Consider the following 72,089-nt stretch of genomic DNA (forward strand, 5'->3'; position numbering starts at 1 on the left):
TTTCTTTCTTCTCTCACAACACTTTTGAGGAGGCCTAATTTTTTCAGACTACTGGGATTTTCAATAATCCCCCTGTGAGATTATCAAAAAGCCCACAGTCCTGCTCTGTGGAGGCTGTCTGTGGATTCATTCTTAAGCAGTGCTTATCATATATTTCTCCCACCCCAAAAATAAAGGCTGCCAATCCTGTTTTGATCAGATAAGAGCTTATTGTATTTTATTGTATTTTTACCTGAAGGTTTTGTTTCATCATATCTCAAAGAAAGCTTTTTGTTGCTACTAGTTCATAATTAATAAATTTAATGCTGAAAATGTAAAGGATTTCTATGATTTCAATTATATTATATTGCATATTTTTCAGCTCTGAAAAATATAAAGTATTCAATTTATGGAGTTCTCCTTTTGAAAAGACTCAATTATGATGTGTTATTCATTTCTAATCCCTATCCAAAAAATCAGACTTGAACGCACTCTGGGTGGGATTTCTTTTTCGTATAAATTATTAGCATTGGTTATGCTGAAGTATGAATCATTGTGTCTATGAAGTTTTGTATGTTGAATTAATTAATCTCAAGACTTCTATATAATTTTATTGTGTCTTTTTATCTCTGCCTTATACATATTTAGTGTTCCTAAAACAAGTCCAGTGTTAAGTAAGCACTTTGGTCTTGGAGAATAAAGACTGGTTTAAATGTTCTTTTCCTTTCACTCATCAAATTACATCCTATTTTCCTTCTTATGGGTTTTGCTATCAAAATTCTCCATCAAAACTTAAATTTTACACTATAAGATTGAAAATTGAAAGTTCAGTAAACACTGTTTAAATAAAGATTTATTTTTTAAATTAGTTTAATTCCGATTAAAAAAAAAAAAGGTAAAAACCCCCATATTGTTCAACAAAGCCCAGTCCAATACCTATCTTTTAAACTTTTTATATAAGCAACAGTGGGAAAAATCGCGGCCTGTGGAAATGTCCAGGTAATATACAATTAATTCATTCAACATGTAATGCTTTTATACACAGAGATTATTTGGATCCATGATTCAGCATTTCTGATATTACAAATCTGTATCAAACTGATGTTTTTTTCCTGTTTTGTAAACACTTTCAAAACGCAGCATGACAGTGAAACATTGTTAAGCATATGCAGAGTGATAAGAGTGCTCTCATCACATTACTTCAAGCTGCTATGGTTTATCACTTTGCCTCAGAAAGCTTGCAAAATACAGCAGATCAAATCTATTTTAAAATGCTTGTCTACCTCTAATTTGTTCCACAATTCAGGGCAAAATTCTTCTTGACATGCTGTATTGTAGGATTGCAGGCATGGTGCCAAGACAAAAAATAGTATGTATGGCCAGTGACACTTTGTGGTAGATAAGTCAGGACCTTCTAGGTGAAATTAAAAGGGAACAGTTATTATATTATTGATCTGACCTGTTCAAATTCAATATATACACTACATAAAAGACTTAATTCTTTTAAATAATGGCATTATTGAGAAGACAGTCTGTCTAGTGTGTGTCCATATCCAGTCTGTCTAGTGTGTGTCCATTAGACAAAAAAGCTGAACCACAGATGTTAAATTTAGCTTGACAAAAATGCAAGAATGATCCTGTCAGGGTAGAACTTTTTTTTTTTTTTCCATGCAGGCAAATAGAAAATCTACCTAAGATCAAAGATTTATTTGCAGTTTGATGGAAAAAAAAAAAAAAAAAAAAGAAAAAAAGAAAAAAAAAAAACCAACATTACCATATACATCCTTATACTGTTAATTTCTACATTGAAATTAAATTAATATCCTCTATCAATATGGGTGTGAAAGCTCTTTAAATTCATTCCTTAAGAAAATTTAAATAGTTAGCAGGAGGTTAACAAGGACACAGATCAGACTCCTTACAGTAGCGCATGCTGAGAGGATGAGAGATCATGGAAAATGAAGCAAGAGAGAACATGACTGGATAGAAGGAAAAGCTTTGTGGACTGAAGACTGGATACAAGGCAAAACTGGGTGGTGGAAAAGGCTGCCCAGGAAACCAGCACTGGAGGTTTCCATGACCCATGTGGATTAAACCCTAAATGACCTAGTCTGACTTCATAGGTAGCCCTGCTCATGCTACAGCCCTCCTAAGAAGACTTCCATTTTGAATTGTCCTATAATCCTATGAAGTTTTTGGACACAGTCACTGTCTTTGAAGAATACGGCCTCAAATTGATTGTAGACTATTTGCACATTCTCAGCAATCCTGTTTTCATTGAAAACTCACAGTCAATTGAAATGCACAAGAAATTGTATTTCAGTTGAGGATCCTTTGTGGCCCCTGAAAAGCAAAATATTTTTTCAGGGATGATTTATCTTCACATGGGCAACCTCATTCACAAAAGTATACCAGTTAGGATTAAATACCTAATTGAATGCCCATACCAGAGGCCTTTCTCACTCCTATGCACCCTCCCTAACAGAGTTCTTGTGCAAGACCCTGGCAGAAGTGCTGCTTGACAAATCAAGCCAGAATCTGGTGACTGCACTGTAAGTCAGAGTTATTTAAGGATCCAGTAAAGAACCAGATAAAGATATCTGGTTGCTTAGATTCTCGAACACAAATGCAAACCACTTTTAAAATAGTTGCAATGCTTTGAAAGTCCTTATGTATAAAGACAACGTATAAAGATGTGTAAGAACCAAGTGGAAAAGGGATAAGTGAGAAAAAAACAATGACAAATCTAGAGTATTTCACATGGCTAGACAAAAAACAGTGTTAGGTGCAATAAAGACAACAAAGAATAATTTAGTAAACAGAAAAAATGACCACAAATGGAGTGGAATAAAAAAAAAGCCAACTCCACCTTCCAGCCTTCAAAGGACTTGAAGCACACTGTACTCCTCCTCCACCAAGATGGATGCACACACATCAGACTAAAATCTGTGCCCTTAGGACCCAGAAAGTCAGTAGCAGCATGAGCATAACACCAGGACCCAACAAGTTTATATGTAACTTAACTGGATTGCCATTACTTAAACTTTTCCATTACATCTCTTTATTTTTTTTTTCAATAATTAAATGTGGACTAGTAATGATCACTTGAGTAGATCAATTATACAAATAATAAATTCTAGGTTTTATGTATGTAATTTTCCTTTTTGCCCCCAACATGTTTTGAGCACAATGTGTTGTATGAGTATCTGTAGGGTCCTTAGTAGTAGTAAAACCAGAAGGAGCTAAGTTATTCTGTAGGCAAAGCAAATTCAGTGCAATGATTAGTACAGCTTTCATCTTATTCCAATACCTCTGAATCACAGACAAAAAAACCCATATCCTACCTGAAGGAATAGTTTTGTTCCTCCAATTTCTCTGCAGATAAATGTGATTTTATGCAGCTGACCTCCAATGTTTCTGCAGTGGGATTGTGGTTGCTATGACGCACATGGCATTTTGACTTGCTGTGAAAAGGAACCAGCAAATAGTTACACTGTCATTCATCCAGGTCTTCATCACTGTACTAGGGAGAATTCAGTCAGTTACTAGAAATAACATTGAACCCATCACTGTATTTTATGATTGTGAAAAGAGATTAGTGTACATATGACTAATGGTGTCATCAATGAAAATGAACCATGATAAATAACAAATAATTTAGAAGCTTTTTGTTTTGGATTATGAATGTGATTTGAATAAAACGTAATATGCATGTAGTCATTTTTCAACAGTGGAATGATAATCAAGAGGAATAATATATAGCTCCTAACTTCAAATATTTTTTCCTTTTTTTTTTAAGATATACTCATAACTGAACCATTAACTGAGGAAGTTTACAGTCGCCTGAACCTATGACTTAATTTGCTGCACTGAAGTTCTACTTAAAATTGCTTCTGTGATAGGCAAGAAGAAACACATATTTTTCCACTAACATTTAAGATAGAATTTGATGCACAGAATTTTCTAGGAACAGCTAAAAGTTTTGTGGAAAATAGTCAGTCATGAAATCCACACCAAAGACATCAATCCACAAACTAGGAGATGACAACTGTCTATAAGTTTGGCAGACATTTGGCAAAAAGGTCTCTGAAGATGTCTCATATAAAGCATGACAAGAGCTGGTGGTTTTAGGTGCCAACACAGCTTATACCTGGTCTCAATTAAAAAAAAAAAAATTATCTGTATTTTCTTTTCACTCCTACTTTAAGTACTAGCATTTTTTTTTTAATATCCACATTTATTTAAGAGGAAAGTAATTTGAAAAGTTAAGATCTCCTCTGAGGATGTCATTCCCAGCAAAGGGGAACTCATAATGAATGTTCATTAATGTTCTTTATCAGTTCATTAAAGCTGCTTGTGTTCTATGTTTATGAACATCTTTGATAAACATTTGGATTTGTTGTGCATGAACTGCTGATGAATAGTCATTAAACTGTCCCTAAGTTTATTCATTATGAGTGCTTATTAATTTCTCATGAATTATTATAAAATCCAAGCTGCTCTAGCAGTCATCTATAAAAAAAGAACAATTATTCACAGTATGTATTACTTATTAGAAATAAATTAAAAATAAAACCTTATTTCAAAAGACTAATGCAAAGAAAATATACTTTTGGCACTAACTTTATCAAATCTAAAGCAATTTCAGAAAAAAAATATTGGAAATTATGTTATAATTTGGAGATATACTTTCACTTATGAATCATCTGACAGCCAAATTGAATCCATATTGCTGCAGAGTAGCACTTAGTTCGTGAATATGAGTTTAAAGATGTCCACATCTTTCCAGATCTTATATATACTGCTAATATTAAGGGAATACTATCTGCTGGAAGTATAGGTAGTAACACACACTCTTCACAGACAGAGCTTAATTAAATGTTAAGTAACATAAAAACTTGTACTTGAAATAAATGCTAACACACCATGATTACAGAAACCTACACCTCTTTAATTTTTCTTGTCCTATGCATAGCTCTCATTATCCAGTCACATTTTTCTTTATGAAATTCCATAGCCTTCAGGTTCAAGTGATTCTTTAGTAGTTTGACTATAGGACAGATCAGAAATTTCTGACCTAGATTTGTAAAGTTCAGATTACATGCTAGTAATAATTTAGGAAGCCTTGCTATCTTGATGCTACTACAGATACATCAGTGATTAGCATCTGGATAGCTTAGATATAGACAAATTAAAGGCAGGTCTACACTCTAGTTAGCCATCTGTAGTCATATCCACTGCACTCACACACTTTACAAATCTATTCTCAATGCATTTTTTTTGTTAGTAAGCAAACTATTAATATTTAAGATTTGTCCAATTTTTATTAATAAACCTCGATGTTATGATTTTGGGGTTATTGGAATAGAGAGAATTTTTCACAAGTATCAGAAACTTAAACCTTCTGTTTCTATTAAAAGGAAAAAAAAAGTATAACAGAGTGCAAGTAAAAACATAAGTCACTGTATCACAGTCACAGCAATTGCTTCAATTGGAAAAAAGTCAGGCAGGCTATCATGATAAATGTGATAGAAGATTAAAAAATGCTAGCAAATGCCAGAAATTTTCACACAGGGTAGTTTCTGAAAAACTGGACAGATATGAAAGAAAAGAATTCCAGAAAGAACACAATCACCATAAAAGGCTCATAGTACAAACAGTTAATGTGGTTTTGTTTTGAAAAGCTCAAGTTTGACAGAAATCCCTGTAACAAAACTCAAACTGAGATGAGATCCTTTGGGCCTCATCATCAGTATATTAGTTTCACAGTATGGCATCTCCACAGACTTCAATCAAAGCTTGTAATCTCCAGCAATACATTTGTATAAATATACACTGTCTACACTAATAAATATTCAGCCATTAAGTAACTTCATTGTTTTCTATTTCTCAGTGGACTGCTCAGAAGTAATTTAAAACAAATTAGACAGAAAACATGAACTCATTTCTCCTTTATAAAAATGGTAGTTAGTACTTCCTTTCCTTGCTTTATGTACCTGATTTATTCACATGGGAAGGACAAATAGCATTACCAGCTTTTCCTCTACTGAGGCCCATTGACGGCCACACATCTCAAATCTGATGCAAAGAATGTCTGTTAATTACACCGCCATTCAAAATCACTTGCAAATAAGAAGATCCATTCCAATTGTAGTAGATTTCCATTAATGCTAGTGAGAAGAAAATCTATATTGGGGAGAATTTAATCTAATTACTTCTCTTTCCTTTATCTTCTCTTTTGTAGCCTTTTGAAATTACTTTCTCTCTTGTTACTGAAGTCACAATTTTATTCTCCATTTTCCCCACATAGTTATTTTCACATCTTTTCCAAAACCTAAACCATAAAGGAACTCAATGTTTTGTTTGCATTCACTCCTTCAAATGATACAAGACTAAGCTTTAACAAAAGTACTGCAATAATGATTAGTCTAACACTAAGACCATACTAGGAAATTTAGGTGGGCATATGAAAACCAGTAAGTTTATCAGCAATATTCTATCTGTAAAAAAAGAACTTCTGAATTCCCAGTTTGTATTCAGTTGCAAGAGGCATGAGCAGGGAGAGGAAAGCAAGGACCTGCCAAGCAACAGAGCAGTTGGTAGCGAGCACCCTTTAACACCCAACTTCAGTGCCAGGGACATCAGATTCCAGGACTCCTTTCTCACAGAGAGCTTGCATGCACCTCATGAAGGGGGAAATCTCAGCTCACATCTTCTCCCAGTAATATAATGAAACAAAAAGACTATTAGAATCCTTTTACTGAAAATTCAGTTTTAATATCAAGTATATTTATGTGAATACAGATTTAAGAAGTTGAAAGTGCAGTTAGCAAAATCTCCTCTAGTAATCTAAATTTTTATAGCATTTTGCTATCTAAGGGACACTACAAGAATAAAAAATGGGCATTTCAATTTTTGAAGCAAAAGCTGTGTTAATGAAATTAAATCATACATCAAAAAGCACTATGAGCAAATCCTACTTAATTCAATAATTAAGCACTTTTGTCATTAATTATCTAAGAGTAAGCAAAAGTGGTAATTTTTGCCTTTTCATACATAAGGAAGTAATTCAAGGAAAAAGGCTGATTGAGGAAGACCACCTCATAGATTCTTTTTCTGGAATAAGCTAATTTGATAAGTATCATTTGGAACAGCAAATCATTAAAACGTACACATGAGGAATTGGTAGCTGTAAATTGAAGTACAAAAAAGACATATTCAATCAGAAAAGAGATAAGGAAATATTTTTTTTTAACAATTAATAGGCTGATAGAGACATCACAGTCCTTTCACGCATTGGGTCTTTTTTACCTGTATTAGAAAGTAATCTTTGCCTTGTTTTCTTCTTACATGTTTAAAGACAGAAAGGTCGATTTTGCACATTTATCTAACATCTGCAAAATGCTTTTTTCATGTGCTGATGGGTTTTTCCAAAGGCTAGACTTACTGGCATACAGGGGTTTTGTTTGACAGAGAATGGAAATTAGAAGAGTTGAAACACCTTCCACTCTAGTTTTTGTTAAGCATTAGAAACTGACCATTCCTCAAATTCTGGTGAAATGTAAGTTATTTCCTTTTCCATGCTCCATCTAATACTCCACCCTAATGGACACTATGCCCTACACATATTCTAAATCATGCAATGCTAAACTAAGTTTTAGAAGGAAGGCCTGCTAGGACACCATTGAAAAATATCCAGAGCTCCACATCTACTCACCCTTCTTGCCCTCTGCTCTGGAGTCCATAAAACATAATAGCAGTATATAGCAGTCTGTTCTTTGCACAGACAAAGAACCATTCTTGATCTCAGATTACAGTTATCTCTTAATGACATATTTAGGTAATTTTCAGTTCAACATTAGCTTTTCAATGCTTGCCTTCAAATTTCCGAAGTATTCTGCAGAAGAGTGAATGACAGTTTTGGCCTTATGCAAGCAACTGACAGCAGGGAAATATGCAGAAAATTATCTAGGTGGTAGAAATGATAATTCTTTTGTTTTGGTTTTTTTTTCCGTTTCTGAGCTAAATATTATCAGAGTGACTAAAGGCAGACAACATCATCTACACCAGTAAGAACATGAATTCAGACACTGCTGTAACTTTAGAAAAACTGTTGAATCACCTCAGACAACAGGTCATCCAGCTGATACAAGAATACACCATAGTTGAAGACTAACCTCCATCTCAAATATCAGTGGATTCATGCACAATGAGTGAAGCCTCCCTTTTGCCCCTCATCCTCAGTGCTGCTTTGATTGATGAAAAAATACAACTCTGAACTCAGATCACCTTAGTTCTTGAGGACTGAATTAATTTGTGTAAAACCTATCAAATCAATAGGCTTACGAGTTGGTAGTTTAAAATTTGTATCTTTTAAGGTTTAACTAGTAGGACTTTCTTTATTCATTGTTCATTATAATGAAACACTGAGCACTCCTCAAACTCTGCACTGGCCGACTGAGAATTTGTCAGCTGTCTATATTCAATCACCTCAGTTCTTTATAACTGCCCAGTTTTCCATAAAATTAAAATCCTCTTCAGTCTAATCATCCTGATGCTTATCATAATAGCAAAAATATTACTTACACATCTCTAGACTTCAGAGTTTCAAGTCCTCCTTATTCAACTAGATATTATTTTTATAAGCTAGAAGAAGATTTTTGGTAGAAGGCTCTTCTCTTTGGGAGCAAATTCTTCTGCTGATGCCAAAGATTTATGCAGATCTAGAAGCACTCGTCAGGAAAGAAAGACCATTACAGAACTGATCCCTTCAGAAATCTTGGACATTCACAAATACCTTTGGAAGTTAGGAACTCAAATTCCATTTTAAAAACTGAATGAACTTCTAAAGCCTAGAGTTTTCCTAAATCTATCTTTATAAAGCAAAGAACAGAACTGAGGCTTTTTGAAAATGTTGGTCTTTAAGCCTCTAAATTCATCTGTCTCTAATGACTGTAGCAACTGGGCACACATTAGTGCATCCTCCACACTAAAAATGTCAAGTTAAAAAAGACATTTCTTTTTTGAACTATGAGTCATAAAGACAGAGAGACAAAGTAATTAGCACAAGGTCGTCCTGTATCTGAACTCAGAACCAATGCTGTATCATTCAGGTTCCTAGCTCTCATCTCAGCTAGTAACCTATCCTGCATTGCAAAATAAATGTAAACTCTATTTCCATCACAACAGAGGCTTATGTATTAAAAAATCCAATGTATTCCTAACAATTGATACACCCTTTGCATTACAGACTGTTCTGGTTTTGTGTTGTTTTTTTCTTTTTGGTTTTTTTTTTTTCTTTTTTTGGGGGGGGGGTGTTTTTTGGTTTTGTTTTTGTTTGTGGGGTTTTGGGGTTTTTAGTTTTTGTTTTTGTGTGTGGGGGTTTGGGGTTTTTATTTTTTTGGTGTTTTTTTTTTTTTTTTTTTTTTTTTTTTGCTTGTGTTGGCGGCGGTTGGTTGGGTTTTTGTTTGTTTTTTGTTTTTGGGTATGGGGGCTTTTTGCCACTCAGGTATTATGAGCCAAATTGCTTTTTACTTTCTATTCTATAAAAGCCCATGAGTTACAAACATCAGGTTTGTGTCCAACCCTCAAAAAAAATCTTGCCTGATAATGCCTTAGGACAAGTACAAATGAGTAAGAACCACTTTTTTCTTAGGTACTGAAATCCTCAGATTAATACAAGCCTCTCTCTTTCATCCCCTACATTTAAACCAAAAGCCTCTTGCTTTATAGATCAAGAAGGAAAAAATGGCATCATAATTTCTGTTTCGATGTTATTTACTGAGGTACCAGATGTGGTAGTGGAATTGCTGATGTGGACTGAACTAGGGTTCCTAAAACAGCCATGCCAAATGCTAGAGTCAGATCAGGCCATATTTTTATGAAATCCTGCACCAGAAGCATTTTCTGCTTTCTGTCCCACCCTCAGCATCCTGTTCTCCCGTTCACAAACCTATGTGCTCCCATTATATACAGTCTATTTCACATTCCTTAAGAGACCTTCAGTTCTGTACCCACAGCTTGTATTTGAGTTATGGTTGCTTCCTTTATTTATCCCAAATATTTCTGGTTTGTTTGTTCAAAATCAGGCTGTGGCCAGTTAAGCTGAGTGCTGGAAGAATCACATAGTTTCATAGAAGGTGTCATCTTCACAGAGGTCATCACAGAGCCTTTAAAGGATCTCTAAACCTGGGGAAAAAAAACCACTGTTGAGTTTCAGCCTTCAAATCTCGGCAGTCAGATCATGTATCTTTGAGAAATAATCACACATCTCATGCTGATCCTTCACACTGCTGTGGTGCTACAGAATGGATGAAAGAATACTACTGGTTATATTTTTTCTTACTCCGTTTGATGTAAGCACAGATGTTTACAATTACAAACCTGAAAATGCCACATGGGAGACGCATTCCTTCATCCCCACATAGAGGAATATACATTTCTTTTCTTCAACTGAATTTACACTGAAATACAAGTCTTTTCTCAGTCTGTGTCAAATTTTAAATCAGTTTTAGAAAATGGTGCATTTAAGATACTGGTACCAGTTCCTAAACCTAGTGAGAGTAATGTTAAGTATGTTTGAGAGGCCAAATATAATTTTTAAGCCAGTACTTTCCATGTCTGTCATTTCCTCCCAGGTGCACTCTTGGATGTATCATTTTCAGGCTTTTCAGGTTCAGTATTTGTTTCAAAATACTATCAAGTCCCAGTGACAGTTGCCTAACATGTCCTTAGTCTTTTGGAGCTCGCAGTTTCCACTTGCGCAAGAAAATGTTCACTAAGACTACAGATATGGCAAAAACGAACATCTATGCATTTATTTCTTTAATGCAGATGATTTAATTTACGGGATTTAGTTGTATCTTAAATTCATAAGCAGGAAAGGTCATAATGTTTTGTGCAGAGCACTTCTTAACAAGAACCGCAATTTGGTCATAGAATCACAGAATGTTAAGGGGCTGGAATGGACCTTAAAGATCATCCAATCCCAAGCCCCCTGCCACAGGCCGGAACACTTTCCTATCAACCAGGTTCCTCTTATCCAACCTGTCTTTTAACAATGCCAAGGCTGGAGCATCCCCCTCCCTGGTGTCACCAAAACCAGGAAATAAACTCCCCAACCAGTTTGTTAGGTTAGAAAGCTGACATTCAGTGCTGAGGTACATGGTAGTCACAGATCCCCTACCAGAATCACCTTCTACCCACTTGGATCTGATTTCACAATAATTATGTTGGTTTTATTAGTTTCTTCTTTACCTTGGGAATCCTGCCAAATATCCTTGTTTGCCGTGCTGCTGTCCGATTCTCTCTACTCCCCCGGGCAGGGGAGGAGGTCGCTCCGGCTGAGCCGAAGGCACCGCAGCCGACAGCCGTGGGGGGGGCACTTCCCAGATGCGCCGGGGCGTCCCGGGAGCGCCTCAGCAAGGGGCAGCAGCGAGCAGCAGGCAGGAGAAGGGGAAGAAAGAAAGGAGGGACCCTCCTCGGGGGTAAAACCCAGAGCTTTTATTAACTCCAGGGGAGCCAGCCGAGCAGGGACCACGAGGCAGGAATACAGCAGCTTATAAAGGGGGTGGAAACACGACACATTAACCAATGAGGGAGAACTGGGGAGTGAACAAACTCGTGAGAAACATGCCGGCTAGCCAATAGGGAATGTGACAGGGAGGGACCCTTGTTCCCAATCCAATCACCCACCGAAGAGAGGAGAACTTTCTGGAAAGAGGGAAGGAGACAGTGGGTGATGGACAGGAACTTGGGGAGGGATTGACAGAAGGTAACCAGGGAAACAGGGGGGAGAGAACGAATTGACACTGTCAGAGGGAGAGGTTCCAGGGGAGAGGGAGAGGGGGATCCCAGGACCGAACCATTACAGCTTTAGGGGGTAACAGAACACACCAAATGCGCCCTGCACCACAACACTTGTTGTCTATAAATTCTGAATTCTTTGTGTCCATTATCCATGGGCGTCCTTCTTCCCAAGCTATGTTAACTTCCTAGCACCAGGTCTGAGATCTCTGAAGCATGTCAAGCCTTAAACTAATTTATTTTCCTAACATATGGACATGGCTTAGATCTTGCTTGCCAGCTACTATCTGTTTCACAGATTAAATCTCCCTTATTGCTGACTAGGTCTCAACATTTTCCTCCACTGCTGCATAGTCTCCTTCTGAAAGAAATATAACCTGTTCAGTAACAATAAGCAACTTGTTTCAGTGTCTAACTACCCTCACAGTAAAAAATTTCTTCCTAGTATCTAACCTAAATTTCCTTTCTTTCAATTTTGTATCCATTGCTCCTTGTCCTATTACGATATTTTCTGACAAATAGTCCCTCTCCAGCTTCCCTGTAGGCCCAAAACAAATACAAATAATCCTTTGTTTTCCACAGGAATTTTAGGGAAACATAAGTTTCTTTTCTATATTTTCCTTCAGTTGATAAAGTAGAATTAATTATATTATTTCTAAGTTTTCATCAAAGTGCACTTGTAGGTTTGAGTTACCTTACTTGCTGACTTGTGACAGCCTGCATGTCTGAGCCTTAAGCCTTTCTCATTTATTCTGCAAGTCTTCTTCCACTTTTTAGCATAATTCATGGTATGATCAGGCCTCCAGTTCCCATCTGGCAAGTAAAAGAAACCCTCTTGTAGGCATTTAGGCTGACCTACTTCACTGTGTGTAAGTAATGGGGATCTCATGGGTTCCTGATACTTTCACAGCTCATCATTATCATCCGTTCAGAAAATCCCTCATTGGATTATCATTCCCTACAGCTCTGAGCTGGTCCTATAAAAAATGCAGGTGATTGCACTTTGGGAAAAAACTGAAATGGCAAAGTATTAAAGGTGTAGTATAGACCAATCACTATCACTGCAACAAGTCAAAAGGGACATTCCTGTTATTTCCTTGCTGCCTTAGAGATAAAAGCTTTCATCCAGGCTTGGAGTGGTCCCGGATGGAAACCTTATGCTGGAACTGTTGCCTAGATGGATCTACCTGGACCATATTCCCAGACCCAGCTCTTTTGGCAAGATGTGCAGGAACTGTAACAAGGTAAGCATGCCTTTGATCTGCTCCTTTTTATGCTCTCTCTCTCTGCCTTCAGCTCCAGATGCATATCAGCCCCACTGCCTAGTGGAAGCAGAGTTCTCTGAACCACTGGCACTGCTTCTCCATTATGACACTTTCCTCTTGCAGAATTACTTCTTCACTCTGCTATCTTGTGTTCAGGTTTCTAGAGAACTATTAGGCGTTTCTAGGTGACAAGCAAGATTTACCCACTGAAAGTTACCGGAATTACCATAACTGAGCTTAAACCGTGGACAGATACAGATTTTCCCAGGTTGAAATAAAATAGGAATCCAAGGTCTGAAAAACCTGCTGACACTGAGTATCTTGACATTTTTCCATGCCTATACAGAAGGGCTAATGACTCCATTAATATGAGTCCTACTTTTCTCAAAAATTAATGACAGTGTCCTGCCACTCCGTAAGTTCCCTTGTTTATGTCACTCTCCTCCCACATTTCAGAGCTAACCTTGACACTGGTCTTCATCATTCTATTAAAATATACTTAACTAACTTTCCAGCAACAGCATTCAACTTTTAACAGTTCATGTGGTAGGTATGATTTTCTTCCACACTCTAGGTTAATCAGAAATTGATGACTTGTAGTATACCTGATAAAGATCAATCAGATCTACTCTTGTACCTCTGAGTCAGCAGCAGCAGGAAAGTATTGATGGACTAGCAAGGGCAAAACAAACACAGGCACATCAAGAAGTGTGTCACCTGAATGAGTCAAAAAGAATTAAATAAAAACAATTATTAAATTTACTGCTACTTGCTAGAGGAAAAAAAATAAAAATCACCACCAGGCTCTGAAACAGTGTTCATTAAAAATTACTTATCTAGAATTTGTCTTTCTTGGATGCAATCCAAACAAAAAGGAGGTGATAATTCTTAAGAAGAGCCAGTTGAAAAAGCGTTTTGCAGCTGTTGTTTGCATTCTCATCCAGCTAGCCCAAGAAACAGGGTTTGGGGCTCAGTCCTGCTCCAGAGAGCGAGGCTGTGCAGCAGTTATCAGTTGATGCTATGAAGTACACTGAAGAACCAGAACACCTACAGCATCTGCAGATTATCTCCATCAGAACATGTGAAATCTTCTTTCAAATTTATATATATATATATATATATATATAGTTAAAATGTTAGAGGTTAATGTGATGGGAGCAACACATGAAGCCACTTTTGAATTTTCAAGGTAAGCCTTACAAAATTCCAGCACGACGAGTACGTTTATTGCTGATGGCCAGTCCCTACACAACATTAAGTACCACCACTATGAACACAGATCTGTGTCTGCCCTGCCTGTGAGCACATGGGCTGCTGTCTGCAGCCCAGGACAGCTCAGTGGGGGGAACCACATCCTTCCCTCTCTTCTCTTCTTGCTGTCCTCATTTACTCCCAACCTTTCCCAGCTGGCACTACCTCCCTTCCTCCCAGGGCTGCATCTCCACCCTGCCCACCCATCTGGTGAAACACTGAATTTTATGTGCCTCATATCCATAAAGCTATTGTCTCTTATGTATAGAGAAAGAGAAATAAGTATGCAGCTACAAATTAAAAGAAACTCCCAGAGTCACAACATCACACAGCACCTCACATTCTGAAACAGCAAGAGCTGTTTTGGCAAAGCCAAGTCTCTCTGACTCATGTTTCATACCAAATTTACTTATTTCAAGACAACTGATGTTTCATGGCATTGTGAGAAACGACTGCTCACTTTTAAAAATGTTAAAGGTTTATTAAACCTTAACAAAAAATACAACAAAAGGACAAAATAAGGAAAATTTACAGCACTGGGAGCACCCATGTCTACCAGCCTCGTGCTTACCTACAACCTGGATCTGCCTTTTAACTCTTTAGCCCCTCCCAAAGTTTTGTCAGTCAACTCCTTCTCCACTGTCCATTGGTGGAGAATATTTTTTTACATGTTGATTGGAGGTCAGGTGTTGTTACACTGCTCCTCTTGGTAGTAAGCCAGCCCCCTCCAAATGTCCAGATTACTAAGGCGTTACAAGGGATAGGGGAAAGACATCTGTGGGGGGACATATTGCAATAACATCACTATGCATCTTAACATACATGTTTTATCTATCTCTTAGTTGTGAGAGCCAACTATTACATTACTCATCTATAACAGTATGTCTGATTTAGCAGAGTGATACAAAATATGCAACTAGAAATGTAAGTTACACTTAGCAAAACATACAGCAACCTCCAAACACAGCTCAGTCACACTATCGACCAGAGTCCCATTACCAGTCTTTATAAGGCACTGGAGGTTGCCAGAAAGAAATATGTGGGCTGAAACAAGCTCAAGCTTGTTGCTGTCTTCTAAACAGACATTCATATGGAAAATCATGCTATGAAAAGCCAGTGGCCAAAAAAGAGACAGAAGAGTCTCAACTTTATTTGAACTTTATTGACTTAATATATATATTCATGAGACGGTTTTGTGACAAACTTTCATCCTTCTCTGAAAAAATGTGCTTCCAATTGCACCCCTGTGGACAAATTTGGAATAAAAATGTAACTTTGCCTAAAATGCAGAAAATGAAAAACATTGTATATAGATATAGCTTTGATATGTTGTTGGTTTTTATTTTTTGGGTTTGTTTGTTTCTTGGTTGTTTTTGTGAGGTTTTTGGTTTTTTCAGGTTTTTTTGAGGGCAAGAGACTCAACACTTACTTTTATTTCTGTTAAGCAGAGAGCTCTGCTAGCTTGGAGAGAAAACAGATGTGAGCTTATTTTCTGTTTTTCAGAAAGAATAGATCCCCTGCTGTCATTTTCAAGCTAAAGATTAATTAGACTTAGAAAAGTATTTCCAGGAAGATGAACATAAAATGTAGGGACCTGATCCTGGGAAACACAAAAAATTTGGAATGATAATGAAACCAATGTCATTAACAGGTAATTTCCTCTGAGCTCAGTTTCATCTTCCATATAACGAGGCCAATGCTCAGCAAATAGAATAAAAATTCAAATATAATCTGTTAAATACCATCAATTTCAAGGCAGGTTACATACTTTGCTTTGCAAGCATATCGACTTTTTGTTTTTTCAGAAAACAAAATTGTTCCATATACAGAAAACAGTTATTTTATGCTCTATGAATTAGGATTGACATATTCCATCTACAAGATAAAAACTATCAAACTGTAGTAAATTCCTGGCAGAAAGACTTTTCATCCTTTTTTTTTCCCTTTTGTTCCAAGCAAAAAAGCTAGTGTTTGAGATTCTGTTTATATTGCTATAGTCTTAAAGACGTTTCAGGAAATCAAAAATCAAACTTTAAATACACCAAGGCATTTTAGAGAAGGATTACATAGGTTAATTACCATAGAAATTTGGAAGGGACTATTAAGTTATCTAAACTAACATAACCTAACCTCCCATGCCAACACACTACTTCTTTTCCTGTATTTACATATTGTGCCTTTGCTGGTAAACTTTCCCCAAGATGCATCTTTCAGAAAGGTCTCATCCTTGAGTCCTGCTGTGGGTTTTCACTAGCTTGTCACAGCGGTTAACATCTTGTTGACACCTTGGCATTATTTCCAATCTAGTTTCTAGAGAAGGAATTTTTTTTCTTATGTTTACCCAACTAAGGATAGTATCAGAATTAGCATTTTTTCTACAAGTGCTTTTTGTCCTCAACCAAGTAATCAAGATACTTTTCAATTTCTTTGAAACAGAAGCTGAAACTCTTTCAAATGTCTTACTAGAACATGGCTTTTTGAGCATAAATTTTTCAGCTTTTCTATGCTTCCTCCTATATTTCAATATCCTGTCAGAAACTGTATATTTTATTCACATAATAGCAAAATTCATAGTATTCATACAAAACAGGGTTGGGATGATTCTAGGCAAATTTTCCCAGTTCATCCACTACTTCAGAGCAGGATCACCTGTACACATTCTTGATCCAGGTTTATCTGATTTGTTCTTAAAAACTTTCACCACCAGACAGTCTATAACCTTTCTAGGTAGTCTATTCCAACCCTTTCCTGTCTTTACTACTGGAAAGTAAATCTTCTAACTAAAATACTTTAAATAAGGTCTTCATAATTTGAAGTAGAATGTGAGGATTTCTTCACAATCTTATCTGTTATAGTAACATACTTGATTTTTAAAACAGCATGTCCTTCATTCATTTACAGTAGGTTCCAAAGCTCTTTTCTGCAAAATTAATACCCAGCCAGTAGTTTCCCTCCTTGTATTTTTCAGTTGTCTATCCTGATATTGTTGTCTCCAACCCTGTATAGAGTTAAAATTACTCCATTCATATTCGCTACTGCCTCTTTTTGTACATTTCTAAGTTTCATCAGCTCCTTGAGGTTACAGCACTAAAACTGATTTACTTTCTTTGTGATTCACCAGCTCTCCTCAGTGATTCAGTTTCTCAACAACATATCTAATCTTTCAATAAGGCTTATATTACTCCTGGAGATGCAAGCTAGTATTCCATAGTGGGCAGCTGTCAAATCTAGTCAATGGTACTTTGTCTTAAATGCTGCCATTATTTAGCATTTAGGTACATTGTTCAGAATTATTGTGTATGTACCTTGGTTAGACTTCTCACATGCTCAGGTTTCTCACATTTGGGTGCCTTATTGAGGTCGTAAAATCTTTCCTGATGAAAGGTACCTACAGCCTTTCTTCAGAAATCAAAGAGAAAGTTTACACTTAGAAAGACATTTACATACATACTGTAGATGTTTTTTTATACCAACAGAGCAGTGCAACTGAGAAGGAGTTATGAGAGCACTTTTGGAATATTAAAAAAAATAAAAATTGAAGTCTGATGGTAGAAATAAATTGTCATGAAGAATCTATTCTGATTATGTCATAAGGTAATTTATGGTGTCAGGTGCCAAGTTAACTCATGGAAGAATCATATCTGGTTTCTGTATAATATAGCAACATTCCTAGAAGGGTATCAGCTAAGGCTGTTGTTCTTAAAAGAGATTCATCACCCAGTGTGCAATAAGCCAGTCTCGCACACAGGGCCCAGGTATTTGTTTATTTTGTATTTGTCCAAAGATGGGTACTAGGTGCTAAATCTACAAAGCTAGCATGCTAATTTGTGGTCCATACATTCTTGGGAAAAAAAAAAAAAATCACGGTTCATTAGCACAAAGTTATCTAGTTTTCTTATTAATTAGTGTTCTACCTTCTCCTGGTTGAACGATCCTCTCTCTTCTCATGCTAATTAGTTCCATGCTCAGACTTTCTCTTCCTTTGAGTGGGTGAGTTTCTTGAGTCTGGTGGTTGCAATCTTCCTCTGCTGGAATTACCCATTACCGGGACAGCAGTGAGCAGCTCCAGCGGGAGCTGCACAGGAGCTCTGGATGCTGGAGCCCCAGGCAGGAGGCCTTGGATTGCCGATTCTTTGTATAACAAAGGGCACGGACCCTTGCTCAGCCAGGGGGATGGCAGGGCGGGGAATTGTCAGGAAGTATTTTGTATCTCTAAGTATCCTCCATAAAAGTGAGAAAATAATCAGGATGGAAATAAACTTGGTTTACAGGTATATACTGTGTATTAAAGATTAGGCAGTGTAGAAAAATTAGAGCCCAAAAGAGATTTAACTTAGACTTAACACAGAAAATTAAAATGAAAAGCAAAAAGGTAGGTTTTGCCCATAAAGATAAATGTGCTGTTACAGACTTGTTGGTATTGCACATTGAAGGCAAATCTTTTGCTTCAATTTAGTTTAAAGACTGATAGGAACTTAATGGCAAAATACATAATGAAAATATAGGAGAAAAGAAAATTGTAAAAAACATTTACTGCCTACTGTAAAAAAAATTAGGGACCCTCGAACTTTTCGTACTGAATTACTGTATAGAACATGACATGAATGGAAGATACCACTAATAAGTATAAACATAAGCTTTTGTAAGTGCAGTGTTCTACATTTACCTAAATGCTTGTATACAACCTTAAATTACTGCAATGGAAATGCTTTACTTTTTCAAATTATGAATCAAAAATAATAATAGCACAAAAGTAGTGTTCCCATCTTTGGCAGTGGGCACATTTGATAAGAACCATCATATATATAATTATCTTATTCATCATCACCTTAAGGCAATATTGCTCTCTACTAGATTATGTGACACCAATGTTGTACTACATTCCCACCTTAGAAGATCACACTGCAACTGCCTGCCATGGATTTCAGAAGCCACACTGATTAGACATGTCCATAAAGAAGAGAATGATTGAGGTTTTCTTAACCCAAAGAGTGCCCAAATCACACATGTTTCCTGCAGTTCAAACAACTGGTAACTGGAAGAGAACCTTGAGGATGCTTTGCACGTCCTTCCTCCTTTCTGAACACCCACTATATACTCTTCTCTGAACACCCACTTCTGGTTGTATCAGTGACAGGATGCTTGACTAGACCAATGACTTAACATAGCATTACCTCCTATAAGTCATAGGTACAGCAACAACTTGTCAAGAGGGACAAGTTTTCCTTAGTTTCTGTTGCAAGATTTATCAAGGAGACAAATTTTTGTATACCTATCTAACAATCTTTGTGTCATCTATATTCCAGCAATATTAGGCCTGAGTTATCAGGGATGTTTTCCTTCTAGAAAGTCTGTAGAACTTTTCAGTTTTCTTTTTTAAATTTTTTTATTTTTTTGAAACAAAAGTTTCTTCAAAAATGAGCTTGAGCAGTCACTGCTGAAACTCTTTTCCTTTGAGAAACTGGCAGAGATTAAGGAACCTTTTGTTTGAGTATAATTTCTGTCAGAAAGCTTTCTTTTACTGTAACGGGAAACTGTTGAACATATAGGTTTTTGGCAGGTTTCGAGTTTAAGGTTTCTGGAATTGTGTAGAATTCTTTTCTTTAGCTCTTAAAAATAACCAAAAAATTATCTTTTCATTATTTGGGTTGTAACTTCAGAAACCTTTTCTATGAAAAATCCCCCTCAAATATTCAGCATTACATATGCATTTTACTGATAATTTTGGTGGATAAAAAAAAAAAAAAAAACCAACCTTATTGAATATTTCTGATTTCTGTATTACTTTTAAGTGCTGCTGACTTGGGTATTATTCAATGCCACATCTTTTCAATAGAGAGCTGTAAGGTTGGTTCTTCAGTAGGTCTTGTCAGATCAACATTAACCATTTCATGTTTCTTGTCCATGCTAAATGATAGTTGCTATCCCAGTGACTGCAATAGCAAATGCATTTATGTGAACAAATATTTCAAAGGAATGAATATGTATTATTATTCTGCCTTCCAGTGTTTAATGCTGTAACTTGTGTATGTAGCCATAACCCGAGCTCCATATTGACATGAACACTAAAATTTATACATCAGAAATTACTACTGGACTCCAAAAGACTATGAACAGTGAAAAAGCTGAAGGTACAAATCCTGTAAATTCCTAGTTTTCCACTTGGTTATTAACCCTTCATTGATAATTCCCACAAGACAAAAAAAGAGATGAAAACTGAGAATTCATCCCTGTCACCCAATATTTAAAAATTTTCAGACAAACTTTGAAAAACTGAAAGAAAAACTGATTGGCTAATAATAAATTATATTACTAGTAAAAAGTTAAAAACTAGTAAAAGTAGCAAAACTAGTAAAAACTAGTAAAATTAGTAAAAGTTCTAGTATGAGCACTTCTAATTTTGAGGGAATTATGAGATATTAACAGGTATCTGTGTTAGATCTAAAAGAATAATTTTACATTGTCTGATTAGCCTAATAGAATAATAGGCATACCACTAATTGAGGAAAATACTGCCACTGAGGCAAGGACAACCAAATCCTATAGGGAAAATATTATTTCTTCTTTGTTTTGTCAAAAGAGTGGTTAAAATGGAAAAAAAAATATTTTGTGTGTAGGCAGATTTTTAGACCAGCTCAGTCATATTCTAAAGTGTGATAGAATTTTTTCAGTAAACTTCACAGTCTATTTAGGGCTATTGCAAAGCAATATCAGAGAATTACGCAAGAAAGAGTGAAGAACTGCCCAGTAGTTTCTACTGGCAGCAGATCAGGAAAGCCTGGAATTGCTTCAGTGAAGCAATTCCAGTAAGAAAGGGAAGTAAGTAGGGAAGGAAATAGGAAATGTAAGTAGGGAAGTGTAAATGCCTGTTAGGTAGAGTGAAATATTTCTTCATTCCTTTTACCACTTAAAAAAATAAATAAAATAACTTTTGTTAAATTGCAAAAATTGCACAGGTTCAAGAGGAAATGCTTTAAGTCAGTGAGAACTGAAATATGTCCTGAACTTTCTAACATTTCTTGCTTTTCTGCTGCTAAACAACCTTGTAACTGTGAGCTCCAGAGTTGATATTCTAGTGATATTGATATTCTATCATATTGCATGACACTGCACGTAATAGAAATGTAGAGACAACAGTGAAATTTAATACGACAATGAAAGTGGGACATCCAATGATGCAATTTTCCCCTGGTCAGTAAGAATTCAATAAAAATACAGTTAAAGACTAATTTTAAAAATACATATATGTAGACAATGCTTCCATCTGGTGAAGTTAGTAATGACAATCATATTATGTTACATTACATAATACTGGCTCTCAAATTCATGTACAGATACTACATTGGGAATTATGTTATCAGATATTTTATGAACTGGCTTTTGAGTCATATACTGATTTTAATAATAAAAGTATAAAACAGTCTAAATGTTATATTTTAATTTCTTATGTAAATATATATTATTATTAACAAAACCTATTGTTGCAGAGGACAAGTGCTCTAATTTGCACTTATATCCAGTCTCTCAGAAAAAGAATTTTTAAATCAACCATATTTATGATAGAGCAATATAATAATGCTGCATCTAATTGGAGTTTCACTAATGGTCTCATTAAATTAGTTGCATTCAGAATGTTCAATTTGTGGCATTCGTAATTTCTCATCTCATCTTGTTCAGCAGATATTTGTGAATTTTATTCTAGTTAAAAGTTATTTTTGTAAATGCTAAAAAACAAAAAAAACTCTCTAGTGCTTATTTTAGTCTTGTTCTACTTAAAAATTATTTTCTTGCAGAACCATTAAATTGGATAGTTTCTTTTCCCTTTCCACATATGATCGTCACTGATACTAATAACTGCTCAAGTGATGCACTCAATATACAATGATCAACATTGCAAGCTTTAACATTGCCATTTGTTAATTAACATTATTTTGTGGTTGTTCCAACGGAGAAGAGGAATTTATTTCTAGATGTTAAAATAAAGAACATGAAGAAACTTTTCATTATTATATGGATTTGAAAACCAATGCCAATTTTTTACCAGAAACACACTGAAGAAAATGGCTGCTAAAACCCCAGCCTTTCTTACTCAAACATTGCATAGAAAGGAAACCAAGGAGTTGTAGAATCCCACAGTGATGACCTTTCAGTAGTATAAGCCTCTATAAGGATATGAAGTCATGCGTGATGGTTATAGAAGTCATCAGGTTTCTCTGACTTGACCACAGTCTAGAGCAAACACCTGTGCCAGTAACTGGACTATACACAGTAGACAAAATTCACTTCTTGGGATTGTGACTCACCAAAGGTTTGTCTACAATCCTCTGGCTTTCTTTCCTGCCTATAGACCTTACAGTACCATGGTAGGACCTTCTGCAGGGATTGGCAGAGTATTACTGATTGGATGTTTTAGTTGCGGCTTTAGTTGCCATTGATAGAGTCTTCTAGGTGCATTTAAAGTAAAATACACAAAGTGATATCTAGTTCATTTTCTAAGTCATGCCTGATGTTAATTTGAAGAAAGGATATTTTATTTTCAGAGATGTTCCTGTGAAGAGCATTTAATGAAGGAGGTTCTTTTATTGTTTTATTCAATGTTGTCAACTACCTTCAAATCAATCAAGTGGCTCATCAAATAACTCACAGGTGAGTCGAAGATTTTATTTATTTCTGACCTAGTAGATGACAAATATGGGACTCTAACTTGTTTCATTGCTCCAGGGAATTATGGAATGGATGAATCATTAAGATCAGGAAGCTGGAGCAAGAAATGTTAAAGGGGAGACAATGCTTTTTACTCATCATGGAAAACATCTGTTATGATATAAGCTGCATAATGAAAACCTCTTGCCAATTTTCTTATTAATAAATATAGTAGATGCAATTTCCTGGCTGCATGTTCAGCCTTTTGGAGTCAGACTTTGTAGACAGCATGCAGACAGCTTCAAAAAGCTCAGAATCTATCACACCCTCTAAGCTTGCCAATGACGCCAAGCACATATGTTGATGATGGCAGTACAAGAAAACCAACAACTGGTCTGTTCTGTAACATGCTGTGGAATGATCATACCTTTACTGTCCAACATACACTATATCTATTGTTCTAACTGAATATTTGAAAGTGTAAACTGGAACTTGAAATGTTGGGTTAGGTAAATATTGTGTGCTTTGCTGATTCTCATTCTGATCTGTAAAATTTCTCGTATCCCTCAAGTTTGCCTTATCAGTTTATCTAATAAATGTCATGTTTTGTATTGTAATCCAGCAAAAAGCAATTGAGAGCCCTGACTCACAGGATATATATTTATAATTGTGTAGTTTTTATAAGGATTTATCACATTGTCCTTTCTAAAACAAAGCTATAATGGTTTGCAGTATCATTTTCTCCAGGGTGAACAGAATATGTAACATTGAAATGTAATTACATGACTGGTCATCAGTGCCAGTTACCATCTTTCAGCATGCATTCATTTCTATTCTAGTGAATGTTAATCTCTTGAGCATTTTTGTAGCTCAGTAAGGACAGACTTTCTAATGGTTCACACTCTGCTACTCATCCAGCATTCAAGAGAGACCCTTAGTATTCAATCATGTTAATTCCTGCTCCCTCTGCTCCCTCACTATTTTTTTTATGTTAAACTGACGTAAAGTTGATATTCTCCCTGTATGCTAATACAGCTCCTTATCCTTGAAATTTTTTAACTTGTTTAATGCCTTTTCCACTGTTTGAAGATAATTAATTTCTTTCTGAGTTAAAAAATCCAAGAAATGAAGCAAGCTTACAGACTTTACCTTTGAGTTCTGATTTCCCCTTTTATCCTTTTTTTTTTTTTTAATGACCCTTTCAGGAATATGGTAATATCTCCAGAAGGTTGTTTTGACTTTATAAACCTTTTCATACTCACACTCTTTTTGTAACTACTGGACTAGTTCAGGTAACAGATTTTTTATTATTATTAAAAAGTAGAATCAAAGAATCTCAAAATCCTCATCATCTCAGTTTATCTTCATCAAATTGTATACATCAAACCTGTTCAATGTATCTTTTGAATTGCCTCTATTTTTATATTTGCCAGTTATTGTCCTTAGAACTTAATTATATCCTCTGCCTGTTTTCATTAGGAAGGAAAGTATGAGCAGTGTGATAATCTAATCCAGCCCAAACATTTAGGGGTATGACATCACACTTTTTTTTGGAGGGTGAGATTATGGGTAGTAATCCCTTATTTACTATGCCTCTTGTATACATTCCTGTCTTCCATTTCTCCCACATTTGGAGAATAAATAGGACAGATAAAATGGACTGTAACTAGTACACTAGAGATCTACTTGAAACTTGTTTTCCCTAACAAAAGGGTAAAAGAAAAGTCTCTAAGACCTTCTGGAAATAGGAGTTTGTGATATTTAGAAGTGTTGTCTGTACCATGCTGCTTACACAATTGAGAAAAAATAAGCATCCACTAACAGTGGTCACTGCTTGGTTTGTGTCTCACAAGTCCCACTAAAGTTATTACAAAATGCCTCAAGTTTCTTTAATAATTCACTAAAAACTAAATATGACATTTTGGGTGTTTTTTAAATGAAAGCATGTCCTACACTTTTTTGAGAGTGAAAGGAGAAACATAACTTTAGGAGTATTTTTAAGAGGTATTCCACAAAATGAACTTTAAATCTAATCAATTTACATATTTTCTAAGTATCTGTCTTATTTGTTCCTGCATGAAAACATTCTTTTCTCTATTAGAACACATTTTTAAAAGTTACTTCAATACACATTGTCACATAACATTATTCTTATATTTAATGAATAACCATTATTTTTGACCAATATTTCAACTAAGAAAAAAATTATTTCATAAATAAGCAAGATAGTTGCAAACTTTTTGGATAATAATTCCCTACAAACAGGCAATTTTCTAGTTTAAGCCTTACTCCCCACTAGTATTTTACTAATATCCCTGACACACATAGGCTGGTATAGCTTAATAAGTGTACTAAATCCTCATTCCTTACCTAGGTTCAGCAAAGTTCATGAGACATTCATTTCAGAAATGGAAGCAATATCAGGAGACTACCGGGGCAGCCCTCGGTATCAGCACAGGCTGACGGATGCACAGATCCAGAGCAGCCCTGCTGAGAAGGATTTGGGAGGGCTGGTGGGTGAGAGGCTGGACAGGACCCAGCCATGGGCGCTCACAGCCCAGATAGCCAAACATGTCCTGGGCTGCATCCAGAGCACCGTGGGCAGCAGGGGAGGGAGGGAATTCTGTCCCTCTGCTCTGCTCTGCTGAGACCCCACCTGCAGGGCTGCAGCAGCTCTGGGGTCCCAGCACAGGAAGGACAGGGACCTAACAGAGCAAGTCCAAAGGAGGCCACCAAGCTGATTACCGGGATGGAGCGCCTCTCCTATGAAGAAAGGCTGAGAGTATTGGGGTTGTTCTGCCTGGAAGAGAGAAGGCTTTTGAGCAAGCTAACTGCAGATTTCCAGTACCAAAAGGAAGCCCTAAAGAAGGATGAAGAGAGACTATTTACAAGAGCATGTAGTGACAGAACCAGGAATGGACTCAAACTGAGAGTAGATTTGGATTCTATATTAGGAATAAATTCTTTACTGTGGCAGTGGTGTGGCACTGGAAGAGAATTTGTGGATGACGCCTCTCTAGAAGTGTCCAAGGCCATATTCGATGGAGCTTTGAGCAACTTAGTGTAGTGAAAGGTGTCTCTGGCCATGGCAGGGGGGGTTGATTTGTAACTAGATGGTTTTTAATGTCCATTGTAACACAGGCCATTCTAGGATAGATTCTATTCTATGAATATGTGCATGCCTTGACTCATAGTGATTTAGATGAAGTAACATATGTTTTTACTCATTTATATCTTTTTCTTCTGTTATGTCTTGCACATTTCTATTGATTTACTCTACAGGTCAATAGAAAGCTTGCCCTGAATATACTTCTTTTACTTGGCAAGGGTCTCCATAGAAAATAGTTCCCAAAGACATGATTAGAAACTCTGTGGATAGGAAATTTCTTCTGAGCTCACTAGTCTTTTACAAAAGTGGGAAAGAGAATGGGTTGTAGTCTCTCAGCTTTGCTGAGAGGAAGCAGAATGAACTCTTTCTTTGCTAGCTAGTGACACCAAGTAGTTTCACATGGCCTCCACTTTAGAAGTATAATTTAGCACAGTATAATTATATCTCAACATTTAAATTTAACTTACAGCTAGAGTGCCTAATATACCCAGAGCTCACACTATAATGTATAGCTCTTTTTCTAATCTTAGTTCTCTTTTCTATAGCATGAATTAATGTGGCATGAGTCAACAGTCATTGTAATATTCAGGAGGAGAAAATGTGCTTAAATCCATTCTGTCTTTCTTTCCAACCCATTTATTACACATCGAACCCTGAAGATGTTTTTAATTAGTTGATAAGAATGGCAAATAATAAACTTCATGAACATTTTATTACAGTGTGTTTGAGTATTAATTGTTGCCAATTCATCAACCCCAAAGCATATTAGTTCACGAAAGATTTATTTTATCTGTTCTATATTTATGAGCACAATCTCATCTTCAAAATATTAGTAAACAAAAATATCTTTTGAATATAAATTTCAGCACTGGTATTCTCCTATCTGAAGCTGACTTTAAATGCTATCCTAGGAAATAGGGCTCCATCCTCAGACCAGTTCTTTTCAACATCTTCATTAATGACTTGTACAAATACTAAGTTTGCAAAAGATAACAAATTGTGAGGAGCTTCCAACTCCCTTGACTGAAGAGAGGCCCCACAGAGAGACCTTGACAAATAAGACATGGGCAATCACCAACTGTATGAAGTTTAACAAAGGCAAGTGCTGGATTCTAAAGCTGGGATGGGGCAACCCTGGATGTATTTACAGACTGGGGAACGAAAGGCTGGAAAGCAGCACTGCAGAAAGGGACCTTAGGTCCTGGTCAATGGAAATTTGAACATGAGCCAGCAGTGCCCTGGCAGCCAGGAGGGACAACCCTGTCCTGGGGGGCATCAGGCACAGCATCACCAGCCAGGCAAGGGAGGGGATTGTCCTGCTCTGCTCTGTGCTGGGGCAGCCTCACCTCGAGTGCTGGGGGCAGTTTTGGGCACCACAGTGTTGGAAGGATCTAAAGCTGTTAGAAAGTGCCCAAAGGAGGGCAGCAAAGATGGTGAAGGGCCTTGAGGGGAAGCTGTGTGAGGAGTGGCTGAGGTTACTCAGCCTGAAGGAGACTGAGGGGAGACCTCATTGCAGTCTGCAACTTCCTTGTGAGGGAAAAGAGGATGGGCAAACACTGATCTCTTCACTCTCATGACCAGTGATGGGACTGACAGGACTAGAGGAAACTGCATCAAGCTGAGTCAGAGGAGGTTTAGGTTGGATATCAGGAAAAGGTTCTTCACCCAGAGGGTGGCTGGGCACTGGAAAAGGGTCCCCTGGGAAGTGGCCACAGCACCAGCCTGACAGAGTTCATTAAGCATTTGGTGATCCTTGGGGATGGTCCTGTCAAGAAAGAGGGTGGGGAGAAACAAAAATTGATAGTGCCTTTGCTACTTTTGGCTTGGCAATAATGGCACATTCACACATTAATAAACCAGTATTAAGCTAATGGATTTTCTCTCTGAGACAGAACTGTTTAAAACCCCTAACTCAGGAGTTCAAATAGGAAAACTGATGAAGCAATACAATATGTAGCACAATGCTCTCAGGCATGTGGTGTGACACTAGGGGTGTCCTGCGCAGGGAAAGGATTTGGTCTCAGTCTAGAAGGGTTCCTTCAAATTCAGTATATCCTATGATTCTATGCAATATTTTGTTCATTAGGAATCAAGTAAAATTTATATCCACATGGTTTAGTTTGCTCTTGGCCTGATTAATTACTGTACTAGTAATTCCTTGAGTTAACATATTCTTCCTTATCTGGTTCATTTACCAGTGCTGTAGATACTAGCTTGTGCTCAGTTTGTGATGAAAATCTAGATATTTACAGCAGCTTGAAATGAGAGTCTCAGTGACATTTATGGAAGGAATTAGTAATAGGTGTAAATCCATAGCAGAACCTAAATACTGCCTAGAACAAATTATGAAATATGGTAATTCAATCCAAATAGATTGTTGAAGGAAGCATTTTCTTTAACTTGAATCATTCACTGTACAAGGGAAATTTGTATATAGCAGAAAAATTTCTAAAGTATAATCCAGTTCACTTTTGGCTACAACCCAGGCCACAATCAGTGGTATTATATCCTCTTGACAGCAAAGCAGAGGACAAGTTCAGCAGAGACAATAATGTTCTTAAGCTCTTGTTCATGTCATGTCAAGAGGATGTAAAAATAGAGTTTTCCAGAAAATAAATCAGTCATCTTATTTTTTGGAATTCCTGGTTTTTCAGCAGTATATGCTCTTGCACAGCATGTGTGGAGTGCCAAGGTCAGTTATCCTCTATAACGATGAGTTATAGGCACTCTGCTTAGATATTAAAGAAAAAAACAGTTTTATACTAATAGGAGTTGCAGATATTATGCAGTTCATAAAAGTGTTGCAAATTAAAACAAAAAAGGGTAAAAGAAAGATATTTTAAAATAAGCATGCTAAGCTGATATCTCCTGGATGTACTGGCTCTTTAGTTCCATTCAGTTACCTCTCTGGTGAGCTCAATAAATACTGTGACTAAACTGGCTGTTATTTTGTTCTCGTTTTTCTGGGAAGCAACATTTCTTAGCCTATTGGCTCTCACAGACTTTTGACAGGGCATCTGCTGTCAAATGGGAAAATAATACTTGTCAGCAGTAAATTAGAAAGCATGTGAACTTGCAACCTGGCATGTGAAACAGCATTTAGCCCCTTTCTACAAAGTTATGAGTGCTCATCCTGAGAGTGCAATAAGATTAAAGTAGCAAGGGCAGAGAGAGCAACACTCTAAGGCTGACTGAATAAAATTTGAAGAATATTTTTTAGAAGAGAAGAGGTTGTCTGCTTCACTGAATGAAGTATGATATTCTAAAATGCAGAAAAATGTAAGGGAAAATCTAAGTTATTGCAAATGGTGATTCAGAAATGTCAGAGAAGCTGAAAGGGTATGATCTACCACTCTAGTGAGGTTAAACCTGGAACATATCATTCACCTACCACCATTCAACAGGTTACCTCCCAAAGTAATCTACATGCCATGTGCTGTCCAAAAGTAATCAAGATGGGTCATGCTGTACTTCAGCTGTTTTGTGATCTGGATGGGGACTGACATTGTAGCATGTGCTTATCTCTATCTGTAAGCCTTGATGCAATCAGAAATATTTTCTTCGGACCTATAGCCAAACCTTACAGAACAATGAGATGGCACTTGGCAAAAAGCAGACTGTAAGAAGTCTGCACATCTAGAGAGGCAAGGAGACAGAAGGTTGCTCTATATCTCTGAAGGCCTGAAATCTATGCCAGGCAATAGTTAAACATGTCAAAATCTGGACCATTAAAAAATGGGGTGACAATCTCTGTTACACCATCTAAAGTATTTTTTAATTTCCGTGACATTTCTGTGCTTTTTAACTGTGCAAAAAATATTACTCTGACCAAAAATATAATGGTTTTAATAATATTTTAATTTACTTTTACTTTTTTATTTTTTCTAGAACTTTCAAATAAGTTGTTGCTTGTACAATCACTTAGTTCAAGAGGTGGGGTTTGGGCCATGGGGCATTACAGAAAAGAAAGAAGATGGAAACCAACTCCCACCATGATTTTATTTGTGCTCCGGGGGATGTTGAATGACAATCTTTAAAGAAACAGACTGATTTTTTTTTTTTTCTGCATGAACATTTATATACACTTATAGAAAACTCAGCTCTAAAGTATCTTTTTATTTTTCCTTGTAGTGTTTTCAAACCATTCACACTGTGCACAGGGTCCAGAACAGCTGCTTTGTCATACCAGCCTAGACTATGCTATGTTCTTCCCAGATGATTTCTCAGTTCAGATTTTAAAATGGCAAAGACTTTCTGACTTCTAACTTTGATCTTTGTAATGCTTATTAAAGCAGCAGAAAAAGTCCTGTTATATGGAGACCATTGCCACATTTTTCCATTAGACAACAGTACTTTCACAACAAGGTAATTTTCTTGAAGTTTATTCACCAAAGAATGGGGTTACTGCTTAACAAAGCAACTTTTTGTTGAATAAACATGGTGTTTCCAAAATAACTTTCAGATAGTCATTGAAATAGCTCCATTTCAAATATAACCAATCCCTTTTTGATAGTCTTGCTGTTTTAACTGCTCATACAGCTGCTATTAATGCTACATCTACCCTTGAAATACCTTTCTAACATAATGCAATTTTTAAATGTTTGCACTCTCATGATCTTCCTTGAGTGAATGGTATTTGCAACCCAGCTCTATACCTCAGTCCTCTTTGTCTTTGAAGGTCATGTGCTTTTCAATTACATCAGTGAAAGAGGCTGGGAGCAAAAAGGTCTGATGGCTTCTTGCCCCTCTTTCCTTTAGCAGTGTGAGTGGAGGCACTGCAGAAGTTATTCTCCCTGTTGTGCTGTCACACAATGAAAATACAAAGAGCAACAAAAAGTTATCAAGTGTTCTTCCTTCTCTAATCTCATTCATATGCCACTATAAGGGCAGGTCATGGTCACTTCAGTTCTGGAGAACTCCTGACCATAATTTATCACATCTGAAAGTATTGTTTCATATTAAGCCCACAGAGACTGTTCATAGGCTTCTCTATCACTATGTGTCAGTCCAAGCCCTAGCTTTTCTTTCTGTTAGCAATTTCACTGGCAAGCTATACTAAAAAAATATCTACTAAGACAATACTTTCTTCTGAGTAATTCTAACTAGTATACAAAATATCTAATAACAAATGATAAAAACACAAGTATCTTTACAAATAGCTGTTTGGACTAGGAGTATTTCAAAGTTATCAGAATCAGTGCCCAGAAAATGCTCTTTTATGTTTGAATGAAAAATTAGTTATAACAATGGGTGGTATTTTAAGACAGCCATAATCCTTCTAACTTGTACACAAGCCATTTAATGACTTCCACATATCTTCCTTTCTGCTAACATCATATAAATTCAATTATATCAACATATTAATGTGTTTTTCACTATATTTTCTGAACAGTTCTTATGATAAAAATCTGTCACAGATTACAAAATAGTGAACAGGAATGTCTCAGTGCACTACCTCATCTGCATAACTGTAGATAGATTACATATTAACAAGGTACTTGACGGTTGGGATAATGATTTTGCATAATAAGCAAAAATGCCTTGTGTACACTGCTAGCCCGTTCTTATTAGCTATGTCATAAACTAAGTGTCATGTAAGGTAGGTAAAGTTTCTTTAACTTAAAAGACTAATGAGAAAATAAAAATAAATAGAATCTCCAGTTTAACTGACTCTTTTGCATAAAGGTCATCTTACTGAGTACAGAAGATCACACAGGGGTTTTGCTTCAGTACAGTGAAAAGTACAAGTGAGGTATGAATTCCTCCACCAAAGAGACTAACTATCACTTACCAATCTTGTTGGTTAATAAGCAGATTTTTCATGGAGAAGTAGTATAGTTTATTGGACCAATAGTTGGAAAAAAGGAAGGAATTCTTAGTAGATGTCTAAAATATACTCAGCTCCAAATAAAGTACATTGGAACAAACACCTTCAATTCAATTTCATTAAGTAAACAAATACTTTTGGAAAATAGGCTAGTTAATGGAGGAGAATAGTGGCAAGAGATGATAAAATCCCTGACATTTTGAGAAAGAGGTAGAAACAGGCAGTTATTCACTCTGAGACCAAAGTATTTTATGGCCGTTTTTCCTCAAAAAATCTATTTCCCCATCATTTTATTAAAGATATTATCTCCCTCTGGAAATTTACGTCACTTATATCCCTAGAGTACTACAGGTCCAACAGCACTGCACTTCTGATTGATGGCTAAGTACAGAGAAGACATATCTGTCATTTGCTCTTTGGCAGATATTAAAAACCAGCAAAACCATAGAAATATCCTCCTGAAGGCGGGCACCAGATAAAACCTAATATAAATCACAGCTCAGTACCTGAGATATTCCCAAGCATTACAACTTCCTGCTGGAATAATCCTACTTTTCTTCAGCTTCAGGGAAAATAAAACATGCCCAGATATTAAACCAGGAGTTATTATCTCAGAACAAAATATGCTAAGTAGAAGTTTTGGCATACATTGTATGACTATCTGAAATTAGTCCCTAAGGAATTGAATCAGTAAAGAAATTCATTACCTAAGATATCTTGGACACATTCCTATATTTGATGTCTGGTTATTTATTGATCTAAACAATTGCTAGTTAGTGCTATGAAACCTTTCCCCTCTCACTTACCCCTACAAATTGCCTTTCATTGGTACAATTTTCTGTTCATCTGAAGATTTACAGAAGATTATCAATCTATATAAAGTAGCATGCTTTATTCTTTTAGTACATATTTTAAAACAGAGCTTCTATAATGAAAGTTCAAGGGTTTTTTTTTTAAGCCTTTAGAGATTTGATGCTTTGCTCATTCAAGTCAGCAAGTTCTATTGATTTTTTTTACAGCCCAAGAATAATATGCTAACTCACTATTTGCATGTCCAGTATTGGTATAGATTTTGAATATGATATTAGCAGCAGAGAAAAAAGAATTATCTACTAATGCAAGACATTTATGTTACATTCCTATTAGGTTACATTCCTATTTCCATTTGTCCCATTGAGGACTATACCAAAAATTTATTCATGGCTTCAGGGGACTTAAATGTAAATTACAGCCACTCTTATTCACGGCCCTTGGACATCATGCAAACACAAAAGAATTAGAAGACAGAGCTATATGAATAATGAAAGCACATAGGTAAGCACTCCAAGTAACCAAACATAAAAACAACTATGATAAGATATTCCAGGACCAGATGGAATATAACATTACCTTGCTAGATGGAATATTAGAAGTCATAGAACTCTATCCAGTTTACTCCTGTATTGTGACAAAAGCGCATTATCCAAAAGGTATCCAGCTTTGGCTTCCTGAGACTCCCCATCCCTCAATGCTTGGTTATAAAGGCAATTTACATTTCCAAGAAGCAGGTAAGCTAACAAGAACAGGAAGAACAAAAACACATGAAAGATTTGTGGGGTTTATTTCATCTTAACAAACATATATGCCTCATTATGAGTATCACCCCCTCTACTGAAATGTTCAAAAGCTTCAGATTCTGCCATGAAGAAGCTGAGCTCTACAGAAACCAGAGGAATATTGGAATTCCTTCAGCTGGTGTTGATTCTGCAGATTATTCCAGACTAGTGATATCTGATACAGTCAATCAGTCAAGCTGCTTGAACAATCTGCTCCATTCCACCAGTGCCATATTTTGTCTATTCCACTGCCATCAGTGAAGATATTTGCTGCCTTCTCAGTGTAGCTCAAAATGATAATGACCATCATGATTAATTTTAAAAATACTTACCATATTTTGCACAGTTTGAGTGCATATGTCGATCCTGAATATGTTGCAATATGATAGACATCATCTATATGAAGAGTTTATGATAAGCTAGAAGGTAGTTTTGCTTCAGTCATTTTCCGTGCAGATTCGTACGAATTTCAAACTGCACACAAACATATATGGATATTTCTAAATAGAAAACATTTAACAAACACAGCAAAAAAATCTGATGAAATTTTTATATAGCTAGACATTTCTGTACAGAACTAGAGATGATTTAAGGTATTGTCTATGTCCATCCAACATACACTGTTGAGAGAAATATAATCTTTCTCACATTCAGATTTTTTTATAAAGTTGGTGAAGGAATAGTAAAGAAAAGAAGATTTGAAATTTCATGAGTAATCCAGTTCAGTAAGAAACTTTTTACTCTGAAGAAGTAAAAGCAGCTGAAGCAAGATATTAAGGTCAAAACATAATGTCAAAACATAAGTCAAATATTTTGACTAGTAAAAAAGTCACCATCAAATAACCTATTCGGATAACAAAGAGCAGGTGACACTGCATAGTTATGTTCACAATCTTGTGTTTATAAAATAATTTCATGCAGCTTAAGAAATAATAGCAGAGGCAATGCAGACACCTATCCTTGTGATTTCAAAAATGAACTTCCATCCATACAACTGTCACAGAAAAGCCATGTAATGTGAATAGCAATGGTATAATAAAAATCCAGAGACCTTTCCTTTCCAACTGCTAGATATAAATACCTACTCTAAGTTGGTTCATAGTTCATATATTAAAAATTAAAATACTAAAATAGAAAATTTTTATGTATTGAAATATAATGTAAAGAATTAACTTACTGAATGTTCTGTCACTCTGGAATTATTAGATCTATCTTTATTAATAAATAGTTATTAAAAATAATAGGATTAAATGTTTTAAATCAGTTAGTGAATAGACTGAATGCTTTTCTAAAGTCTTGTCTTACAGGTGTTGATAGGAGCAAATTCACCTGTCAATTTCATTTTTTATAAATTTGACATCAATTCTATGTGATATATTCCAGCATTATTAGCTGCAGCTTTGCTGATTAGAAATTACTGTCTACTATTTCCATAAATTACACATCATTAACAGTGACAGGCAGGCACAAGGAGCTGCTCTATTAAAACACAGGTCTCACATAGGTCTTGTGCCATAAACCAGTGAGGAACTTTCTTTGTAGAAAGCTGTATGGCCTTTGATCCCTCTGACATTAAGAGTTTAAATAAATTATAATTCATAATTACCCCATCCAAATTTTCAGGAGAGGTGCTAAGGTGAGAGTAATTTAGAGATGCACTACACTATTAAAAAAAAAAAGGCATTTGTAATATATGCCTGAAAACATCATTTCACCCATCCAAGAAATGCTATCAATAACCTTGGATCCTATGAGGAGAACAGAACCAAGTCCTATATTTTGCATCAAATAAACCATTTTTATTTAATTTTAAATGAAGTAGACAAAGTTAATAAAGGTGATGGTGTTTCATAACATATATTTGTAGCATAGCTACTTGTTTCACATAGCTTATCATCTATTACACATTATAGACTTATAACCTAAACTATAGAATTACAGCTCATTTTGAGAAAGCATCATAAAAAATTGATATATACAAAAAATCTCATTTCTATTCCTTTCCCTAATATGTGGGGAAACTGTGAAATGCATGACAGAACTGGGGATAACCACAGCCTAAAATACCCTCCAAGTTTGCTCTACTGTCTAAAATTTGTCTCTGAAGGGAGAGGCAGCATACTCCTACAGCTCTTTTCCTGGAACATGGAGAAGTAGGTCTTGGCGTTTTCTATAAAAAACCTAAATTGTCTAAGGTGTGTTCACCCTTAACAAATCAAATATGTTAGAGAATTTATATGAAAAGCAGTTAGTTTAAGGCAACTTGATTACAAGTTATCAAAGCCAAAGTAGTTAGCCAGCTGAAACAGATCTTTGAGATACAAAAGTCTAACGGAAATAAAATGAAGTTTTAAGTTGCTTGAAAGTTCTTAAAAGAATGGAGAAAAGTTATCGCAGTTGCATTCTTGGTTGTTGTTGATTGCACGTAGATTGTTAGTTTAAGAATTCAATCTTCTGATTGGATTTTGTAGCATTTTGTATTTACTTTCTACTCACTGTTGTAAAGGGGCAAATAATAAACACTTCTCTTACCGGTGGACCATTTCATCAGAGTAATTTACTGCCCTCTATTTTAATTAAAACTTAAATAGAATTTCTTTCTATTTCTAATTAATTTTGCAATAATATTTCTGCAATGATAAAATTAAGAAATTAAGGTCATATTCTTTCCTATGGTACTAAATTTTATCAGAGTGATTTTAGAATTGTATTTCTGGACTGTATGTAAACAGATCTGGAACCTTGAAGTATACTTTTGTACTTGTAACATTAGAGCTAGGAGCTTTAGCAACGTTTTGCAAAGATAAACAATCCAGTATGAACATAGTGCTCATTCCTGGTTCTTTCACTTCCTCTCTTTTTGTCTCTTACTGCTTTTGGTTTGGAAGAGGATCAATAGATTTTCACCATAATTTCCTAAATTTCTCCATGTAATAAACAGATAAATATATACTTTCTTGCTTTCCAAATTAGAAAATGTAAGAATAATGTAAAAAGATGATTAAAAAAAATTCATTGAAGTTTTAATTAATTGTGGGAGTTGAATAGAATTATAGTGGTTTATGGTACTGAAAAAGAAAAGCATGAATTGAACCATACCTACAGGTAAATTTTTGCATTCAATTCAGAAATATTGTAGGGATTTAGGGAGTTTTATGTGGGGGGAAATAAAGCTGTTTTCACCAATAAAAGACATTCAATGGCTTTATATCTCAGAGTAAAATTTGGTTAATATACAAAAATTTGCATTGCCTGCAACATTTTCTCTATGGACTTCAAATTTAAATTAGGGTTTTTTTCTATTTTTTCTTTGTTGATGTATCTCTAAGAAACATAAAACTGTTCTGAAAAATATTTTGTGGTGTTTATATGTTACATGATCTTTCTGACCTTTGGCTGAAGCATAAACAGAACAGTTCAGCATTCTGCCCCATCAGCCAATTTTCTGAATTACAAGTAGCTTTTTGATGAGTTGTGACTCTTGAGGACTCAAGTACATTGTGATAAATGTTGAAAGTTGTTTCCCATCAGGACATTAATGTGTGTGGTCATTGGTTTCTTTGGACATTACATCTTAATAAAAAGCAATTTACTTAAATTACTTTACTCACTCCTTTTATTAATATTGCAAAATTACAAGAAGGAAAAGGGGAAGCTTTTAACTCTGCTTTGCAGGAAGTAGAATTAAATTTGTTCACTTAGGATCTAGAGTAATTGATTGACTCACATAAAGCCTTCCTAGACTAACCGTAACACTAAGGAGAGCTGGCCAGTTACAGTTTTTTCACATTTTTCAAAGATGCCAGCTAAACATAAAGGGAGGAGTATGTGATAATGAATTATTACAATACCATGGCAAAGTAGATACAGATGATAAACTGTCATGCCCTGCACTAGCAAAGAGGCATCAGTCTAAACATTCACCATTTCCACTCTGGTGTTATTTCAGGAAAAAAGTAATTCTTAAACAAGTACCAAAATTAATTTTAACATAATTCTCACTTCTCAAAAAATCATGAAAGAATTTTGTGGATTTTATCAGTGACTAAGCATCCTTCAAAGGGGTCTGCCTGGATCATTAATAATTAAGAATTTGTCAGAATAGCAAGCTGCTGTTTTTCACGTAAACAACTTTTACTTTGTTCTCTTGGAAACAAAACACCCAGTTTTACTGTAAAAACAACTTTGCTTTTGGTGATTTAAAGTGATTACATTTTAACAATTGAAAGTAAATAACTAAATGTGAAGCAAAACTTTTAATACCTGATGGAACAACTCAACGATTGTAGTTTTTTTACTCTCAATTTGCTTTTTATATAGCCTTTATTTGAGAAATTATTTCCATATCTTGAAAACTTGTAGTCAGAAATAGTGTTTCCACCCTGACCAGCTGCACTTTGATGTAGGCAATTATTCCGTGCCAACATGACTGGCACAAACTGAAATAACATTCATGTATTTTACATCCACTGAAGGAGCATATATGTATCTTCTAGAAAAGTTCAATAGCACTCTAAATTAGAAAAAATTAGTTTCATAGTATTTTGTTCCAATATGGCAAAATTATATAGGATTAGGTTTACTACAGATTTATGTGTATGTGGTGCCTGCAAAAGTTAGGATGAAAATAGATCTTCTCCCTTTATAATTCAAAAGCCCATACAAAAACTTGTTTCAGTCACAGTCTTTACAGTTGAACATCCAAAAAGCAGCAACATGGGCAAGAAGATGTATGTGATCTTGTATAAATACAAGTTCAGAATTAGTCTGATCAGAAATCTTATTAACATCAAAAAATCCCATTTTTTAAGAGTTCAGTCCATAAGGAAATAAAAAAAATCAGAAAGTTGTGATCATGATGAAGGTGGATATCTGTGAAGACATCACAAACACATTTCCTTCACTATGAAGGGTTTAATGGTTTCCTATGACACAGGCAAATGTTGAGACATCATTATCCAGCCAATCTCACAGGCAATTTTTCCAACTTGCTGTGATGTCTCAGAATACAATTTTGCTGCTATAATTTTTCAATACCAGATACTAAAAGCTGCCTTTTTTTGCAAGCCACAATAGCTGCTTTCAATGCACTACCACAAAACTGACCTTAATTATACAAACTAGCAAGAACACAGAAAATGTAGGTGTTTACTTGACTCTGGAGAGTGATAAACTAACAATTAAATTTTAATTACCTTGTGTCATGCTGTGTGTGACTCAAAATAATGCATGTAATGCACTAAATACCTTCCAAACTACTCTGTCAAGACTTGACCTTAACTCGTAATGAAACTCTGATCAATATGTGGCACTACATGCAGACATGTGCAACAGAATATTCATCCATATTCTATTAAAAGAACACGTGAATTTCTTAATAGTTCTTCTCAATGTGGAACCTTTACAACTAATGGATTTACAAATTTACAGAGCTGAAATAAATGCTATTAAAATCACAATTTGAATGGCCGTGATTAATGGCATGGCCAGGAAATGCAAGTCAGAAGAGAAGCATTAGATAAACAATTAAAGCAAATTTTTTGGTAACAAAGCTAAACTTAATAGTCAGCAACGTAGTTTAATTTTCCATTACCTTGACTATTTACACCTGTCACTGAAGACCCTTTTTTCTTTTTAGACAGGTAGGAAAGGTACAAACTAACTTTTATATGCTTACACAACATTTAAGACTTTTTAAAAATCTAGTCGTAATTGCACTGTGTTACCCTCAGTGGTGAGGCTTCACCTCATACAAGGTGAGAGGAAGCAAATTCTGTAACGGTGAGGCAAAGCTAAGTGAAATCAATAAAAACTGTGCGTTAATGATGGTGAGCCTGATCTGATTCTGTAATACCAGGCACTTTCTGTAGGTCACCACTTGCACTTTTCTAAAACTTGTACAAATAAAAGTGGTAGCTTTTCCTATTTTGTTGGATTGTTTAAGGTCAAAGGAAATGCAGATCATTGCTATTATGAGGTATTTGATATTATCATGATTAGGGAAGTAACAACAGAATTGTGTTCATTTTTTATCAAATTTCTTCATTTCCACCAAACCCGTAATTCTGTAGATGCTTTTAGTAAGAAATAATTAAGACAGAATAGTTAGGCTACACAATTAAGGCAGGCAACACAAAAATTTGTGTGATTACTTTCTTTATTTGATATGATCAAAACTCCTATGAAGCTACTCTTGTTTGTGACTGGAGCAATTTAAGAAATTCAGAGCAGTTCAAGATGTTTGCAACTAGGTTTTTGGTCTCAGACTGGATTTTGCCAACTGTCAGCTGCCTGTAGAAAATGCATGTCATTCTTTCAATTTCTTTTGATGTGAAAAAGAATACGTTCCTTTAAAGTTGTGAGGAAGGCTATTACATCCATCATAAAAATTGAAAAAGAACATTCTTTTATTAGGAAAATATACCTTAGCATAGAATGCAAAAATCACCCCCTAAAAGAGGTGGCTTGACCAAATAAAATATAATGAAAAATACCCATTTGAACACATCCTTCTTTGATTTACCATAGTACAACACAGGCATATTCCTGATATATGTAGCTGAATGGAAATAAGCATTCTCCAAGTTATACGGCTCCATTGGGGATTTTGTTTGTTTTTCTGTTCTCCACAGTAAATTACATTTTTTACAGGTATCACCTAAGCAAAAGTCAGACCACATGGATATCAAATGTCCCATTGTCTGCTGTCAAGACAAATTATATTTCATATGAACTAAAGATTTATGGCTAAAAATTATAATGCAACATAGTAGTCATAAATAAAGTGAGACTTTTCAGTGTTTTAGTTTTATCCCTTCTTATAGTTCTAAGTTTTCTCTTGATTTGAAGCAAAAAAAAAAAAAATTAAAGTCACACAGAAATTTTGATTTCTACTTAGCTCTCCTAAATTAACTTTGATCCAGGTGACTGAAAGTTTTTTTTTCTTTCAGATGTTTCATTCCTAAGAACAAACTCAGATGAGCTACCTTACAAACAACCATTTTGCTTATTCTAGGATTTGGAAAAGATTGAACAAATGAGCTTTAAAGTAATGTTTGCCATGCCTTGGGGAATATGTGAGTTTTCTGTTCAAGTAATGTATCTACTTTACATATATTTCCTTTATTTTCTTTGTTTTTGTCTGCAAAGCTTCTGGTTTCTGTAATTTCAAAGAATTGTTTGGGAATTCATCCATATGACTACTTCTCAAATCTGGCAAAGATTTATTTAAACCCTACACAATAGTTTGCTAAATTAAAGGTATGAATTTTGAGAAGGATCTCTTTAAAGCACACTTCCAGGCAGAAATGTTTATTACTTTAGCTGATGGCACTAAAACTCAGAATTACAGATGAGATGAAAACTAACTACAGGCTGGTTTTTGAAGACAAAATACAAAGAGAACTTATTTTTATTCAAGGAAAATACAGATCATCTGAAAAGAAGTTGTGCAGTACATAAACACTAGGTGAATATGAAACATACAAACTTCCTATCCTACTCAGTATCATCGCTGACAATTATTTTCTCAGCTTGAAACACCAGTAATGCTGATTCCTTTAAAACCAATGAAGCCTGCTGTTTTTCCCATTTTTATATATCACTCAGTGTAGTAATCCCTGTGTTTCGGAGGGGGAATAAGCTAATATGAAATTAGAGAACTCTCTTAGGAAATTCTTCATTTTGGTATAATAATAAGATCCTTCATGCTGCTTCACTGAACATATCTGTAATAGAAAGTTAAATATAAAGACACTTTTTCCCATCTCTCACTGTAAGTTTTTTTCTATGCATTCTGCATTCATGAAATCTAATGACAGGTATTTAAATAGGGAAAGTATTTTTGAAGAATATTTCTTGTACAGACTAGAAATATGACAGCAGTATTGTCAATTTAATTTAGATTATTAAAGATATAAAATGTAAATGTGACGTGGAAAACAACATGTTTTCTGAAAAAGACTCAGTAATAACAGATATGAAAGGGTCAGCAGGCATCATGAAGAAAAATGGTGAGCATGATTCCTATTCTTCCTTGGACAAAGATTCCAGGGAAAGGTTCTATTTTCCAAAAGCTTTTTATGTATTCTGCCTTGCAGCAATGCTAATTAGCCATATAAATTTTCCACTGGTTAGGCTGGACACCATAGCTCTAACAGCCAGGTTTCTGATTTGTTGAAGATGGGGCCTTGCAGGTAAAATACTTGGTTTAGAAGTATCCTGTTTCCCACCTTTAAGGCAAGTGCTCAATGGAGAAGAGGTTTTCTCAGTCCTGTGTGTATAGTTCAGAAAGAGCAGAAGGGAATCCAGGGTCAGGCAAAATTGAAGACACTTTCTACTTATAACTTTCTCTGGGAATCACTGCAATTGGCTTCTTGCTCAGAGCTTTAATCCTGCACTTGCTGAGATTTAACATTCCCTAAGCACTGCATTGTCAATGATTTCAGAGGTTATAGATTCTGTTTCATTTGGCCTTTATTGATTGGCACTGAAACACTTTACTGTTGATTGCAACATGAATTACAATGCTTAATTTATCCTATGTATGGTCTTGTGAGCTAAGCAGGGAAATGTTACTTTCTCTTTTACAGATGGGGACTGAATTGGAGTCCATATGAAGTCCACCTCTTCATATATACTTGGGGGAATTTATCCAAAATGGATGTGCTGAATTTCCACACAGACTGTCATGTCTTGAGCCATAGGCATCTTGGTGTCAAGCAGCATTGAAGGTTTTTCTAGTTGATCAGAAATCACTAAATTGCAAGCCACATGGAATGGAACTGCAGTCTGCCAGGGTGTCCCCTGCATGGCAATTGACAGACAAACAGTGAAAGTTTCTTCTCCAAATCATGCAGAGCTTGACTTGGGAGGTAAATCCCATATATCATAGCCATTATAGCTGTTCAGGGAATAGCACCTGTTCTGCTCTGCTCTGGCTTCACACACGGTAGAGACAAGTGCCGACTCAGAAAACCAGGATGGTACACAGATGGAGGCTTCTAAATGGCCATGAGCAGATGCCTTCCTCTCTCCAGTCAGTCTCTTAAATCTCCCTGATTCTTTTATTTTTAATGAATACTTAGCTAAGTTTCCTATCACCCTGAAGGCTATGCTTCCCTTTGGTGGAACACTAAGTATGATGGAGAACCCAGGCATTCAACTCAGAAGTGAGAATTTCAGTAGACCATTTTCCTTTCCCTTCTGCCATCTCTCTTCCTTCAGTTCTCAGCAATAAAAACAGCAACAAATGATTCCTGGATCTGAACCTTTTCTTCTGCAGATACAAAGACGATCTTTATTTTTTTACGCCACAAAATTCAGCAAAGGGATAAAGAGGAAGCAAAGGGAAGCAATGTCCTTGTGCATCTCTATATTCTTCAAAAGTTTGTAATATTTGAGTTAGCACACGCCTTTCCACAGAAATTGAAATTTGTGTGCATATTTATAAAGATATCTAGTAGCCAAAATGAGTACAAAAAGATGTAATAAATAAATGCTTCTTATTCTGATCCAAAGGTCCTGTTCCAACCATGGCATTCTCACTAATTTTAGAATCATATAGTCTATGTAAAATATATGCTGAGGCACATGTAATATGCCTCATGTAATATGGGTTAGGAAGCTATAGAAAGTCTAGTTAATTCTTCATATTTTTAATGTCAGTATTTCCAGATAAGCCTTAGAGAGGCCATAGGTCTTGTGTGATTTTTTTGGCCTTTTAAATAGGTTAAGTTGTGTGAAGCACACAGTACAGATTAATGTTACAAAATGATCTGAATCAAACTATTGGGTTAACTTAATGCAAATGCTTAGGATTCACTAAATAGTTTCTGAATTTAGACAAACACCAGTTCCCAAAATCATATATTTCCTATATCTTTCAGTTTCAGATATTTAAACAGTTAGCATACTGATTCCCCTCACTGCAGTGAGGAGAATTGAATTTCAGTTTTTAATGTTTTAAAAACTATAGAACTACTAATTAAACTTGGTTTGTTAAATTGAATATTATGTCACTAGGTAAAGAAATCATTATGGCAACAAAGTAACTTATCTGGAGAACTTCACATTCACAAATAAAATTGCTTATTTTAACTGGTATGATTTAAAAGAGAAGCAATGAGTTTGTATGCAAAATAGGGTAAATAGACCTTACTTGCTTCAAACAACATATTGACATCTTAGAATGTGTAATTTAGTTCCAAAGTAATATGTTTCTAACACTTTCTCCAACATGATATTATGTCTGCAGTGAAAGGAATTTTCAATGTTTTTTCCGTCCCTTTGATATCAATCATGAACATAGTTATCTAAAAGAACCTACTTTAATTTCTGTCTTGCACTCAGCACTCTGAAGTACTGACTTTAAATGACATTTTCTTCAGCTCCTTTCAGAGATGACAAACACTCTCACTATTAGATGAAGCCTTAGTATGTTGCCTAAGAGTAAGTCTTAGGGCCACGGGTCATTCGGCAATCCTGCTGTTGAAAATGATGATATCTCTTGTATTAGTCGAATTCCTTGCTTGTCAGAAATTATTCTTGTCACTCGGCTAAGATGCAGTTGGAATGAAAGTGATAGTGTAACATATGGTCTATGCTCTAGCATGGCAGACACATATTCACTCTCTCAGAGTTGATTAATCAGCTCTTGATGCAGTGCCCTTAATTTGCTAACCTCACTCCTGCATTTTACAGTAGACAAATCACTCAGCCACAGTCTTTAAAGAAAGTTGTACATTTTGTTGTGCATTTCATGGAAGCACACTGTCCTACAGTTTCTAATTTTAGCTTATTTTGAGGGGCTAACCATCATCTGGTGACCACAAGAATATAATACTAGGACTAAGGTTATATCAGGGGTGGATATTTTGGTAATAATTGATTTTTTGTAATGAACTTTCCTAAGAACAATTTTGCTATATATAGTCTATAAAAGGGAGAGGAACCAAGAATATGCAGGAGATATTTTCCTTAAATCTTGTTATTTATCTTAGTAGTTATTTGATAGTATACTTTATTAAAGATCTTAGAAGGGCATATCAACAGATAGCACTATTACTTGGGCATAGCCTTTGTCCAAATATATGCCTGTAAGCACACTAAATATATATGTACTGCAAATGTAATAAAATAAATATAAATTAAGACAATATTTTTATTTAATTGTCTTAAAAAATAGATTCTGAGTCTGATTAAATAATCAGGAAAAAAACCCTTAGAGTTAACAATGAGATTTACTCTGTCCATAACAAAAAAATAAAAATATCCTGTCTAATCTGTACAATAGTAAATTATACCCAACCTTTTACAGCTACATTAAAAGTTTAATGAAATCAAAGTGAATCCTGTGGAAGGATACACATTCTGAAAACCACAATATAAGAGCCAGATTTCTGTAGGTTCATTACCTCACAAAACAACACTAGCTAACAAAAATCACCTTACAAACCCAGTCTGCTTCAACGAATGTGCAAAATCATTTATTCTCAGTCAATGGTTCTTGTTGAGATTTTATAGTGTATTTAGCCATTTGGTTTGATTTGGTACATCACTGGAGTGTGTAGTAATTCTACAAGGAAAGTAAGTAATAGAAGACAACCAAGTGCTCATATTTGCCTTAATTTTGGGTAGACAGTCAACCAATACTTATGTTTACACCTGGATAATTCACTGGCATTTAGAATTTTATTCTTGTTTTCTACTGGATTATTTCCTTCAATAAGGAGTCACAAGCTTTTCTGATGTATTTGTTTGAGGAGGTATTTTGTTTTCATTTTACAGAAAAGCAAGTAGACTCATTTTTATGTCTTCATAGCTGACAATAACCACACCCATAATTCCTTTTAAGACTGCACCTGTGTAAAAACAGTAATTTAGGATTAGATGTGGAAAAACATATCAGCACTGTACTACATCCACATTCCTTACAGAATCCTCTTACAATACTTTATGCTATTCTACAGAAGATGCTTGTAGTAAATTTGAGGACTATCCTGAGTAGCACTTTATTAATTTCCCAATCATTTTCCAGAATATGAGCTCAACCTAGAAACTTAATTTTATTTATGAAGATGTCATTGTTATAATAATTGTCATTGATAATAACAACAACAACAACAATAATAACAACAACAACAACAACAACATATTGTGGTATAGCCCCTATTTCACATTTTAATTATCATTAGTAGTCAGAGAGCATAGTTTGATAAAAAAAATTAAATCTGCCATAGGTGCAGTTGAAGAAAAGATTGGCGTTTCAGGTTGTGACCTTGGAAATCCCTGCTAAGTTGTCTGTGGTTTAGACAAAGCTGTTGACACACCATAAGGTTTAGCCAGAGCTAGTAAAAGAGATGGCACTAAAGGCTGCTGTGCCCAATCAAGTAATAGCTTTGGCCATTAAAGGTCATCTAGTTCTTTCCCCAGTGCCTGGGGCAGGGACACCTTCCACAGACCCTGTTGCTCAAGGCCTCATCCAGCCTGGCCTTGAATACTACCAGGGCTGGGGCATCCACAACTTCTCTGGGCAAAGTGTTTCAGTTTCATTTCAAAGAGAGCCACAAGCTTGAGTTGCCTTCAGCCACCCTCATAGTAATTTTTTTTCCTATTATCTAATTGAAATCTACATTTTTTTCAGTGTTAAGAGATTCCTCATTGTCCTATCACTCTACCAACAGGCTCACTGAGTAAAAGTAAGTAGAAGGAAAAAGTAAACTGACAGGGTGAAACAGTAATAAAGATTCAGGTGTGGCAAAATGGAAAGGACATGGTACACAAGACAGGACAATGCATATTGCAGGTCAGGGAGTACACCTTGTCATTTTTTAGTGGAGGTCCTGGGAAAAAGTCAACACCATGGACATCTTCTGATTGTCCAAAAATTGAATATTCTATAGCATTTTCCTTGCAGGCATGTAATATTTCCCTGAAGTCCTGTTAGTAATACAGAAGTCCATAAGTGCAGATCAGATGGCTGAATTCTTCTTATAATGCATGGAATAAAATTATGGCTTAATAAGAGCCTGAAAGCCAGAGCCAGGGGAGAAGGAACGATTGGCCAGTTGCTGAATTTATGCATAGCTGGGAGATGCCTAAATGATGCAGCAGGATAAACTGATATAACATTAATCTCACAGAAATACATTTAACTTTTATGAAGTAGAGGGTAGCTGATGACAGGTAACAGGCACCAGCATAGTGACACCAAGATGCTCCTTTTTCTGGATGTAAACCTGCTATTAAGAGGCAACAACTCCCCAGCACTTCCAGCCCAGTGCCTCTGACTAAAAAAAATCAGGTTTAGCACTTATGGTTTATTGACTGTTTCAGCCACAAAAACTAAGCACAAGGTTGCTTAACTGGTAACTTATGACAACCCTGGCCACAAAATTTGGATTATCGGGGTGTTCTTCACATTCATGTATCTTTCATTCTCAGTGCCAGTCTTCTCCCGAAAAACCTATCTCTAATTACTTGTCCCTACTGGTCCTGGATTTATGATACCCATATCCACACACAGCACCATGATATAGTATCAGTCATATATGGTATTCATGTTACAGATACAGAGTGTTATTGGTGTTACAATGCTATGCTCCCCTCAAGGTTCTCAATGCTACCCTCCAACAGCCCATGGAATTTAACTGTTTCTCATGTAATTCCTTTACAGCCTTAGAGATCCACCCACCTTTCCTCAAGTTGTCTTTAACTTTTGTCAGCAATTTCTCATGTCGTATCTAGTAATTTTCCACAGTTAGGTTAAACTCAAGCCAGGGTATAGTTAATGGCCCACTCATTTGCCTGCGGCTCTAACATTAACTCCAGAGGTCAGGAAGGTACCTTTTCCAGTGAAGAATCACTATCAAAATCTCTTCTCAAATGCAGTGCAATAACCAGCTTTTCCTTTAAATGGTGTAACAGGGAAAGGAGTGGCAGCAGGACCCCAGTAACACAGTGATTGTGCTATAGCTTCTCAGTATGCAGACGTTTTGCATGAAGACACTTAACCATACAAGATTCACCCTCCCCAGTCATGCTTTCACTGCAAAACTATATGTTATTTTGCTGTCCTTAATCTTTTCTGTTGAGTCCCCTTATATACTTAAATTTTGGTACTTAAATTTTCATTGGCCCAATTACTGGAGCCCAAGTCTCACTAATGGGTAAATGAGCTAACACTGGATGCTTTTCTCTCTTTCCTCAGTGCAAAATATAACTTGCGAATCTCAATGGGCCTACTGTGAACAAAGCAACTTGTCACTTAGTTTTTTTCAGGTAACGTTATGGATGCAGTGATATAAATACATTTAGAAAGTATGAGATAGTAGATAGAATATTTTAGCTGCAGAAAGACACTGTGCAGCAAGACCAAGCTGTAGTCCTCATTATTGGGTGGTTATATAGTTAAAAGCTGCAGCACAGAAAGGGTTTACTCTGGATTAAACATCAAGAGACAAGTGTTGCTGAAGATATTCAGAGTACTTAGAGAAATTCAGACAGTTTCTAATTCAACCTTTTTTCCTTCTTCCTCTTAAATATTTCCCTGTAAAACCCTCATCTGACAGTAATTAGGCTACTCAGGTTAATTAATCTCAGAAAATTCAGTAGCATAATCCAAGTGACCAGAGAAGTTGACATAAACTTAATCATCTCCATTGTCAAGTTGCTCTAGCATGACACACAATGAACTGTAAACACTATACACTGAATTATGATTTGCTTCATAATTGACATGTATTAATATGTAAATCATGCCTATGAACAACACTTTATCTTTTTAATATTACTCTGTATAAGGGAAGTTTAGATTGAAGTAATCACTTGCATACCTTTTTGGAGAAAATCGCTACTACTGATGCATTACAGAAAATTTTTAAAAGCAGTCTCTTACATATTTCTCTTGTGTTTCTTTCTCCTTTTTCTTTATTTCTAAGTCAGTCAATATTTTTTTACTATACTATTTATACCTTTCTGAAGTTCCAGGTTTTTTACTACTCTTTTCTTCTCACAAGATCTCAATTATGATTAAATAAACGAGTTTATCTTAAAATTAAATTAAATATTGACATGAATGAAATAACGCATCACTGAATTGAATCCAGTGTACTAAGGATAAGGTATTAGACAATATTCCTTAAATAACTGTTTCCTGCATCACCACTGCTACTCCATTTTTTGGTTTTATTTTGACTGTATTTGTATGCAGTTTTTGATATAACATAAAAATCTCTAAATTTACAGTATGTATCACAAGATGAGACTACTCATCTGGAAGATAAAAGGTGAATGTTGGTCTAGAGAAGTTAGAGCTGATTGCATTAATTCACCAGCACTGAGTTACCTGAGTTATACTGATGAGTCACTGATGAGGTACTCTGATGGATTTGGTCACAAATTTAGACCATAGAACCATATAGATTGTTACGGAGGAAAATAACATCCCGGCCATATCTAGTACACCAAGATATCCTCTTATATGGATACAGCAGAACTTGCTGCTACTTTCGTTGCTAGAGTGACCACTGGTGAGATAAAAACAAAATATACTCTGTTTTGAACTGTTAACTACTGATAATTAAGATAAGTGTGGTAGTCATATGTCAATATTTTAAAAATAAAAATCCTAACATTATTGTACATTGCAGGAGAACATTTTTATGCCTATATTCTTCAACAACAAAAACCAATTTTTTTTCTAGCATACTGCATGAAAATGAGTTTTTTCTGAAGTGAAGCAATTTTACATAGAAACTCTAATGTCTGATGCATGTTTCAGTAGTAACGAAATTGCAAGGTGATTTGAGTTGCAGTAAAAATAAAAAATTAATTTTCAATGTCCTAATGAGTGGAAGCCTACCTTTCAGGTGTTAAAAACCACAATTCTTTTCCAGCTGCTATGCTTTCCTTGTGAAATTAATGTACTTCTCTATGTGATGAACTTGAAGATTGTATGAGAAAGATAACACTTCAAGAAAAACAATCATTTATATAACTACTAGAAATGTGATGTTTCAAATGCTTGCAATAAAACCTTATTGGGAGACATTGCTTTCACATTACAAACTTTCAGTTCTAGGTAGTGATACTGAAGTAAAAAACTACAGTTGAGAAGATGACATTTTCTGATACAGACTGATGTTAAAAACAGTGCAATTAATTAATTTTTATACACGTTAATTTCTTAAATATATAAGTTAAATGCTTTCCCCTGTAATGTTTCAAACTAAGGGGAAAGAAACTTTTAAAATTAAAGATGTAATGGTAGTTTGGCCATTTTGAATCTACATTTACTAAATTGAAAGACAAAATTCTAGTTAGAAATCTTGTCATTCCTGTGTCTTGTTTAAACACATCTAAACACATGGGAAGAACATGCATGGAGTTCAGCCAGTAGAAAGTAGAAGACTGGAATAAAATTTGGTTTGAATGTCATTCATAGAAGAGAGATGCTCATTCTGAACAAACTGCATTGCATTTTCTCACTGTATTCTCTTGATCTTGCTGAGGTGCAAAAGAGACAGTATTTCCTTTCTCTGTAAAATCCTGGTCAAAGTAGAAAAGGCAAGATAAAAAATGAAATTCGGAAAGAGAACAATCATAACAAGAGATGACTTACATGCGATGTATACGTAAGAGCCCAGAGAACCTCTCTCAACAAGACTTTTGAAAGGGCTTATGTTCACGTACTCTCAGATGCATGACAGAAATAATGACAAGATATTCTCAAGTGGTCAAAACAACAAAAAACCTTACTTGCAACCTCAGAAAATCAAAGAATTTTGGCAAAAGGTTTAAAACAGCATTCAAATCAACATAAAACACTTCCCAAATTATTGACTTAGACTATTCAACTTAGCAAACTCTAAGTCCATTCAATTTTAAGTTACTCAAAAATTCCAATAGGGAATTAGAAGAAAAAAAGAGAAAAAGACAGAAAAGAATTATAAAATAACAAACATAACATCCACTTCTGGTAGTGCTCCAGCAGTGCTCAGCTGATGGAAATTCCAAGAGGAGGTAAGCTCAAGACATGTGCTCCCCTTGTTTTCCACTTTAAACAACCCTTGGCCCTCCTGGGCCCATCCCCCACGTGGGACTTGCAGTCATCTCGCCTCTTAGGAGCTGGGTTGGGGCTCCAGTGGTGGGGTGTGCAGCCTTGCCTCCAGTGTGCTGGTGAAAAAATGTTTTGAGCTGGCAATTCCTCCAGTGTCTCACAGTATAAGACAGATTGCACAGCACTGCTCAAGAGTAACAATCATTTGCTTACTGCTGACAGTAAAGGGGTATTTTGAGATGTGTCTTCAAAAATGTCTCCATGGTATAGTTATAATCAATATATCAGTACAAACCTATGGCCAAACCACCCTGAGAATGCCTAATTTAATCTGATCTCAGAAGTTTAGCTGGGTCGAGCCCAGTTAGTATTTGGATGGGACACTGCCTGAAAATAATGGGTGCTGTAGGTTATTTTCAACTTTATTTCTAGTGAGCATCTTTAACCTGCCAGACATCTGCTGAGAACTTGGCACAGCAGAGAAGAGGCAGTCTAGGAAGTTCTTAGAGTGTGTGCGGGAGAGCTTCTTGTCACACCTGTCACACCTACCAGGGAGGGGCTCCACTAAACCTCCTGTTTATAAACAAAGAAGGGATGGTGGGAGATGAGGTGGTGGGAGGTGCTCTAGGGTACAGTGACCACAGAATAGAGTTCTCAATATTCAGTGAAACAAGGAGGGACATCAGCAGAATTTCTGCTTTGGACTTTTGGAAAGCAGAGAACAGCCCATCCAGGATGCTGATTCAGAGAGTACCTTGGGAAAGAGCCCTTAAATACAAAGACGTCAAGAAAGGATGGACAGCAAAACCATCTGGTGCATCAAACACTTCTTCCAGTTTTGTACCATCAGCAAACTTGCCAAGTATGCACTTTGCAACCATCATCCAGGTTATAAATAAGGAGGTCAAACTGTACTGTGCAAACTCTTGTGGTATACCACTGGTGACTGGTCTCCAGGTGGCCTTTGTTGCTCACACTGTTTCAGTCTGCTAATACTAATTCATACAGTATTTGACTCATCTAACTGTTCACTAGCTCATTTTTAATTAACTTATCTGTGAGAGTGTTGTGGGAGAGAGCATCAAAAGCTATAGTCAGGATAAGCAACATCTATTGCTTTGTCCTCATACACAAAGACAGCCATCTTGTCAGAGAAGCCTACATCCTTGCATTCTAATATTTTTATTCATTTTATTATGAGCATTCAGGGGATAAGAAGAATAACTTTGGTAAACAGCAGCAGACTTAAAATTATGGCTACTAATTCATGCATTATCTGATATTTTTTTCATCTCTCTGAATCTCACATTTTGCTTCTTCAGGTTTCAGAGGCAAATCATAACATCTGGTAACAAAACCAAATAAAATACACCAGAATTAGCAGGTCATGCTATCTTGGATACAAGCATATGATAAGCTCATCATCTAAATGTATGACTCCTTGTGTATTTCTGAACCCTTAACAGACCCTCAACCAATCAGCAAACAGAAGTAGCAGGTATTGACCCAAACCCATTCTTACACTGCCAAGTGTTCTAATAAGAGATAGTATTTTACTACATAAAAATCTTAAAAACTATTTTCAAGTTTGTAACATGAAGATGCTGAACTTAACACATACTTTGATACCTTATTTCTCCCTGACACATTTGGAAAGAGATATAAAAATATTTTTTGCTTGTTTTCTCATATTGTGGAATGTATGGCATGTCAAAGTGAAATGGTTTTTTCACAGTTATTTATTTTTTAAAAAGAAGACTTTTTTTAAATCAATAAAGTCAGAATAGGACTTAACTGCCATTGATAAATAGAGATCTTTCTGTATACTTTAGCGTTTAATGATTAAGTACTTGCTGGGCTGCTGAAACCTCAGATTTTACTAATGTCTTGCTCAGAACTGTGACTGAGCTGGAGACTTTCATAAAGAGTATCCTGATCAGTAGTTGTTGCAGCTATTATAAGCTAAGATTTTCCTTCCTTGCAAGGCCTACACTCCAGATGGATTCTCAAATAAAAGCCATACGACCAACCTGGAAAAGGTTATTATTATGTACCAAGTCAATGAGTACTCACTTACAAAAAATGGAACATCTGCATCAGGACAGACAGTTTCCTATCAAATTCATCTGCATGATGGAAAGTATTTTCATGTAAGGTGAGGGAAAGGGATTAAGGAAAGAAAAGAGACACATTTTAATGTAAGTATTTTTTCCCCTGTTATCTTTTAGCACTCAACAATCTGTTACAGTATTGTAAACAGTCTAATAAACACTAATCTGTTTATATTAGGCCAGTACTTAACTTCTACTTAGCTGCAAGTGGCTCCTACAAGCTGAAGATTCTCTCAAAATAAACTGCTCTGCGGCAGACTCGAGGAGTGCAACACCTGTTTAACCCAAATAGAAGTGTACTGAAAGTGCCGCCGACCAGGGTGAGCAGCCCTCCTCAACCCTCCCAGCATATTCGTGCCTACCTACAAACACATACCTGTGAGAGTGTGTATCTATCTATCTATCTATATATATATATATATATTTATGTACATATACATTCACCTGTAGCTATTTTAAACCCTGCCCTGATTCATTCATCCGGTTGTATTTTTTTTTCTGCTTTCTAAACACATTTTCATCCCTCAATCCCTCTGTCTGGTAAAACACATGAAGATCCAAGCTTAAATCTGGTACATTTTTGTGTAAGATTATAGCTTAAATGAAAAATACACTTTTCTATTAGAAATATTAGCATGTGGAATTACACTTAGCAAACATCCAAAATCGGTATGAACTTTAATATTGTTTGACATTTTTTATTATCTTTTTTTGAAGAGTTGCTGCAAATTCAACAAAGGAAGAATGTAAATTGAATATCTTCCATATTATTATGAAATTGTTCTTGTTGATCTATCTGTTAAAAGTAGGGCTATCAAAAAAAAACCTTAGCAAACTTTAATATTTCAAAATATAATTTTCATTTCAGAGTAACTGCAGTTTTATAATGTGCTGCTATATAATGAATTTTTCCCTTTAGGTACAATATACCCAAGAGTATTTTTCAGTGCAATAACTGAAGAACATCCCTTCTATTTTGGTATAAAGAAAAGTGGGAATATTGAATCACTAGCTAATGAAAAATTACAGAACCATGCCAGCAATATAATGTATCAGTAGCTAGAAAGTTATGCTGCAAATTGTGCCAACAGTAGCTTTATAGAAGAAAATTAAGTTCACAGAATCCATTTGAGGACTTTTAGAGTTGCAAATATTGATTGTTATGCTTTAGATTGTCTCCAAGGTCCTGATTTTGCCTCCAGTGTAAACCAGGAGAACACAAATTTAGTTACAGTGAATTAAATCTGAGTGCTAGGGCATGATATTCAAGTGCAGAATATCCAAAGTATTGCTGTCAGAGTATTTGCCCTCTACTATGATTATTTTTAATTTTTTTCCTCTACCATTTTTATAGGCCTAATTTCAAATAAAAAAATCAGACAAACAAAAAAGTGTTCATGGTTCTGACAAGAAAAAAGCAAACAAAAATGAATGGCTGTGACACAAAAAATGTGTGCAGTGTAGAATGCAGTCTCTGCTTCTCTGCACTCTGCAATGAAGATATTCAAAGTTCAAAATACGTGGTTACAGTGGTGGTGGTGAGTGCTGGTGATAGCTTGTGGAAGTCTACACCTAGAGTACACAAGGACAATTCGGTATCAGGAAAAGCAATCCATAAAAAGGTGGCACACACTGTGGTTTTTTGACATGAATGAACTCAACTATAAGGACCAGATATTATTCTTCAGCCTTCTGTGTTTAGTTTACAGAGCTCATCTGGTAATTCAAAGGAATATGTATGGACGAAAGGAATCCGCTTTTTCTTAACTACATAGTTTTTCTGTTATTTTTCAAAATGTGTAGATAGTAAGTGCTTAGGTTTCAAGACTGTATTTCTCAATACTAATTGTTACAATGCCACTGTACAGCATTGTACTGTGGCTGTGAAAATTTATTATATAATTTGCATATATAATTCCCAGTATAATTCAGTGGTGGAAAATTTATTATATAAACACACACATCTATGGATAAATATTCTCAAGCAATACAGCATCACAAGACACCAGAAACTAAGTGAAAGGTAAAAGCAAGGATTTTTATGGTACTGAATATCTGTATGCAAAATTAGGTAAAAGAGCTGCTAAAAAAAATCACCTTCTGTCATCTATATCCTCCTGTTTGTTCATAAGGAGTTTAATTCTTCCAAATAAAGATACTGCAATGAATTTATCCAATGGCTCAATGAGTTTCCTTTGGTGGACCCTCTAATACCTGTGGGGGTTTTATGTCAGCTGAACATAATTTACTAGTTTATCTTCATGCTTTGGAATCCAAGTTTACCTGGGAAAGAGTTAATTCCCTTCCTAGTAGCTGCTACAGTGCTGTGTCTTTTGGGTTTATTATGAGAATAAGGTTGTTAACACACTGATGTTGCTGGGCAGTGCTTACTTAAGCCAAGGACTTCCCAGTTTCCCATGCTCTGCCAGCAAGGAGGTGCACAAGAAGCCAGGAGGGTGCATGGCCAGGACAGCTGACCCAAACTGGCCAAAAGGATGTTCCATCCCACAGAATGTCACACTCAGTATAGAAACTGGGGAAGAGGTTGACCACCAATCCCTACTCAGGGATAGGCATCAGTCAGCATGTGCTGAGCAACTGAAGGGTGTATCAATTTTATCTCTTCTGTTTTTATTCTTCTTTCTCCTTTCCATTATCATTACACTTAGTAGTAGTAGTATATTATTGTTATGCTTTATTTTGCTGTAATTATAAAACTGTTCTTATCTCAACACACAAAGTTTACCTTTTCCTTCTGATTCTCCTCTCCTCAGGGGAAGAAGGTGGGCTGTGAGGGAGGGGCTGCACAGTGCTTAGTGCCCAGCTGGGGTTAAACCACAACACGACTGTATCAGTTTTTTGTACTTCTGAAGAGGCCTTCTCGCCCCCTGTATTTTGCCACTTGCTGGAAATTGATGCTAACATTGTATATTGGTTTCACCCACAGTCCTCAATGAATCAGAAATCATTCAGAGCCTACAAAGATTGTTGCTACCACAAGACCTACAATTGTGGTATTTAGGAAAAGCCTATTGTTGAAAATGGTCACTATGGTCTTTCTAAAGACATATGTGTTCCCAAAGAGAGATCTTTCAGAATTCTGTTTCCCTTGAAGATAATTTCTTGTATAAAAGGTGTTAAAATATGGTTAGCTAGGTATTATGTGTACATTTACTAAATTGCTGAATAGTGACATTTTATGATGCAATCTTTTCCCACCTACTATTCTGAGTTTTTCTTGTGAGGAAGGTTTAATGGGTTTCTCCTTTTTTTATTTTTTTTTTTATTTTATTTGTTCTCTACCTAGTTCATGGCTCAGAAATTTAGTCTGACATTTAAGCTAACCAGGAAACGGGAGCTTTAGGTATTGAACAAAATCAGAGGGTAGAAATTCCATATATATTCCTTTCTGAATTTCTTTAGTTAGGTAACTAGCTAGAGGGTTTTTAAATAGAGTATACAGGTTCTTTGAACCAGCAGATACCATTAAAATGTACTATGCATAGTTGGCTCAATGATCTTTAGTTACCTATAACCCTGTAAAATATTGGTAAACCCCAAATGGCTACATGAGTCATAAAAACATCTGTTGTTCAAATAGGTGGACCCAGCTGGAACTCTATGTTTTTAAAAATGTGTCTTGCCTTCTACAAAGCAGCACAGTCAAAATAAGTCACTTACTGAGGGGCAAGTCAAACTGCTCTACATCCATTTAGCAGTACAGACCTCTGGGTGGACTGACACACTGAACAGCTTCACTCTCATACTTTTATGACTTACCAAGCCAGGCATGGGTTTCCAGCAGCTTACACAGTTACAGGTAACTCCTGCTCACTGAACCAGTTTATACCATCTGCACTTAAAAGATTTCAAATTATGAAGAGCAATCCTTGTCAGACTCATTTAACCAACAGGGAACCATGCCACCATTTACAGAGGTGCCAGGCAGAACTTCTTGCACTTCTAAGGGACAATTCTATAGCAGGGCAGCAACCAAGCACCATTTGTTGTTATTATGTCTAATAGAAAGAATAATCTTCTGTTATTGAAGTTCAGCTCATTATTTCAAGAAAAATAGTGTTATCCTGCCATGCGTAGAAAATTCAAGTGGAGTGCGCAACATAAAAATTAGTATCTAAAGAAAATATACACAACATGGTAAAAAACAAGAAAAGAGTTATATTTACGTGTGTACCTTAAGTATTTCCTCTGGGAATTTGTATCAAAAGAATCCCTAGCAAGGATTTTCCTATATAGAAGTTGAATCATGATAAATTCTCTGCTGCATCCCTCCAGTTGGACGCCATAGCACATGTCAGGAGCATACAGGAGAAAATAACCCTGTCCCTTCAGGGTCAGCAAATCATCATCTATATTCAGGTAGGCAAGGAATAATAAGGAATTCAAAGGAAAAAAATATTTTCTGGTATCTACATTTTCTCTCAAGCTAGGTCCTATCTGACCTTCAGCTGAAATATTATCCCCAAACATATAGAAGCAAAAAGAAATCTTAGAAATGTATGCTTACAGGAGTTGACATTTCTTGAATCAACTTTCACTGATTTTTTTTTTGTAATCATAATTCAATTTTATTTATTTTAAACATTTCTGTTTGGTTTACAAAAAATGTGTCTTTATCTATCAATCTTTGTAATTAGGTATAAATCTTTCTGAAATTTCCCCTGCTGCAAATGTCCATTCCTGTGCCTTGCTGGTGCATAGTACACCATCATCTATTTCACATAAATGGAATGACAGAATGATGTACTGAATCAGCATGCAAGTATGTTATGAAGCAATTATGTTTGATGCTGCAGATGTGTTCAAATTAACTTTTTTTCCCTGACTCCAGAAAATCTGCATCAGAGATTTAAGGTAGCATTTCTCTTATTACTAAAAATAAATTAATAAGCAAAACAGCGCAGAGATTGATCCCTTTCTAACAGTTTAGAGCAGTGAAAGGGAAACCAAGGCTACTTCCCACAGTTAACAATTTATTATGCTCTGGTTTTGGCCCTGGTGCATTTCAAAAGCAGAAGTGTTTTAAAGTAATACATGCCAGTCCCTGAAAGGTTCATTATTTCAAGAATGAGATTTTTTTTTTTCTCCTCCTAGATGTCTGTAATGATTACTTTGAAAAGCTTGAGCCATGTACAATAAGGCATCATGTGCTGAAGTGGTCATCTTAAACCAGAAAGTTAACTAACGAGTACCAGAAAAAAACTGATGTCATGACTTTTTGGGTTTTCTTAATACTAGCACTAAAACCTGTGCTAAAGAAGAGAAGAAACTTGACTCTTAAAGAGCTTGACTCTTAGAAGACATCAATATACTCTCTGAAAACCCTTTAACAGGACCAGTAGTCTCATTAAATCTGCGTTTATTTACTTTTCTGTAACATGAATCGGAGTAACTTTAGCTCTTCAGTATATTTTCATTCAAAAAGAAAATATGCTATGATGACTTTGCATAGTTTGTTCAGGCACAGTTTGCTCAAATCAATATATGTAAGGTCATAAGCAGAGTCATCTCAAGCCAAATAACTTTGTCTTCAAACATGTATAGAAATAATAATTCCCATTTGGGTTTGAAATTTATTCCCTTTGACGTGCACTGATCACAAAGCGCCTAATCTTACTTATAATGAAATCAATAAGAAATCTCCTTCTGAACTCACTGCAATCAGAAGTGCTACATTTTCTTAGTGTAATTTTTTTTTTTTTTTAAATTTAGATTGGCTGTTAGGTCACTTGATGTTAGTGCCTAAAGCAAAAGCATTTAGAAGTGACTGGAGATTAATTTTGCAAGGAAGATCCTTAAGGAAGGATAATTCCAATATTTTTAATTCACTGCTTACCTGAAAGTAAGTACCCTATATTAGCTTCCTGAAGGATATATACGTGCATGCCATCAAAGACAAGCTGCCAAAACAAGATCAAGTGCTTCTTAGGTTCACTTAAAAGCCAACTTTCATTCGAAAGTGATGTACTTCTTGAAGGTGAAGAGTGTGGAATCACATACATCGCTGTTGCAGTTCTGATTTTGCTTGATAGTAAATGCCATGAATATTCTGATAATTAGCTAAGGTTAGCTAGACTTCACAAGTTCAAAGTACATCTTAAAAGACGCCCTGGGGATTGTATATTCTTCAAGGGTTAATTAGGTATGGTCAAATACAAAGCAGACAAACAAACAAGTGTGTAGAACAAATCATTAATTTTCTTGTGAGAATATTATCAGCGCTCTAGGTCAAAACACATCATTATGCACATATTGTTCTCATCCTTTAAAATGTTACATTAAATGTATTTTCTATATTCAAAGAAAATCTTGAATGTCCAGAAAATTAAAAATGTTACTAGGAAAAAAGTCAAGAAGATATTCAGATACATAAACATACTTAGAAGATAATTTTCTTTGTCAAACTCACTTATTTGAAACAGCATGTTCTATGGATAATCCCAGTGAAATAAATGGAACTTCTACATTAAATGAACACAAATTCTTGTTTACCAAAATGTTTCATAATGGAAACATATTTTTAAGTGAGAAATGTGTATTCCTTTATGTAATAACAGACCTTGTTCCAGGGAGCATTTATTATGAATATAACCAATTACTGGGATAATGCACAAGTTTTGTCCCCTTGCTCTTTCTTTTCTAATAGATATTTCTTGCCTGTGATTAGGCCATGATTACTTGTAGCTAATGCTGTCAGCAAATTATGTATCTCTTTCAATATACAAATGTTGCTTACTTTCTATAATGTGGCTTTCATATTATCACTGGGTAGTATTGGTTCCAATACAGCCATTCTTGACATCAAATGGGCAGGATTTTACCTTTTCTACTTTTTTTTTTTTTTTTTGCATTATTTTAGCAATACAGAACTGCACCTGTTTCTGGTGGGAAGCATAAGATTTCTTCGTTAAAGATTATAAAGTCTCAGATACTTATTCTCAAAATTCTACACCTAATTTTCAAGTATTCAACTCAGATTTTTGTGAACAAATGCATGTTTTCACAGATATCTGTTACTTGCAAGGCTATTTATGAAGAATGAGCTATTTAGTTATTAATGAATGAAAGGAAATTAAATTATGCATTTGTCACAATTTTGCACAGTGGGTGGTTTTCAAATTATGTAATCTGGACTGATGTTGTCCTTCAGGTGTTTAAGCCTGATATCCATTCTGCCTGCACTGACATAATTAAATTCCTAAGACATAGTTAAATAGGGATCTGTTTCGTTAGTCTTTTTTCTGCCCTCCCCCTACAGACTGCATCATTTTACAATATTACTATATTCCACTTCTTTCTTGTTAAAGACATTTTAAAGATTGTCTAGGCTTGGTGGCCAAAGTGTCATTTTACAAAAGGATTTTTTCTTTTTTTTTTCTTTTAAGATATTGAAACCTAATCTGTGTTTACCAGTAGTGCAAGAACTAATTCTTAATTATTCTAAAAACTGTGTCCCAATATGAGTATCAACCTGCTGAAGCTTTACTTTCCCTTTAAAAAAGGGATACATCAGGCATTTGCTTAATGCATGACTTAAAACCCAGTTCCATCCATATCAGAGAAAACCAATTATGAAATGGTATGATTACCTTCCCTTTTCAGCACCTCATGTATAATCATGCTCATAAGTGTGACACCAAGTGAGTACATTTTCCAAGTGATAATTGAGGATTTAACCATGTGGATGATGTTACTGGAGGTAGTAGAACCTAATTCTGGGACTTAGTTTTGAAAACCCTCATCCTGCAGGAGGTTGAATAAATTTCACTTGGTTACTTAACTACTTGTGATGACTGGGAAGAGAGACAAACTTCATTTTTAGAAAACAGTGGTGTGACAATAACATCATCTGTGAAAATGTCCCTAATGCAATTCATGCTTGTCAGGCACTTTTACTATAATAGCAGTATCTCTGTTTTATTAGCAGCTGCAGTTTTATTTATTTTAAACTCTAAATAAAAAAGGTATCTATGCTCAATTCACATGCTCCTGAAAAAAATATCTGTTTATTCTGTATCCTTCATTTAACTTGAAGATTTTGAAAAATTGGTCTGCAGTTCCCTTTTTCATCTGTAGGGGACAAAGCAGACTGGAAACCTGCATTTTAGACTTTTACAGGGTTTTTTTTGTTTGTTTTAATTTTCACTGTTGGTTCTCCTGCTGCATTATACAGCTACCGCTAATCTATGACTTGCCCCTTCACCATCCTAAGAACATTTTCTCTGAAGAAGCAGCAAACTGATTCCCTAAATATAACCAAATTTCACAACAGTAAAAAATCCCCTTGAGGGAGAAGACACTGCAATATTTCTTAGCAGAAGAAAGACAATGCACTGGGGAAATGCTTTCTTTGGGAAAAAAAAAAAAAAGACTGGATAAAGACAAAAAAGGAAATGAGTCCCATGGAAAAAAAAAATAGAGGTGATAAAGAGCCAGTCGCAACATTTCAGTTCTAAAGCTGATGAGGCAAAGGCAGAGTAATATAAATGCTGCAGTTAAAGTCAAAGGCAGTCGAGAATATGCTGTAATGTACTCACCTCCCATTGCATCCCTCACCATCTGCTTTAGCTGACATAGTAATATATCACAGAATGAAGTGTGAAGTGCAAGGTCAAGAGCTGAGATATTTCTTTCATCGAGGAACTCCAGATAGAAAGTCTTTATTGATCAGCCAGAGCTACCTTACAGCACCTCTACAACTCTAATTGGTGCTGAATGATCTTGTGTTTTTATAACATAAAGATTGTGATGCTATCTAGCCTGGCAAGGACATGCAAAAGGTGTAGTATCTTACAAGCTGAATTAATATCAGAAGGCAAGATACAGCTCAAGGAAAGAAGTTAGGTGGTACCTTAGCGTGATTTAATCTTCAACCTGGGAGATGAGGTGGCTAAGTAAGTAGAAAATTATATCAGTTATGAGATTGATAATAAGGAAGTGAATGTGTTAAAGGTTTCCTTTAAAAAATTGGCTTTTCAAATGACAACAATTACAACAAACGTAGATTGCTTCCTTGGGTGTCATACTTGCACATAGAATTAATGAGAGACTCAATAACTCCTGTATTAACATAATAGGCTAGTTAGGCTAATTCACTGGAGAAGTAGAAGTATCGAATATTTTAACATAGCATAGTTATTGGTGAGGGTATCTTACTAAGTGAAAGGAATTATGTTAAATCCCAGGCAAAAGTTATTACTTATCTAATACATTTGTCTAGAGTTAGCCAGTCTCAATCCAAAGGAATATTAATTATTAATAAATAAATAGGGATCTGCCATCACAAAATCATGTGATATGATCATCACCAGAGCAGAATTTAATTTTCTTGTCTCTCACTAAGTATTTAAAATAATTTCCACCATGCGTTTTGGAACACAATTGACCACAACTAGGCAAAAAAGTAAGCATAGAAGTAGAATGCTCCATAAACTCAAAGTAAATTAATATTCATTTATTCATATTCATTCTTTCAGTCCTCTGAAAATATGGTCTATTTGAAAAGAAAACTGTTTTACCAAACTGCACAAAGTAGCACACACATAAGATATCAATACATCAGGGAAGATTTCCATGTCAAAATATGCTCATTTTCCATCTCCCTATAGTCACTGGTTCTGAATGGAGTGTGTTATTGGTTGTTTATATCACAGATGGTACCTTTAGGCCCTGGTGAGACTACAATCCTACCTCCACAGATAGTTCTTGCTGCCAAAGGTTTACAATCAAAATAAACAAGATTACTACAAACACTGCAAAGATGAGTCAAGACTGTTACTTCTGGGCAAATTATATCCCATTTGGGAATGAGACCTGAATGTTTTGGTATAGGGATATGAGATTGTCTATTCATACCTACAATGGAAGGACAGAGTAGGACTGTGTATACCCTGGTGCTTTTCTCAAATATCTCCAATTCTTAAAGTTGTTAAATTGCTTCAGGTTGATATTATTATATTTATGTTCTGTATCAAATGGCACAATACATTTTTTTCCCTGTATTTCCATCTTTTATTTTTTTTAACTGCATGAAAATATTACAAGTCCAGCCACATAGCATCATCATTTTTTCTAATGAATTGGAACAAGTCATTGGATTACTCAAGTATGATGGCTTAGTGAAGTCTAAATTTACTGCATGGGGTGCAAAAAGAATTTCCCCCTTACCATTGCAATATGAAAGGGATATAACCTGATCTGAAACTGAAGTCTAAAATCATAAGGCATCTGGGTCAATTTTGAGTTATATCCCAAAGCATAATGCTGTGACCTATGGAAACTCCATTTGTCAACTAAGCTGGAGCACATGCTGTGGGATTTCATGGGAAATGTGTTATAAATTCTTCCCCAAAGACATAAACAAATGTGGTTATGATAACCAAAACCTTTACTACTGATGTTTTTCATAATGAAAGAGAATTGTGACAATCTAGCAAATTAAGGTGAACATTTCTCATCCCACAAAAAATGAAGCAGATGTGGTTTCTCTTGCCAAAAATCTAATTACAATTTACAATTGTCCTGTTCCTGCATTCTGTGTTTCTCATAAGAACAAAAACTGATGCAATATTAAACTGTGAAACAAACAAAACACAGATCAGGTTCCAATAAAATTGCACGTGTATCACATGCATCAAATAACACTGTAAGAAATCATGCCTATTTTTATCAAGTAACCTCAAAAATCACTCAGCTGCACAAGCTTGGAAAGGGGACCATTGCAGTATGCTATTTTTTCCCTCTCTATTCCTACCTGAGGCAGCTGCTGACCCATGTTACTTTTGGAGTTTTCCAATGGCTTTTGCATAGGTCCAAGCTGCTTAGAGAATAAAAAGCAGTGGCACTGAACATTATGCTATTTTGTGTGCTTACCACCAGAAAAAGGTATGAACCTGTGGTCAATGTAATTTTCCTCTAGTATAGGTATTAGCTGAAATGACACAAGTCCAATATGAATGTTCAGTCTGACCAGCTATGAAAACAGTAATTGTATGACCAGAGAATATACAGACTAAGAAACAGTTGGAACAATGACATAAAAATAAATCTGAACTAAGCAGAATTAATTTTAATAGGAAAGTAAGGATCAGAACCATGATGAAAAGTAACTGCTTTCTGTATCCTTATTACATGCTTCACGTACTTTCAGTGGTTTCTGTTTCATCCCAGGGAAAAAAGGGGTTTTGCAGCCATTGAAGTTGAATTAAACTTTTGGTAGTGAGTTGCAGATGATGCTTAATTTCTGAAATAATTCTCAGTACCATTTCTTTCAAGCGTCTCCATTATGATGGGTCATATGATAGTAAAGCAGGTGCCTTAAACGCATTGTCTAGTCATAAAGAGTATCAGCCTGCCAGAGAAGAGTCTGAATTCACTTGCAGTACAACATATTTCAAAATGGAGCTTCCTCAGAATAAATGTTCTATTACACCTGTATACTGGATACATTAAAGGAAGTTTCTATGTCTCCATGACATGGCCTTTTGAGATATAGGTGCTTATAGGTTTTGCAAACCTAAGATAGCAAAGAATAAATTTTTATTCAAACTCCACGGTTTTTTCCTTGGAGGTTTAGGCAGATTTCTTTCTCCACATGAACCTATCTCTCTGCCTGCTACTGCACAGAGTGATAGCATCACACACTAAGAATTGTTGATATGTAAGCCTAGGATGAATTTCTCTTCAGACTCAGATTTTTACAGAAGGGTTTTTGGAATAAAGTATCTTTTGTTTGTACAATCAAATATTATTGAGCTTGTTTTTTATTATTGCAAAATTCCTGCAAAAGTAGATAACCAACCTTGTGTGATAACAAAATTTAAGAACAAGATGCTCAAATGGAAATCCAGGCCTGTAAGGGTCAGCATTAGCCCTTAGTAGATCTACATAAGAAAATAACTTATAAAGAAACACAGAGCAGTGGAAGTTGGAAGGGATCCCTTGAGATCATCTAGTCCAGCTCCCCTGCTCAAAGGAGTCACCGACAGTAGGTTGCCCAGGGTTGAAGATATGCAAAAGCCTACACAGATGGCTTTTGCATATCTTCAAGGGTGGAGACAGCACGTCTTTGGGCAGCCATCTGGTGAATCAACCACTTCTCCCAGTTTGTATCATCAGCAAACTCCTCAACTGAGGGTAAGTCTTCCTTGCTCCAGACTTCATTTCCAGTTTCAGGGGCCTCAAGACCAGACATACTGAGAAAGACTGAGGACAAGGTGACATTAGAAAACTTGTCCTTTTTCACGTCTTTTGTCACCAGATCCCCTGTCCCATTGAACAGCAGACCTACATTTTTCATATCTTTTCTTGCTGCTGATACACCTGTAGAAGTTTTACTTGTTGTCTTTCACCTCAACATCAACTCCAGATGGGCTTTAACTTTCCTCATCCCACCCCTCCATGCTTTGGCAGTATCTTTGGGGCTTTTTCTGTCATTTGTTCTTGCTTCCTTTTTATGTTTGTGTTTAGACAGGAACTCCCTCTTTAACTGAGTGCTCAGGAGGTGATCCTTGAAAATCATCCAGCTCTTCTGGATCTCCTTTTTTTCAAAGACTATACACTGTAGAGTTATTGGAAATCCCACATGACCACAACTGGATCCCAGATAACTAATCTTGAACTGTAACCTCCCAGATGATTCATCATCCACCCACAGACAGAACCCCACGCAACCCCACTGGTCTCTCACATCAAGGGTAGATCCCTCTCCCCACCATCCTGCCCAATCCTTCCTGGCGAGCTTATATCCATCTCTCACACAACCTGGTCATTTGAGCAATCCCATCACATCCCCACAACCCCAATAAGATCATGGGGTCATTGTTCCCCATGCCCCATGCATTTATGTATGGGAATTGATTGCTGTACAGTAATTTTCTGCCATATCTGAGGGAACAAATGGTTGGCTACAATACTTAGAAAGAGAACTGTCTGCCTTGAATCCCTCAGAATGCCATTGGGAAGAACATTGCTCAAGTTTTTGCAAAAATACACATATTTTGGAGGGATGATGTAGTTAGATATATAGAGAAATACTCAGTGCTGTTTAATAAACACTACTCAAATGCTAATGAAATTAAAATAAAAATTTAATTTCCAGGAAAACCATCTTGTCTCATTTTAATATTTCTGAACAAAAATTTGTGTTAGTTCCTGTGACATCAAGATGAGGTATCACGTCATGGAACATGATAACCAAACTCAATTTCTAATAAAATGAATTTAAAATAGAACATACCCTAATAGAGAAATTGAAAATTCTCTTGACTTCATTTTGCATAGAGATGCTGAGCACAGTATGATTAGATTCATTTACCATTCTATTTTCTGCTTGACTTTTATGGTCAAGGTACTTCCCTCCTCCCTCGCCCCACATGCTACTTTTTGCTTTAAACTACAGCCAATGGTGACATTGTGCCATTATCTTCTAATATGACTTGTGAGATTGCATGACTGGAAGCAAGTCCAGGTAATTTTACTGCAGCCTAAATCAACAAATATTAAATAATTTCAGTCTCCTAATCCTCACCCAAACCAGGACTTTAATTAACAGATAGTTTGCCAATGCAAAAATTTATATAGCATTTATGTTAACATCCTAACCTGTGGCTCAGGTTGATGGACTTAGAATTACATTGCCAAAGTTTTTCTTGGCCAGTCCTATCAGCATTCTGTAATAAGAATGCTGATATCCATTCACAATCATTATTTATACAAAAGAAAATATCCAGATTATTTTCCTATAGAACATTAATAAAGCTAATGGAGATATACATAGGGTAACTTGGCCTAACAGCACAATAGTAACTATAGTTCAAATATTGCTCTTGCTTATGCACCGGGATGAGCTAATATGCAAAGACTCTTTTCTTTGTAACTGTTATTGAAACTAACATTAAAACTATAGACACAACAATATTTTGTGTGCAGAATCAGAGACATCTCAGAACACTTTGCTAGTAATCTAAATAGAACTGAAAAGTTTTAAAACCTGTACTGCGATTTCCTTAAAAATACCCAAATCACAAACAATCAACACATACTAGTTCATAGCAAAGGTTCCTATAGCACTTCTATTAATTCCATATTTCCTAAGAGACACCAGGAGAGGACTATAACAACACCTGGGTTGTGTGATGAAAACCATCTATATAACTTAAAAACAAGAGTCCTTATACAGAATTACAGAATGATTTGGGTTGGGAGGGATCTTTAGGGAGTGATATCTTGTCCAACCCCTCTGCTGTGGGGATCTTTCAGTAGATGAGGTTGCTCAAAGCTACATCTAGCCCCATCTGACCTTGAACACAGTTCATGGCTTAGCCAAAATGAACAATTTATCACATACCAGTTTACAAATGATAACTTTTAAGGTATGTATTAGCAATCCAGTACAAAAAAACACCCTGAAGTAATTAGAAGTACTTCTATCTACTGTGAAAGACTAAAAGAAACTTGAATTGCTTACACTTATCATCACACATTAGCAAATCCATATTTTCATGTCCCAGCTGCTGTGCAGCATTTTTTATCCAAAATAACTTCTTTTTATAATATTTCAAAAACTTATAAAAATTGGAAAACATGTCTGTTTCTCCAGATGACAAACAATTAAAAAACTTTTTCATACTTTTAGACATTTTGTATTGCTTATAAGGTACTGAGTGCATTCTCTCCTAAAAGTTTATAGAGTTTCAGAAACAACAATACCATGTCCTTACCTAATGGTGAGCAAGAAATGATGAGTTAGATTGGCATATTTAAAACTTTAATTAAACATATGTGAGCAATACCATACTGCAATGATTTCAGTAATTTCTTTTAAAATATACAGACTATTCACAGTGTTGGCACAATTAGTTTTGTTGCATTCATTCTTACTAAGAAATATTTTAAAAATAGATACTTAGAAAAGTTTGTGAGTTTTTGCACGATGAAATTTATTTGCAGAATGAAGGATTCATCATCTGGGGATTTTGTTTGTAGTTTCTATTTGCCAGTGCATAGAGTGAACACCCCACAAGAGTAAGGTATAAAGTTTTAAATCATTCTCAAACAAAGTGACACAATTAATCCTCAACTATGATTTCTGTCAAGTTGGTTTATCACCACATAGTCTCTGTATTGCAGATTTATCCTATTTTGTGAAAGTGTCCTTGGACATCCTGATCCACTAACACCTAAGGAAAAAACAGCTGTAAAAGTATGAAGGAACTCCAAAGGAATTTATTAGAAGACAATAAACAAAAGAAAAAACAGTGATTGTCCCACTCATGGAATAAATACTAACATATATTTGGTGATTTTTAACCTACTTTAATAATGACGTGCATATTTCAAAAGAGTTGTTTTTCCAGAATCTGTTGTGAGAGATGGCATAATTATTAGAAATTTAGAGCCATTTTAGCTAAGAATAGCTAAAAACCTTATTTTGCCCATTTAGGAATAAATGGCAAGAGTCATTATTAGATGAGACTCCAAGCTGGATAACAAAATACAAATTAAATTCTTTCCTTCATGTCCAAAATATGTCACATATAGATAACAAAGATATAAGTTTTATTCAGACAATTGTGTTCAAAATTCAGAAATTAATAACACCATAATAACACTTTTGTTCTTTGCATTCTCTATCATCCTTCAACATACACCCCCTCCCTCTCTTTTCCTCTCTCCCTTCTACTTCTTAAGGCCTCTATGCAGTATAAATAAAAGATATATGTATAATACTACAATATATACATTGCACATACATTGTAAAATAATAAGATTCAGAGGAAAACAAAGTATAGTCATTAACCTAACTTTTAAGAACTTGAAGAAAGCTGTTAATAATAATAATAGTAGTAGTAGTAGTAGTAGTAGTAGTAGTAGTAAATAATATGTCATGGATCAGTAAGTACCAATGAACAAGAACTTTGTATAAAGCAGATTTCATCTTCCTCCTTAGATCACTTTATTTCCTCAGGGAGTAATGCCTTTCATCACATACACAATAGACTTCCTGCATAGCATAGGTTAATTTCCTTGGTGATTTGTTCCTACTTGTGGGGATAATTAAACACTGAATCAAATGACTTTGGGATATGATGGTTGCCCTTCAGTTTAAGTTTTCAGAACCAAAGTTGTTGTCTTTGTAAAGGATATGACATAACACAACGTGTCAAGTAATGAATGTCAGCGAAATATCATAGCTCAGGATATGCAAAAGAAATAAGGCTACATGAGTAAAACTTTTCTGAAAAATGAAACATATCAATGGCAGCTCTAAAGTTTCTTGAAGAGTACCATGCACAGAACAAATACAGTCCACTTACTATGACCTTGCAGATTACTCACTAGCACACAGACCACATTTTCAGAATCAACAATAAAGGTAACTTTAGCCCCCTGCATCACAAAATCTGTCTGTGCCAATGGCAACTGACAGATCAATGCAAATGCCCTTCCTAATTACCAAATTAAATTATATACGTCTGTGAAAATAAATTTCAGCGATATTTGCAGCATGTATCAGCACAGTTCCTTTGGACTTAGCTATTTAGTGCTCAACACCTGGTCTTTCTTGTTAATTTATATTGCTTAAGATTTTCCCCCTAATTTGCATAAAACCATAAAGATTAAACTCTATATAATTATTGATTTTTCCTCTGGGCATGCCTTTTTTCTTAGAAAAATACACATTTGATTGTCTTTTTTATCTTTCCTCTTATCTAATCCTCCTGATTTTTCTTTTTATTACTGTTTAGTTTTTTTTAATATTAATGAAGATATAATTGTCTCTGGATCCTCTAAACTGATTTTGCTTCACACATAAGAATGAAATAAGACAGGAAAGGAAACAAGATATACTATAAGAGCAAAGAAAAAGAAAGGCAGCCCATAAAAAAAAGGTGAAACAATAGCTCCCCTCAAGCTAAAATTTGACAATTTAAACATGACTTTAGAACATGAGTCACCATTATTTAAATCATATTAATAATTAATAGACTTAAATGTTACAGAATGCTCTCCCACCGTTTTTCCCTCAACACCACGCTTTTGATTCTGACATAAAGTATAGCAGACTAAGACCAGTATTATTTTAGAACTTGCTTGCTGATTTTTTACATTCATGTTTGAAACCATAATATCACTTTTTGCGGATGTAAGACTTTGCAGATTAGAAAAATATATAAAGGAGGAATTTTCTGTGCAGCTTATACCATGATCTACTGTAGTTGAGAACCATGTTTCTTCCTTACAACAATGGAAGTTGCAAGTTTTATTAGACACTGAACACTCTGGTAAGTTTATCTTGGTTGCTAGGTAATTGGGAATATATACATGTTAAAAACAAACAAAAGAAAAGCCCACAGCATTTGATGTTCCACTGGGGTAAATCAGTTCAATTCCACAATTTGAAATTCTAATCTGATGCTTTTCCTATCCTAGAACATTTAATATGTATTCAAAAGAATGCATCTTTGAAACGATTTTCCACAGACAGCAGTGCTGCTCATGAACAGCTTGCAGTGCTCCATATGGCAGAAGGTATTGCCGAGCTCTTATATCACACAAGCAGTTGTGGGGTATAGGAACAACACTTACTGTAGGCTATATTTAAGAGCACAAATCTGTGAAAGCAGCAGTCAAAGCAGTATAACAGCTGTAAGAGCATGAGGATACCTTGTGGAACTGACATATTCAAAAGAGGTGGAGAGTTAATGAAGGAATACCAGTATTCTGCAAACTGCAGCCATGTCGAAAAAGAAGTTATACAAGCAATACAGATATGAAAAGCTGAACCACCTGCACCAGGTTAGCACATTACTGGTACAAGTAACTGCTTTGTTGAAAAAGAAATGTACACAGAAACAGGAGACTGTTGTCAAACAATTAATTTTAAAGCAGTTTTATGGAATCAAGAAAAGGTATTATTTAACAAAGAGGATTTTTTCCTTTGTTTTTTTTTTTTAGACAAGGCAGAATTTACCCCCCTAGTTTTTTTTTAAATCATGACAGAAGTTTTCCCATCTCCTTTTAACACATGTGGAATACTAGCTTCACGTATTTCCCATATGTGAAATATTCCCATAATATTAGCTTCACAAATTTCACATATTATAATATGAAAAGGCACACTAACACTTCCCACTGAAATTGCTAGTGGAAGCGTACTCTTTACACAAATAGAAGTCACCTTATCTAAAAACAGTAGCATCAAGGAAAATCTTGCATATGACATTACAAAGTATAGTTCAGTTCTAAGCTGTTGATGGTGCAAGACAGATAGAGCTGAAGGATCTTGTTTCAATTCAAAACCAGGATCTAGTTAATACCAGGAATTATCACTACCTTGTAGTTTCATTTATCCATGACTGGCAACTATGACATTTCTCCTGAGATGTGAAGATGACTGGTCACCTTTTTCTGGCAGAAAAATAGTGAAATCATCATCTGGTGGAATCAAGCAAAAGGCGAAGTTTCACAGAGTAAATTTACTGTCTTTGACCGGAGTAATTGGTCAAAGCTCAGGGCACTGTGTATTGATTCTGTGAGGAGGAAGGTGGTGGGTGATGGAGTCAGATGTCTTTGATGTCATCTGTTTACTATCAAAGAATGAGCAAGCTTCTGAACCACTGCAGAAAGCAAACAACAGTTTCCTTGATAGTTTCACCAAAAATCTTTCAAGCTGGCACCCAGAGCAAATTTTCTTTCCTAGATGTAAACATTTATCAGGTAGAAAAGGATAAATAACTCAACATCCTTTCTGGGTCTAATTTCTGTGATTTTACAACTCTCAGTGCCATTCTCCTTTACCTTATTGTATATCATGTTTCCTCTCTTAGGCTCTTGGTTTTCCCAGGCATACAGGTCTAAATTCAAACCTTCATATGAATAAAGGAATATGTATTCATCAGCCCATGAATGTTCAGTTGAATACTGAGGGTGAAGCTAGTATTTTTTCAGATAAGTAATCTGTCAAAGAAGCTTGAATAATTTCTCATAACTACTGTAAGTCAAGGATGGTAGTTACATCTCCTTTCTGAAAGACTACATTGAATTCCTAACACTTATTACTGTGTGCTAGCACACAGGAAATGACTATGTTTGAATGCTAAGGGAATACGAATATGTGCATTAATCAATCAGTTTTCAATTCTGATGTTAAATCAAAAAAGAGCACTGCAATTACTCTGGGATCAGAGACAGCACTCACCTCCATTTATTACTGACTAGCATCCAGCAAGCATTCGTGCTCTCTGCTCTGAGTGTGGGTGAACACCAGCAGGTACTCTGACTTTTTGATTTGTGCATGGCAAGATGGTATGGCTATGGAACCAGTGTCATAGATCTCTGCTTTCTTGGCACCACCTCAGTGGGGTACAGAGTTTCAAGTGGATAATTAGCTTTCACCAGGCAGTGAAGCTGCAAAATTGAAT

The sequence above is a fragment of the Pyrgilauda ruficollis genome, unplaced genomic scaffold (genome assembly GCF_017590135.1).
Source record: "Pyrgilauda ruficollis isolate IOZ18807 unplaced genomic scaffold, ASM1759013v1 scaffold1, whole genome shotgun sequence".
In the NCBI taxonomy this organism is placed as follows: Eukaryota; Metazoa; Chordata; class Aves; order Passeriformes; family Passeridae; genus Pyrgilauda; species Pyrgilauda ruficollis.